Consider the following 72,089-nt stretch of genomic DNA (forward strand, 5'->3'; position numbering starts at 1 on the left):
TTGTATCTCTGTGTCTTAGCTTCGAAACAGCATAGGTTTTGTCTCAATCCGATAAGCGTAGCTTCGGATATGGTATTTCCGGATTCGTACGTCAAATCTGTCTTGTGCTAAGTTGAATTTCTGCACTTGTGATTGTTGTAATTCTTATTCTTATGATATTGTGAGCCTATGGAACGGCTCTTGACTTGAATTGCTTATGTGTGATGTTGGGTTGTGGTTGAGGAAAAATAATGAAGCCAAAATGGCTGGAAAATTAGGTAAACACAAAGGGCGTGCTGCCCAAATTTTCGCTCGAGGGCTAGGTTTCTATTTGAACTTGTATACTTTTGTTTGGCCAATACCATGACCGGTTTTCCATTTTAAAACATGATTTTTCATCCTGGGGTTCAAACAACCCTCTTCTTACTTGAAAGTCATCTTTACATGTTTTACTCCTAATTAGTCGGGTTTCTTTGTTTCCCTTAAATGTTTTGCTTGATAAACTGTAATATGTTCTCTTGTTCAACCTTAGGTTTCATTGGTGACTAAGGGTAATATCCGGAAGGATATTTTGCACGTTATTTTGCATATCTAGGTGAGTGTTCCTTATTTGACTTTATGGCTTGTTGTTATCATTTGCTAATGTGTTAATTGCTTTTAATGATTTCCAAAACGAGCTTTCTAGGCGAGTGTGTACTTTATCGCACTCGACCTAAATAACTGTGCAATTTTCAAGGATTTAATGATTGAAATGTTACTTGCGCATGAATGTAAGCCTTTTGGGCTGAACTGGCCATTGCCCCTTGTTACCGGTCGTCTCGAGCCAGAAGCGGACTCGGTCGGGCGATTAGGGACTTGGGTGAACGTTTGGTATACTCGAGTATTACCCTGTAGGTTGGTGGAGACTGGCCAACGGCCAGGACGGGGGTGAATGAATGAATGAACGAACGAACGAGGGTTTATTGATAAACGAAAAGTGCATTTTCAAATGATTGGAGGAATAAGGGGAAATGTCAGGAGAATGAATGAACGAATTGCTCCTTGTGAGCCGTATCCTTTTAATGAATGTTACTATTGCTTTCCATTGTAAATGTTTCTTGAATTATTGATACTCCATGTTTAATGTATTGAATTGATTGTTTGATTGTTTGATTATCTGTTTGGAACCTCACTGAGCTTTTAGCTCACCCCTTTAGTTTTGTTTTCCTTAACAGGGGACGGCGAGCAGGATGAGAGCATAGACTAGCCTAGTTTAGGTCTTTTGTTTCTTTTGAAATGGTTCTCGCCCTAGTGCTTGGCACGGGCTAGTTGTATGGTGAAGTGATAACCTTTGTACATTTGATGGTTGTACTTCCTTTTGAAATAGCAATGTATGTAAGTTCCACTTTAAGTTTGGATTGCTGTCCTATTTATTCTTGTGATTTGTTCTGGATTTGATTAAAGAACGACTGAGTCCCGGCGAGAGCTGGGCAGGCGGCCCGCCGAACCCTCTGGTACGCCTTAGGGGGAGGTGGGGTCGTTACAAGTGGTATCAGAGCTTAGGCTTCAGATCTCTGTAGTGTATCCTAGATTAAAGATTAGGATATCGGACTGTGGGATTTGATTGGACTTGAATGTTAAGCGATTGAGGGATAAAATTTATAGTTGCTTCGCGTGGTTTCTACGTGGAGTGACCCTGGACTAAGTGGTGAATAAGTATGAGGGACTAAGTGAAGCTATGAATTGCGAATGTTATAGGCCTTAAATCTTTCTAATGGTATCTGAGGACCATAGATAGGTATGTCAGGTAGGAATTCCGATTGTAGATAGTTTACTCTTGGGACTGCAGCTCGAGATGTGAAATATCTTATTTCGGATTCTCGTGCCTGAGTACTCTATAGTTGAGGTGCTGCTAAATACTTGAGACTTACATTTTGGGAACATGAACAGGCTTTGTCTGACTAGAATGAGCACAAGAGATCAGGGACATCTAGTTTGGATAGTAAGTGACGTGAGAGACCGGACGGGCTGATACTGTGACGACTTCACCTTTTCCTTTTGATTTACCTGTATATTGTTACTACATGACGTTAGTATACCTGTATGTACATGGTTATTTGTCCAACTTGATATGTATTTGTGTATTTGCTTATCCGTCATCTTGGTATGGCGTGTTATGTGGGTATATGTTTATTTGAATATTTGGTGCACTCAATAGTTACTTTAGTAATCTTATCGTGTTTATTTATTAAATTACCTTTTGGGGAAAAAGAAAAGAGAGGGAAAACATATATATGGACGGGAGACGTAGCCGTGGACGTGGACGTGGCCGTGGGAATGAACGAGCTCAAGAGCCAAGAGAGGAAAGAGAAACAACATCTGCACTAGAGCAAGGAACGAGGGTTGAAGCCGAAGACCAAATGGCAACGGTAATGCAACAAATGACAGATATCTTGGCAAGACTGGTGGATCAACAAGGCCAAATGGCCGTGAATCAACCCCGGAACCCTGAAATCGGAGAAGATAAGGCTCTTGAGAGGTTTCAGAAGTTTACTCCTCCGAAATTTCTTGGAGGATCTGATCCAGATATAGCCGAACAATGGTTAGAGGCCATGATTAATATTTTCACCGTCTTGAACTACACCGAGCAAAGACAAGTAAACTTTGCGGTGTTCCAATTTGAAGGATCGGCCCGAGCGTGGTGGAACGTTATTAAAGCAAAATGGGAAAGAGAACAGACCGTATGGACATGGACGAATTTCATAAGGGAATTTAACGAGAAATACCTCCCTCCTTTAGTTCAAGAGAGGAGAGAGGAAGAGTTTATTGGACTACGCCAGGGAACGTTAAGTGTGGCTGAATATGAAACAAAATTTACGAAATTATCCAAGTTTGCTTCTGAATTGGTGGCCACAGAGCGGCGAAGAGTAAGACGGTTTATACAGGGATTAAATTTGGAACTCCAAGAAGCATTAGCGGCAGTACAAGTGAATACGTTTACGGAGGCCCTTGAGAAAGCTCAAAGAATCGAGACTGCAAAGGCACAGATAAAAGCTTCCCAGACCCAGAAAAGGAGTGCATCGAGTAGTGTAGCGGAGGAATTAAGTGAAGCGAGAGTCCCTTCCAAAGTGCAAAAAGTGAACTTTTTGTCGCACCCACCATGGACATTAGGGGCGATAGGTGAAGGATCTACAAAAGAAAGCCAAATCAGATTTGGGAAAAGTTTTCAAGAAAGCCAAAAGATGGCTTCTCACGTGGTCTGTGGGTACTGTGGAAAGGCAAATCATGTCGAAAGCGATTGTTGGAGAAAGGGGCGGAAATGTTTAATCTGCGGAAGTGGCGATCATCAAGTTAGCAACTGTCCGAGGAGACAGTCACGTGAAAGCAATACTCTGCAACTGGATGGAGCTAAATCACAAGTGAATGAAGGAGGGAAACGAACTAGCGGACCGGCAAAGGTTTATGCTTTAGACAACCGACAAGTTCCAGACTCGTCTGAGGCAACTGAAGGTAAAATTTCGAGGACGAAATTTTTTTAAGGGGGAGAGAATGTGAGGACTCGCAAATTTCTTGTATTTTTCTCAAAAATACCCTTTTATTTGAAAATTATTATTTATCAAAGCCCACTACCCAATTATTTCACAATAAGTGTAAGTAAACCTAGAAAATAGGGTTTTACGCTTCGGTTTCAAGTTTGGAGCAAAATTAGGGTTTTCGCGATTTTCGCCGGATGAATTTTCGGTACAGAGTAAGGATTAAATTTGAGGATTAAAAGTGACTTTTAAGTGAGAAATAATATGTGATTGGTAGCAATGATATAAGGTTAGTGAATGGGAAGTAAAAACCCTAGTACGTGAGTTTTTAAGAAAAACGGCGCGAACCGGCGGGTCCCGCGCACTACCGATTGAACGCACCACTTGACCACCACTTTCTTACCCTACAAGTTCATTGATACTTGAGTAAAATATCTTCTTATATTACAGCTAAGGCTGACCAAAACTAGTGGCTAGAAAAGAAGGAAAAGAAAGAGAAAAAAAGAAAGGTGGTGGTGGCGACAAGTGTCGCCACCTAAGAGCATCTTGACCAAGACACTTTGGCTTCTTACTTAACCAATTTTTTCACCTTTCCTCTCCATATTTCTGCTGCTGGCCGAACCAAAGAGTGTGAGAAAGTGAGAGCAAGAAAAAAAAACATTCCATCTTCTTGATTTGCTACAACTAAGTGAGGAATTCCAATTCCAAACCGATTAAAGTGGAGGTTGTGAGTTGGGAAGCTTGAGGAACCAAGAAATTTCAAAGGGAGTGAACTATCACTCATCCAAGTCTTGCTTTAGAGGTACAAATCTGGTCATGATCCTTGTTGCTTAAATTTTGGGTTTAAGATGATTTTTAGCTTAAGTTTTGGCTTAATTTCATGATTATGCAAGTGGTTGTTATGAATTTTGGGATGAATAAGCAAGCTAGGGTTTCATAGCTCTCTGCCTAAACTTGTTGTATGATTGTGAATGTTGTAATTAAGGTTATATAAGGTTGTTTGGTGCTGATTAGAACCAGAAATTTGAGAAAATTCCACTAGAAACTGAAAATTTCAGAATTCTGGAAAATTGTTCTTCTATTCTGTCCGATTTTGTAGCCCTATGTTAGAGGCTGAATTGGCCTTAGGTCAAATAAGGAAAGTTGTAGAGAATGGTATTTTATAGGTTCCTACAAAATTTCAGCTCAATCAGAGCAACGTAGGATGTGAAAAGTCCAAAATACCCTTACTATTTTAAGTATTTCCCAAGCAGTCCGTGTGATCAATTAAGTGCAGTTTATCACATTTTTCGACTAGGATCCATTCTGATTTAGCTTTTTTCCAAAACATGAAAGTTGTATTATTCTGAATTAGCTTTCAAATGCCTCTAAGAACACCTGATTCGGACTTGTGTACTCTGAGATATGTCCATTACAGTGTTCTGCGTTTAAACAGCCGACGAATTGGTTTCTGGTTTAGTAATTTGAGAATTGGACTAAGTTACATTAGGAACTGGACTAAGTGACCTTCATGAATGTTGTATCTCTGTGTCTTAGCTTCGAAACAGCATAGGTTTTGTCTCAATCCGATAAGCGTAGCTTCGGATATGGTATTTCCGGATTCGTACGTCAAATCTGTCTTGTGCTAAGTTGAATTTCTGCACTTGTGATTGTTGTAATTCTTATTCTTATGATATTGTGAGCCTATGGAACGGCTCTTGACTTGAATTGCTTATGTGTGATGTTGGGTTGTGGTTGAGGAAAAATAATGAAGCCAAAATGGCTGGAAAATTAGGTAAACACAAAGGGCGTGCTGCCCAAATTTTCGCTCGAGGGCTAGGTTTCTATTTGAACTTGTATACTTTTGTTTGGCCAATACCATGACCGGTTTTCCATTTTAAAACATGATTTTTCATCCTGGGGTTCAAACAACCCTCTTCTTACTTGAAAGTCATCTTTACATGTTTTACTCCTAATTAGTCGGGTTTCTTTGTTTCCCTTAAATGTTTTGCTTGATAAACTGTAATATGTTCTCTTGTTCAACCTTAGGTTTCATTGGTGACTAAGGGTAATATCCGGAAGGATATTTTGCACGTTATTTTGCATATCTAGGTGAGTGTTCCTTATTTGACTTTATGGCTTGTTGTTATCATTTGCTAATGTGTTAATTGCTTTTAATGATTTCCAAAACGAGCTTTCTAGGCGAGTGTGTACTTTATCGCACTCGACCTAAATAACTGTGCAATTTTCAAGGATTTAATGATTGAAATGTTACTTGCGCATGAATGTAAGCCTTTTGGGCTGAACTGGCCATTGCCCCTTGTTACCGGTCGTCTCGAGCCAGAAGCGGACTCGGTCGGGCGATTAGGGACTTGGGTGAACGTTTGGTATACTCGAGTATTACCCTGTAGGTTGGTGGAGACTGGCCAACGGCCAGGACGGGGGTGAATGAATGAATGAACGAACGAACGAGGGTTTATTGATAAACGAAAAGTGCATTTTCAAATGATTGGAGGAATAAGGGGAAATGTCAGGAGAATGAATGAACGAATGAACGAATTGCTCCTTGTGAGCCGTATCCTTTTAATGAATGTTACTATTGCTTTCCATTGTAAATGTTTCTTGAATTATTGATACTCCATGTTTAATGTATTGAATTGATTGTTTGATTGTTTGATTATCTGTTTGGAACCTCACTGAGCTTTTAGCTCACCCCTTTAGTTTTGTTTTCCTTAACAGGGGACGGCGAGCAGGATGAGAGCATAGACTAGCCTAGTTTAGGTCTTTTGTTTCTTTTGAAATGGTTCTCGCCCTAGTGCTTGGCACGGGCTAGTTGTATGGTGAAGTGATAACCTTTGTACATTTGATGGTTGTACTTCCTTTTGAGATAGCAATGTATGTAAGTTCCACTTTAAGTTTGGATTGCTGTCCTATTTATTCTTGTGATTTGTTCTGGATTTGATTAAAGAACGACTGAGTCCCGGCGAGAGCTGGGCAGGCGGCCCGCCGAACCCTCTGGTACGCCTTAGGGGGAGGTGGGGTCGTTACACTGTCTCTCCGCTAGACGTTCTAGGATATCAGTCATCCTATTGCTGGCAGTAGTCACTTGGTTACCCTCAACGTTTTCCTGCCCCTGGGTCGGTCCAGTTGCCGACCCCTGGTCATCCCCCTGAGGTTGGGCCTGTCTAGACGCTCGACCACTCCTTAATCCTTCCATTAGCCTAAATGTGCATAGTGCAAGAAATAGATTAATTTAAGCAGAAAACAAGAAATATATCGAATTTAGAACTAACCAAGAAAGCATTGAAATTAACAATAATTTATATTCATAAGCATGTCAAGTTCGTACAATGAGCAAGTTAGGGACAATCCACAAAAATATAGCACACAGGTGCTCAACAGTATACTTTTAGTCACAGAAGACTAAAGTAAGAACAAGTGCCCAACAGTAGGCCACACAAGCATGCAAAATACAATGGCCTCAGCACTCGCGCCACCCTAACTAGTCCTAACTGTACCAGTCAAAAGTCAAAAGGGGTCAACGACTAAGATCCTAGTCCATAGCAGGGCTATCAGGAGGAACCTCCTCCTCGGGATCCTCCTCCGGATCCTCCTCCTCATCATCAGGAATCACCTCAGCAGCGTCCTCAACCAATCTAGTCGCATCAGCCAGAATCTCGAAAGCTCGAGTACGGACATCCCGTCCTAGCCTAGTAAGTCGAGCCCTAGTATCCCGAAGCTCCTCATTAACCACTGCAGATGTGGCTACCTCACCCTCCAGCACTTCCTCAAGCTCAGCAATCCGCTCACCCTGAGCGCTAACCATCTGCCTAAGCGCGTCTACCTCAGCCTGTAGATCGCGGTTGGCATCCACCAACTGACGACGCTCGTCGTCCAAAGCAAACACCAAATGGTTCGGGTAGGCGAAAGTCAACCTACACGAACATCGAGGGTATCTATCATACGGTGAGTAGCGTACTCGATCTCCTCCCGCTAGAGCTCGGTAGAATATAGTCCTAAGAGGCTCGTAATGACCATTCGCATGGCCATTCCCGTTAGCTGCCGGGGCTCCGTTTCCATCAGCCATCCCTGCAAAATAATAACAATAATAATATTTTTCAGGTTAGAAACTTAAATCACTACTCAGTTCCAATATCCTGCAATGCATGCCTATCTTAATCGTTGGTTCATCCCATTCGTCACTTGAGGTAGGACTAACTTAGTTGCTAGCTCGCCTCAAGTATCACTTAGGGTAGGATTAAGTCATCCCATATTGAGTCTTAAAGGTAGAGTATCTGTGACGACCCCACCTCCCCCTAAGGCGTACCAAAGGGTTCGGCGGACCGCCTGCCCAGCTCTCGCCAGGACTCACTCACTATCTCAATAGAGTCATGTACACACCTCCATGAACCATAAATAACAATCCCTATTCAAGCTTATAATTTACATTGATAGAAATCGAGATACAAAGTCTCAATATACTCAAACTGGTTCAAGGCGTATACAATCCAAATACAAAACATTCTATTCGAGGAATAGCATGAGTACAAGTCAAAAATTAAACAACTAGTCTATGCTAGACTTTACATATCTCGCACCTCGCTCGTACCCCTGAAAGGAAAACAAATGGAGTGGAATGAGCTAAAAGCCCAGTGAGGTTCCAAATAGCAAACTGACCATTATTTATAAGTACGAGTTTTCGATATAGCAAAGTAACGAGCATAAAGTGTTCATAAATGTGAACAGTAACACGTCAAGTGGCAATCTTAATATGAGCGAATGTAGAAAATATTTCAAAAGAAACAATAATCCGATAAACAATAATCACTCCAAAGTATAAGGATACGGATGACTCTCAGGAGCCAAATTTCCATTGCATTACCAGAAGCTTGATCCCGTAGTAGTTGACACTCCGTCAACTTTCAAGTAAGTAACCAATCCAGTAGAACACCACTTAAATGACTCTCCGTCCACCGTTCAACCCCCAGCTGGGCCCAAAATCCTCAAGAACACGGGTGGTAATACTCGAGTATACCGATTAGTCGAGGAGATATCACTCCACTCGACAATACAAGAGACCCAGGGTTCGTTACCCAATCGACCAAGCCCTTGCCGGCTCGACTAGAGTAACTCGCCACAGGGTTTCTGGAATTCCAGGAAGTGCGCGCATCATAAACAAGTATATCAAGTCAATTGCAACAATAAACAAGTATATCACGTAAGGGCAAGTGCGATAAAGTACACTCTTGCCCTTACAATTCACGTATATAACATGTAATCAGATTGGTCACGTATCAAGTTCAAGTATCAAGTTCAATTCGGTATTTGAAAGCACTCACCCAAAAGATATAGTGCCTTTACTGGTCACTTTCAGGTTATACTCCGAGTTCGGAGTCCAAATCTGCGATAAAACTCAATTTGAGAACTTTGAAACATGACTAGAGTTCGAAACTTAGACGTTTCGTTCAATAAGAATCAAGAAATTGAAATTCACTTGGAGAATACTCGTGAGATACTCGCTCACTTTTTAAATGATAAAACTTTGTAACATTTATACTTGAAATAGTCATGCGAGTCGAAAGTACAAGGGAAAACGTACTTTGAGCAATCATTATTTCATTTCTCAAGGTTACAAGTTCGGCCAAGTCCTTACTTATACCTCGAACAAGAAGACTCAAGTACCCTAGATGGTTCAAGTACTATTCATATCAACTCGACCCAAGTTGCAAGTGTATTTATATAGTCCTCGAGCGTAAATTTGGGCAGCATGCCCTTTGTGTTTACCTAATTTTCCAGCCATTTAGGCTTCATTATTTTTCCTCAACCAAAACCCAACATCACATGTATCAGCAATTCATGTCAAGAGCCGTTCCATAGGCTTACAACATCATAAGAACAAGAATTATAATAATAGCAAGTGCAGAAATACAATCTATCACAAGACAGATTTGACGTATGAATGCGGAAATAACATATCCGAGGCTACGCTTATCGGATTGAGGCACAACCTATGCCGTTTCGAAGCTAAGACTCAGGGCTACAATGTTCATGAAGATCACTTAGTCCAGTTTCTAATGCAACTTAGTCAAATCCTCAAATTACAGAACCAAAATCCAATTCATCGGCTATTTATCCACACTGCACTGGAATGGACATAACTCAGTGTACAAAATTCCAATTCAGGTGTTCTTAGAGGCGTTTGAAAGCTAAGTCATAATACTACAACTTTCATGTTTTAGAAAAAAGCTAAATCAGTACGAATCCTAGTCAAAAAAACGTGATAAACTAGACTTAACTGATGAAACGGACTGCTGGGAAGCATTTGAAACAGTAAGGGTATTTCGGACTTTTCATGACCTACGTTGCTCCGATTGAGCTGAAATTTTACAGTCACCTACAAAATACTATTCTCTACAACTTTCCTTCTTTGACCTAAGGCCAAATCAGCCTGTAACACACAGATACAAATTCGGACAGAATGTTGGCAAATTTTCCAGAAATCTGAAATCTTTAGTTTTTAGTGGAACTTTCCTTAATTTCTTGGTCTAATCACTACCACAACACCTTATGAAACCTCAATTGCAACATATAAGCATCATACAACAATTTGGGCAGAATTTCCACAGCCCTAGTTCATCAAATAAATTGGGGAAAAACCTTTAAAACATGCTAATCATCCATGATTCCACCACTATAATCAACTACTAAACTTAATTTAACAAAATTGAAAGCAAAACTTAGAGAGATAAGCTCTCTTACCTTGAATCGAGGTCACAAAGAGTAGCCCAAGCTTCCTCCTTCCAAAACTTACCACAAATCACCACCTAGTCACTTAGGAACAAGTTTAATCGGTTTACTTTGTTTATTTTCTCACTAAATTGTTGGATTTGAAGATGAAATGAAAGAGTTTTTCTCTTGTTCCTCCCCTCTCTCTCTCTCGGCTCTTATGCAGAAATATGGAGGGAAATGAAGCTTAGTTGTCTTATAATAAAGCAAGAGGATTAGGACTAATGGTGTCCACAAATTGAGCTAACACTTGGGCTAATTTTGGCCACACAATTTTCTCTTTCTTTCCCTTGCATATGAGCCACAATTTTGGTCAAGATTGCTGCCAAGAGAGAAGATATTTTGCTCAAGTTCAATAAATTTGTTTGGTAAGGAAAAATGGTGGTCAAATGGTGCGTTCAATCGGTAGTACGCGGGACCCGCCGGTTCGTGCCGTTTTTCTTAAAACCACATGTACTAGGGTTTTTACTTCCCATTCACTAACTTTATATCATTGCTACTACTCACATATTATTTCTCACTCAAAAGTCACTTTTAATCTCCAAATTTAATCCTTACTCTGTACCGAAAATTCATCCGGCGAAAAATCGCGAAAACCCTAATTTTGCCCCAAACTTGAAACCGAAGCGTAAAACCTTATTTTCTAGGTTGATTTACACTTATCATGGAATAATTGGATAGTAGGGCTTTAATAAATGATAATCTTCAAATAAAAAGAAATTTTTAAGAAAACGTGAGGAATTTTCCAATTCCAGTAATTAAAATTAGGGTTTCAATTAAAATAGGAGAGATTTAGGAAAACCGGTTAGTCACAAGTAAACTAGGGTTTTTGGCTACAATATTAGGGTTTCTAGTCTTTTAAACCAAAATAAGGTTTTAAATCAACCCAAAGAAATACACTTTAATATTTTCTTCACAAACAACCTCCTAATATTCGGGATGTTACAGTATCTAATATGTCTCCCATATAGACCTCTAACCTAGTGCTCTGATACCAACTGTGACGCCCCACATCTCCCTAAGGCGGACCAAAGGGTATCCGCGGACGCCTGCCCAGCTCTCGCCAGGACTCAAGCAATTCCATTCAATTTAAAATCGAACTAAACACTTCGATGAGAGCAACACGAATACAATAATGCGGAAGCGTTCAAGCTTAACAAGTCACTTAATGTATCACCAGTACATCGGGTAATCATGAAACGACTTAAATTCAAAGTACACATCAGGGCCCCAAACTTTTCAAGTTTACAATTTCCAAAAGTACAACCCAAACCAGGGCCTAGTCAAAATATATAACAGGAGTCTTAACAAAAGTACAACGAATGGTTCCTTCATATATCTCCAAGATTCGGTCCTGTTAAGGAAAACAAAACTATAGGGTGAGCTAAACGCTCGTGAGGCCAAGAACACACATGCAAGCACTTAGTCAAATAACAATCCCAAATTTAATAAATAAAATTAACGTCTTTTCAACAATCAATTATTCAAACAGGAAAAGTAATCAGAAACAATTCAAGGATATAGTAGCTCTCAGGAGCTAAATTCCACTCGCTCTGCCGATGACATTCGTATACCTTCCCGCATTAACCCTCCTGTCAACCGGGTCGGTATTTCCATTTCTGTAGATCACCACTTACTTCCCTCCGTCCACCGTACACCCCAAGGGCCCACAAGTCTAGTATAAGGCGATACTCGATGAGTATGCCAAGCAAGACCTCTTATTAGGTCGAGCTTATATGTATCTCATGGCTCGCCCAAATCCCCGACCAAGCCCATTGCTGGCTCAAGTCTAAGGACGGCCTATGAGTTTGGGCGTCCCCCATTCATTTGAAAGTCGAGGAGGTTCACTCCAGCAACACAAGCATTCATGACATAACATTGCATTTCATTCATTCATTCAATACATTTCATTCATTCATTTGAAATTAGAACGAGTGCGATAAAGTACGCACCCGCCCTTATTTTTAAAACTTCCAACAAATACCACAATAAGCAAGTATCAAAATTCACACACTTGACACTCACCGAGCAATTCAATAAGAATTATTTTCTGGGAGTTCAAGTGTCCACTGTGAGATTCTCTTGAAGGTCTCCTTGTGCGCCTGGCAATTAACAGTGGATAATCACACAATCAACCCACTTATCAAGAAGATTGTACACTAGTACAATCTAAGGATTATTTCGCAAAAGGAACCTCAATTACACGTAAATCGAGGTTTAACTTGCCTTTTATTATGTACAATATTATTTGAGTTTTTATCATGAAAATCATGAGCAAAACGTTTAAGAATATCACAAGAATAAAGAGTTCTTGAAAAACTCTATTTCTTTGAAATTGGAAAATTTCCAGTTTTATGATGAATCTTTGAAAAATCGTAAATCGCTCGGTATAAGTCGAGAATTGGAAAAATTTATACCGTTGGAAACCTGTTAGAAAGTACTATAAGTTCCTAGAAGACACTTTTCCATGAATCGAAGTGAAAAGTGGTAAAAAATGAGCTTGAAGACGCAGGGTTGGTTTTTATGGCAGAATTAAGTTGGATTTTGGCCAACTTTGGAAATTCGGCACGATTCACACGTTGCAAACCGGCCTCTGAAATTTGCAGCTCAATTAGGGTTGCAAGTGAGGTGTATAACAAAACAAGCGGATCAAGAATCGGAGTTTCAAGTACCGAGATACGGTAGCCCGAAGTTGGGGAAATTCAAGACCGGAGAAGAATTTCCAGATTTGAACCTCCAACATGAGGAATTTAATTAGGTATCGAAACGAACTTGGATTGGCACCAAAATTGGCAGTATTTTACTCCCATATGAAAGGTATCTCTCTGTCAAAATTCAGAGAAAAATACCCTCGGGAAGGTAGTTAAATAGTCAATCAAAGTTCATGAAAAATTCTAAGGCAATCTGCCTTGAGACTTTCATTACCCATTTCAAAACATTTAATCAAGCAAACTATCCAATCATGGTTCATTTGTGAAATAAAGGCCTAAAAACATCCATAATGCCTTTGGTAAGTGTTTAGTATCAAGAACATCAATTAACAAGTTCACTCCAATATCTTGTTCCAAACCAGTCCAACATTAGGGTTTTTCCAAAACAGAGCAGTCCACTTGTTTTGGTCACAATTCAGTGAATATAACTCGAAATCGAGCATGGCTTATGCCGTTGGAAAATACATTCATAGGACTAAAATATCACAGAAGAAATCGTTTCCAAATTTGGCATCAATCTGGTTCAAAATCGGGCATCAAGTCGCTGCCTGAACACTTCATTCCAGACGAACAGAGCAACAGGACAGCGAACTTAAAACATTTGGTTCGGCTTCCTCACAAAGAATCAGAACATGCATTATATACCAAATTAAAGCCAGGAATGTCTAGTTTCCAACGCCACCAACGCTACATGATTTCGACATCCGAGGACAGAGTTATAGCCAAAATACTACCACTGGTCAGACAGAATCATACGCGAACAGTTTTCCAGATTGCTAGTTTCTCAAGAAAAAATCATTTACTCAATCAAACCTCAATATTTTCCAATGAAATTTTTCACACATCTAATACATCCTATAAACATCCAATTCAAGCCATTAAACCATTAAAAATTGGCCTGGAAATGGCCGAACATGGCAGGGGCAAAATCGGAAGTTTTTGCTTCTTACACCCAATGAAGTTTCTACTAATTACCCACCACTAATGCATCATTATAACCACTAAACCAACAATATAATCACCATCAATCATCACATCAGCAACAACAACCCAAGTGTGGGAATTCCAAGAGCCCACAATCACATTTTTACACCATACACAAGCTAACCAAATGCATGCATGAACTTAACAAGGTAAGATAGCTTCCAAACTTCAAGTTTTCAAGAGTGGATCATCACTTACTTTGGGTTGATGTTCAGCAGAATTTTCAGCCCTCTATTACCCCAGAAAAACCGTGATTTCCAGCCCTTGTTTGCAGCTCAAAATGATCCTCAAGTGTCAAGCTAGGTGTGGTGCAAGTTTGGTTAAATTTGGAGATGATTTGGAGTGGTTTTGAGTGAGATTAGTGAGCAGAAATTTTGTTGCAAATGAGTTAGAGAGAGGAGGGAGCTGGTCGGCAATGAGGAGAGAGAAGGTGCAGGGAAATCTGATTTCCTTTAGCTTCCAAGAGAAGGTGAAATAAGTGGTGGTAATTCACCCAAAAGTCAACTCTCATTAGGGGCCGTTTGGTGCGATTACGGCTCGATTTTCTCGCGCGTTTGGTTCACTAGTGCACTAAACCTCCAAGGCATATATATTCATGTAAATATTATTCACTCTTAATTGTCCCGAAATAAAGGTCTAAAGTCCCTCAAATGAAGTCGCGCGTGTGAAAACGCGTACCGTCAAATTTAACGCTATAACGCGAAACTTCAGAGAAATTCCTATAACGATTGCGCTATTAACTATCACTTGAGTATTTATTCATGAAATTACCTATTTTAGGACCATAGAACAAGTCTCCAATATTCCAAGCTTATAATGCCACTACGCGGATAAAATCTCAAATACATTCACTATTTACTAAACGCGCTCTAGGAAATTAATTTTCGAAACGAATCATTTTAAAAATATAACGAAATTATATTACCATGTATTTAGGTCTAATAAGACTAGAAAATATTCCTTTGAAATAAAATCCAATTAAATAATTTATTAAGCCATAAATTAGGCATAAAATAATAATTTTTGCGAGTCCTCAAATCCTCCCTTTCTTCTCTTTGACTCTTGGTCTCGTTTTGTTTCACTGCTATGACCATGTCCGCGACTACGTCTCTTTTTTTTTCCCCCTCTCTCTTTTCTTTCCAACAAGGGTACTTTAATGCATGAATGCAATAAATTGACTAAAATAACAAAATCTATCATACCAATTACACAAATAACATATCGCACATAACACGCCATATTAAAAGACGGATAATCAAGTACACAAATACATATCAAGTTGGACAGATAACCATGTATACAAGCACATATACAAGCACATATACTAACGTCAGGTGGTAGTAACATACGGACGAACCAAAAGGAAAAGGTGAAGTCGTCCCAGTATCAGCCCGTCTGGTCTCTCACGTCACTTACTATCCAAACTAGATGTCCATTGATCTCTTGTGCTCATTCTAGTCAGACAAAGCCTGTTCAAATTTCCGAAATACAAGGCTCGTTTCCAAAATACAAGGCTCAAATACCTAGTAGCTTGCATCGCCTCAATTCTGGAGTACTCGGGCACGAGAATCCGAAATAAGATAGTTCACATCTCGAGCTGGCCAGTCCCAAGAGTAAACCATCTACAAATCAAAATTCCTGTCTGACATACTTATCTATGGTCCTTAGATACCATGAGAAAGATTAAAGACCTATAACACTTCAAGGTTCATAGCTTATGCTCGAACGAGCACTTAATCCTTCATACCCATTCGGCCATCCGTTGAATGGCTGTGGCGACTTGATCTGGCCCATTTTCATTATTTCCTTCAGAGCCTCGTCCTGGCTCCCCATCCCTACTTGGACCACTGGATTCCATCTAGGGATACAAGTCTATAGATCGGAACATAACATGTACTTATTGTCCAAACTATAGGCAAAAGAGGGGACACAAAACTTATGCATAAAAGACACACAAAAGAGAAGTTCGAAAAGTATATTCAAATATATACATGTATTTACAAAGTCACACCAAAAGATTTACAATTTACCCGACCTCCAGTCGGTACAAAACCCAATATACACATAAGCACTGGCTCCAAAATCTAGCCAGTCAACCAAATAACAAAAGGGAGTAGTCACGCCAGTTCTAACAAAAGTAATCCACAAAAGTACCACCAGCTAAACAAAAGTACAAAAGCGACCCTACACGCCTCCCCTAGGGTCCAGGTTCCCAACGGAACCTAACGTGTCCACCTCGTCCATCACCTCTGGACCGGCGGCTCATGGCGGTGCCTCCGCGGCCATATCTAGTATGACCTCGCAGTCCATCGAAATACTCCGAACCCTCTCTTTCAGCTGCCTCTTCATAGTGAAGAGGTGCTGGTGTGTGTCTTGAAGCTGACGGCGTAAAGCGTCCGCCCTATGCATCTCATCTCGGAGACCCCGCTCCAAGTCCCTAATGTGCATCGCCTGCCCGTGGCCAACCTCTCTGGCCTCCTCTAGCTGACTAATCAGGCTGCGTCGCTCATCGTCCACGGCCAGGACAACCTCATCAGGGTAACTATACGTATCCCAACACCTACAAGGTCGGTGCGACACCTGACCAAAAGGGGAGTACAAAGTGTAAGGCTCTCCAGGCCTCCGCCGATAGCGGATCGCCCGCTTACGCAACACTCGATCCTCTGGGCCCCTCGCACTCAAAGGTCTTGGTCCCACGCCACTAGGTCCCGCACCACTCGAACTGCTCGGGTACATACCTTCAAAACATTAATTCGTCAGTTCTCCAGCATTTCAGCTTAAAATATCTAGTGCCTATCACATATGTCCCACTTGCCCCAAGTTCTCTTAACCTAGGTGATCTGATACCACCTGTGACAGCCCCACCTTCCCCTAAGATGAACCAAAGGGGTTAGCGGACTGCCTGCCCAGCTCTCGCTAGGACTAACGGTGCAGTTTAGAGCGATCTATTTCGTTCCGAAACTTATAACGCGCGTAAACAAGGCAAAAGGGCAAAATAACCCAAAATAATAAAAAAAAAAAGAAATTCGGAGTCGGTCATGAATAGTAACCGCCCCGTCAAAACCCAACCAAATATCAAGTAAACATTCACATCTTGAACTTTAGCAATTACAATCCAAAGTGACATACAAAAGTTTTCAAAAGTGAATATATACACGGTTTACCATCTATCAAGATTCATTCCAAAAGAGTCATATTCCTGTAAGGAAAACAAAAGGAACGGTGTGAGATAATTGCCCAGTGAGATACTATCACTTACGCACCCAAGTGCATATAAGCATCAAGATTTCATTCAATATAGTAAAAATAAGCAAAGGCACACTTCAAATATGGTGATAAAAGGATACAGATGGCTCTCAAGAGCCCTTTCCTCGTTTGCATTTCTTGATCGGACGTCATTGACTCTCCGTCAATGTTCAAAAGTAACCAACCGTAGACTCCACTTCTCTCCCATTCCTTCCACCTAACATCCCCCTACCGGGCCCGCACTCCAAACACTTGCACTGTGGTATTACTCGAGTATACCGGAATCGAAAGTCTCTCATACTACAAGATTCCTTATAACTTTACCCAAGGCTCATTAATTGTCACGATCAAGCCCTTGCCGGCTCGATTCAATCAACTACCAATGGGGTTGAGCTCAATGATAACATTTGTAGTCGTTGGATACTCGTCCGATCGACACCAAGTCAAGTACTTTCATTTCATGTAACATTTCATGTAACATTCCAATAACATGACAACAATGATATAAGGCATATAAGTGAGAGTGATAATGTACACTTTCACTTCAATCAAGTCACATTCAATTAACTTCAAGCAATTTACATTCATAGCCATATAGTAACACACAAGTGAGTAGTACACTCACCAGGGTCAGTGCAGATACCTCCCAAAAGAGAGCTTTAATCACCAATAAACCCTAAAATAATCCAGGAAAACAATTGAAGGTTCCACTTTCAAAATTGAGTATACAGAATGCACATGTGAGGCTCGACTACCAGTCGTATGCCTCGCCAAATATTTACTAAAGCAAGGTGCAAAACATGATTTTTGGTAACGAAAAGGTAACATGAAGACCTAGGCTCAAACAACCCAAAAGCCCTTCGTTCAAATCACAAGAAAAATCCAACTAGCCTTCAAGAAAAATTTCGGCAGCATATCCCTTGTTTTTACCTATTTTCCAGCCATCATGGCTTCATTATGTCCTCAAATCAGTCCCAACATCTCGTACAAAAATAATCTCATTCCCAAAAGCCGTTCACTAGGCTTAATGGCATTCAAGTACAAAATTTAGCTAGGAAATAACCGGATATGAAAGTCAAGCCCTAAACTATTCAAATGAACACAATAAGACTCGATTACAAGTCATAAACCAATTCTATATACTACGAAAACAGGGTTTCCTAAGCATACACAAACATTAAAGGAAACCAGAAAATTCGGAAATACAATTAGGTTTGGCCCTGAAAAAAACAGTTTTTGTCCTCATTTTACGGTAATGGCACCAATTTCACTACGATTATCGGATGAGGGTGCAAGACCCACCATCTCGAAGCTAAAAGTCAGGGCTACAACATCACAGAAGGTCACTCAACCCAATTTTGAGTGCAAATAGGTCAAAAAATGCAAGATACTACATCAAAAACGTAAAATAGATTCACCAAAACGCATTCTAGCAGAAACATCATAACTCAGGCTCTCCAAGTCCAAATCCAGAAATTCCAAAACCAGCTGAAAGCTAAAAAACAGGGATAAATTTCATCAGAAGGCCTCAACAACCAATTCGGAAGCAATTCCAGCCAAAACAACCAATTACAGGCGCAATTCTTACATTCAGGTAAAACCAGAACAGCAATAGTAATTTCGACTTATCTCATTCTACACTACTCCGATTGACCTGAAATTTTGTAGTCACCTCTAAAATGTCATTCCCTACAACTTTCATGTTTAAGCCAAGGCCAATTCAGCTTCTAACTAGGAGCTTTAAATTCGGGCAGAATGTTCCTTCATGAACCCTAGGTTTTTCAATTTTCTTCCAAAACAGAAATTACTTGCAATCTTCCACTTTTTCCACCTTCTAGAACCATTATATACCATTTCAAATCATCATATATAGCCACACAATCATGCTTATATGAAAACAGAAAAATCCCCAAAAATAATAAAACTTCATCATTCCAACCACAAATCAAGAATTAATCCATAAACTTGCATCTTATACTACCACTAAGCATGATTTAAGCATCAATTAAAGGAGGAGGGTGGTTCTTCACATATTACCTTTAAAACAAGAGAGAGAGAGATGTGAGAACCCGTAATTTTCATTTTCTAGATTTCTCGTATTTTTATGGCTTGTTTTCTGCATTTTCGTGATTAGAAAAATTTCTAGATGATTTTAAGGAGCAGATATAATTTTTAGATGCTTTTTCTAGTATCGAATGGATTTTGAGAAATTAAGAGCGTATACCGGACGTGGGACCCACTAGTGCGAAAAGTTCGAAAAAAATTCGACCAACTAGGTTAAGTTTTAGATACTGGAGTTAATTTATCGAGTGTTAAGAGATAAGTAGAGGTTGCAATTTGGATTGATATGAGAGAGACAAGTTAGGTAGGTATTTAATAAAAGGTGACAAGTGTCACTTGGCTATTGGTTGGACCATTTGACTACTATTGCATGTCTTACCAATTGACTTAAATATCTTAAAAATTCACCAAAAATCCCTCATTCTTCTCTTCCTCTTGGCCGAATCTCTTAAGCAAGGAAAGAAAGAAAACTCTTCAAGATTTTGGCTTCCATCTTGCTTCAATCAACTTACTCAACCATCCAACCTTGATTTTGCTCCATAAAACCACTTAAGGAAGTGTTGGTGAGTTGTTGTGTGGAATTATTTGGAAAACTAAGGTGACCAATAGCTCTCTCTCTCTTGTTTTAAGGTAAGTTGTGAAGAACCACCCTCCTCCTTTAATTGATGCTTAAATCATGCTTAGTGGTAGTAGAAGATGCAAGTTTATGGATTAATTCTTGATTTGTGGTTGAAATGATCAAGTTTTATTATTTTTGGGGATTTTTCTGTTTTAATATTAGCATGATTGTGTGGCTATCTATGATGATTGGAAATGGTCTATAATGACTTAAGGAGGTGGGAAAAGTGATTAATTACAACCAATTTCTGGTTTGGAAGAAATTTCAGAAAACTAGGGTTCTTGAGGGAGCATTCTGTCCGAAATTTTAGGTCCTAGATAGAGGCCGAATTGGTCTTGGATTAAAACATGAAAGTTGTAGGGAATGACATTTTATAGGTGCCTACAAAATATCAGGTCAATCGAAGTAGTGTAGAATGAGATAAGTCGAAATTACTATTGCTGTTCTGGTTTTACCCGAATTGGAGAATTGCGCCTGTAATTGGTTGTTTTGGCTGGAATTTCATGTGAATTAGTTGTTGAGGCCTTCTGATACAATTTAGCCCTGTTTCTTATCTTTCAGCTGGTTTTGGAATTTCTGGATTTGGACTTGTAGAGCCTGAGTTATGATGTTTCCGCTAGAATACGTTTTGGTGAATCTGTTTTACGTTTTTGATGTAGTATCTTGCATTTTTGACCTGTTTACACTCAAAAGTGGGTTGAGTGACCTTCTGTGATGTTGTAGCCCTGTCTTTTAGCTTCGAGATGGTGGGTCTTGCACCCTCATCCGATAATCATAGTGAAATTGGTGCCATTACCGCAAAATGAGGAGAAAACTGTTTTTTCAGGGCCAAAGTTAATTGCATTTCCAAATTTTCTGGTTTCCTCTAATGTTTGTATATGCTTATGGAACCCTATTGGGGTCATGTTTGGCCTTGATTTATGACTCGTTATCGAGTCTCATTGTATTTGTTTGCATGTTTTAGGACGTGACTGTGGTGCACAACGTTCTTTTGACGGAAGTGCATGAAACCACATTTGCGAGCTTGGTGAGTGTACTACTCACTTGTGTGCTATTATATGGCTTTGATATTTGAACTTGAGATGTTGAATGTTAATTGATTGACGTGAGAGTGTACTTTATCACTCTCACTTATTGTTTCGCATGTTATTGGAAAGTTATTGGAATGTTATATGAAATGTTATATGAAATGAAATACATGACATGGTGTCGTTTGGACGAGTCTCCAACGACTACAAATGTTATCAATGAGCTCAACCCCATTGGTAGTTGATTGAATCGAGCCGGCGAGGGCTTGGTCGTGCCAATTAATGAACCTTGGGTAAAGTTATATGGAATCTTGTAGTATACGAGACTCTCGATTCCGGTATACTCGAGTAATACCAAAGTGCAAGTGTTTGGAGTTCGGGCCCAGTAGGGGGATGTTAGGTGGAAGGAGTGGAGGTAAAGTGGAGTCTACGGTTGGTTACCTTTGAACATTGACGGAGGGTCAATGACGTCCGATCAAGAAATGCAAACGAGGAAAGGGCTCTTGAGAGCCATCTGTATCCTTTTATCACCTTATTTGACGTGTGCCTTTGCTTATTTTTACTATATTGAATGAAAGCTTGATGCTTATATGCACTTGGTTGCGTAAGTGATAGTATCTCACTGGGCAATTAGCTCACACCATTCCTTTTGTTTTCCTTACAGGAATATGACTCTTTTTGGAATGAATCTTGATAGATGGTTGCCGAATGAACTAGATGTATATTTCTTTTATATTGTATATGAAGGGAAACCCTAAATGTATCTTTAGGGCCGATTTCACTTTCAATTTGGCAAACCGTGTATATATTCACTTTTGAAAACTTCTATGCTCCTTTGGGTTGTAATAGCTCAAATTCCATATGTGAATGTTTACTTGATAGTTGGTTGGGTTCTGACGGGTCGATTACTATTCATGGCCGACTCCGAATTTCATTTTTTTATTTTGGGTTATTTTGCCCTTTTGCCTTGTTTACGCGCGTTATAAGTTCCGGAACGACATAGATCGCTCTAAACTGCACCGTTAGTCCTGGCGAGAGTTGGGCAGGCAGTCCGCTAACCCCTTTGGTTCGCCTTAGGGGAAAGTGGGGCTGTCACAGGTGGTATCAGAGCCACTTCGCGTGGTCTCTGCGCGGAGTGAGCTTGGGCCAAGTGGTGTTATGGTCCTGATTTCATGGATATGTCTAAGTGCTCGTTTGAGCGTAAGTTATGAACGGGGCATGTTATAAGTGTAAAAATCTTTATTATGGAACTTGATGATGACAGATAAGTATGTCGGGTAGGAATCTTTAGTATGGATGATTTACGCTTGGGACCGGCCGGCTCGAGTGGTGAATTATCTTAAATGGGATTCTTGCGCCCGGATACGAAAGAGATGAGAGTCTAGGTTAGAAAGAATTGGGCGAACTAGAAATTGCGATTCTATGGATGACTTTGTATGTAGCTGACTGACTGTTCTGTATACATGTTGATCCTGTTATGTGTTCTCTGTATATGTGTTATGTGTTTAAATGCCCGACGAGGGAGTTGAGTAGTTAATTGTTCTTGTTTACTAGTTCCTGTTTAATGCTGCGAAAAGGAGGGGTTAGGTGCCCTTTAACAGTATATTTATTTTGTGACCTAGATCGACTTAGATTGTATGGAAGGCACACGTAGTGGACCGGGGCGTGGGCGCGGGAATAGGCAACCTACGCCAGACCGGGGTGCTGGGGAAACCTCCTCTGGACCCCATCTTGAACCGGGAGTTGATCCCAATGTACAGATAGCTGCCGCTATGCAGCAAATGACAAATTTGCTGGCACAAGTGGTGCAACAACAAGATCAGAATCCAAATCCTAATCCAGGACACCCTGGCAATCATGTTGAGAGCGAAGACAGAGCTCTTGAACGATTTCAAAAGTTTGCTCCACCCAAGTTCATTGGGGGACCCGATCCGGATGTTGCCGAAAGGTGGCTCGAAAAGATGGTCGATATTTTCGCCGCCCTGCACTACACCGAAGAACGGCAGGTGACTTTTGCCGTTTTCCAGCTGGAAGAGGCGGCCCGCTCCTGGTGGAATGTCATTCGGCAAAAATGGGAGCGGGAACAAACGCCCAGGACTTGGGCAAATTTTATGAGGGAGTTTAACGCGAAATTCTTCCCTCCTCTAGTTCAGGAGAGTGTCGCGCCCCATTTTTTGATAGAAAAATAAAATGGTTTAAAAAATGTATTTTTTTGATTCAATTTGTGATTGGAAAATGAATTGTGATTTAAAAAAAAATGGGTCTAAATGGGGGTTTGAAAATGCGACGATTTGACCCAAAATTATAGTTTAAAAAGGGTTTTTGAAAAAATGGGAGTCGCCACTTGGTAATGAGTTAAGGTGTACCAAGTCACCTAAAAAATGTATTTTTAAAGAAAAATAGGGAAAAGTAGTGAGAAACCCTTTTTAAACGACTCCTAATCTACGTAAACCAATGAAAAAGGTTCGGGAGTCACATTTGACAAAGGGGAAGGCAAGGATAAAATCCAAGGCACCCCTTTGACCTAGCCAAGGCTAGTTGCATGATTTAATCAAAGATTTTCTTGTTTTAACCAAAGAATTTATTACATTTGGATGCACTACATGAATGCAAAAAAAAAAAGAAAAGATGCAAACCTAAATTCTAAAATGTCTCTTGTAAGGTTTTTGGTCCCAACCACATGAATTGTGGCGGCCAATAAAGGAAAACCTTATAGAGGTCGATTAATGCAAATGATGGCTAAAGTGCAAGTGTGCAAGTGTATAAAAAGGTGAACGTGTGAAATTGTATGAAAATCCAAGTGTTTGTGTGCAAGTGTATGAAAAGGTGCATGTGTGAAATTGTATGAAAAATCCAAGTGTTTGTGTGCAAGTGTATGAAATATAGTGATAAGTGCATATAGGTGCAATTAAGTGCAATTTCGTGAAGTAGAAATCAAATTGAACAATAAGGAAAGGAAAAGGTAATGAGAAAATGTGAATTGAAAAAGTGAGTAAGTGAAAAATTAAGAATGAATGGACCTAAAGGAATGCATCATATCGGGTATGGGAATGACTCCTAACTTTTCGACTTCGATTTTCCCTTGATTAGAAGGCGAAACTAGCGTGCTAAGGCTATCGAGTAGCCACACTCGCTCGTTTCCCTTATCAGAAGGGGACTCTTCAGGCAAATGTACCCTAACTAGCATGAAATGCAAGACCTAAAGTGAGGGGAAAGGGGGATCGAGGATCATGCAAAATGATAAAACTAAAAAGAATGCATGACATGTAATGAACATGCAAACATGTACTAACGAGGGGAAATCCCTAAGGGTCTAGCGTTGGACTAGCCCATTCTATGAATTCCGACTAGCGTTGGACTAGTGGAAACGTACATTCATCCATCACATTCATTCAAGCTATGGAAAGCGAGTAGTCATGCCAAAACACTCATAAACACGTAGCACGTAGCACTTAACATGCTTGACTAGATGCAAAACCTAATAAAGCAAGTAACACGTAACACGTAGGCATGCAACCAAGCATTAAAGCCCTAACTATTACATTTGTTAGCTAGGCACACGTCTTCGATAGGTCTTCGTTGAATGCTCCTCCAAGCCTTATCTATTACATTCACTAACTAAAACAAAAGGGGAAAGGGGAAAATGGACCAAATTGCTCGCCAAAGCCCTATCTATTACAAGCCAAGAGGTGTACACATACCCCATTAAAAGAATAACTTAATGAAAACAAAAAGTAAATGACATAAGTAAAAGGAATTAAAGCTAGGAAAGCAAAGTAGACATGCAATTCACTTAGCACATTGGATCACATAGGAGACACAAAAAGGATAAAGAAATTATACCGCCCCCTTTGAATGGTGTCCAAATGAAAGAAAAATGGCTTCAAAACAATAAAAAAGTCACGGAACCTCAAATAGTAAAGTATAACAAAGTCACTAAAACTCTCTTAATTGCAATTTAAATGAAATCAAACTATACATAATTTCCAATAAAGGAATCCACCAATGACCCAAATGCAAGCATTAATCAACCATTCAAAGCCAAATGAAACATTTTAGAACTCAAAAGGTCCATGAGCATGAAAAAGTCAATTAACCAATTTATTTCAGAAAATTCAAGAAAATAGGCAACCACATACTTATTTAGACACCAAGTTTCGCAATCCATGCATTAAGAATCACCTTAGCAAAACATGATAACCAATGAAGGCAAGCAAGCAATTGAATTGAAACATTAGTGCTGCCAAAGACTCAATTGTGAACACTAACCAAGTATTCAAGCTTAATCAAACATTTTAGGAACTTCAAGGGTTCAAGGGCAAAGGAAAAGTCAAGAAATGGTTCAAAGTGCAATTACTCCATGACTCAATTGCAAGAAATCAGCACCTAAGTGGGTCAGAGTGCAACAAAGGGAGACTTGGGGGGCTAAAAATGAAAATTTCAGAAAGTTCCATGCATGCATACGAGGATAATTTCTGCATTAAAGAAACAAGCAAGACTGCTGCATTTTTCATTGACAAAACACCAACTTCAGATTTAATCACATGCCTTAACCAAAGCTTCCTTGATCTAACATCCAAACCTTTAAACTAGACAGCAAAAACATAAATTTGACATCTCAAACCAACAAAGACATAGGAGGAAATCATGCAAACATTGAAGAACAAAAGCTGCTACAACCGAAAGGGAAGTCTGCAGCATTTTTATTTCCAGGCTTGCAGCAATTTTCCAGCCGCAACTTTACCCACTTTATCATGCAAACAAGTTTATCAAACCAGAAATTGTTAACTAAATCAAAGCATGAAATTTTGTTTGCAAAATTAAGATGGCAAAATCTGATATGATCGACAACACAAGAAGGAAAGGAAACTGCAGCAAGATTTTTATTTTGACAACCACAAGCCAAACAACCTGCTGGCTCCTATTGCTAAACTCCCAAACACTTTCACAACGGACAAAGCAAACATTTCAAACAACACCCAAAAGAACTTCAGCAGCCCACATGGTTAAACTCATTGAAGACGCCACCATCCCCTCCAAAACCAACATAAGCAAAAGGAAAACAAAACTTCATACCATAAGATGTGGGAGAAAAAAAAACAGATGTGTTTATGATGCCATGGCCAACGTACAAACAGAAACAAGAACCTTGAACTAGACTCCAATTCAACAGCCCAAAGGAAAAGAAAAACTACTACAATCAACCAAGACCTCCAAGCTCGTTGCAGCCAAGCAAACTCCAAAGACCCTGACAGACTCTACGATATGAGACAGAAGGAACCAAAAAAAATGCAGCCTTTAAATCACCATAATGGACAAAGCTACAACCTTTCTATCGAACAGCAAACCAATATCACACAACCGCTACCTCAGCAACCGAAAAGTAAGAAAATTATAAAACATTACTGAATACTGTTGTAAAGGGCCAAAGGTTCCATCTTGTTTATGCCATTCTTCCTAATTTTGGGCTTATCAAACGTGCGAGAATAACTATAAACATTCAACAAAACCCATGGTTTCTTCATAGACTGTACCGGGAGCATCAAAATTATAAGCATGGCCAAATTACAACGTCAATACCAAACAGATAGATAAGAAATAATATACCTGCACAGCAAAGGAAACAGAAACGAATGGGAAAAATCTTCAGTGAGTAGCCTTTCCTTTCAATGATGGTGGAACCCGACAATCGAGGCGGTGGCCTTCTCCTTCACTTTCTACCTCCCCTTTTTCTTTTGCTTAGAATCCCTCTCAACCTCCTTCTGCTCTCTCTAGTTTTCTGCAACTCCAGCTCTCTCTGGTTCTCTCTCAGCTTCTCATCCGCCACTCTCTACTCTCTTCACTAGTTGTCCTATCTCTCTAACCCCCGAGAACTCTAGAGCTTTCTCGTGATTTCCTTACCTAAAACAGCCACCATCCACAGCCCCCTGGTTTTCTTTTCTTAGCCGCCGTCCCAACTCTCTCTGGTTTTTTCTTTTGCCGTTCGTTCGTTCCTTTGAATCTCCCCCTTGCGGCTGATCCTTTCTCTTGTTTTTATATGATGTTTCTTACCCTAAAACACTCAGCAATCTCTTCAAATATTGCAGCCCAAGGGGCTCACCGAGGTCCTCTCTTGCAAGCTGCAAAAACGCAGCTTGCAAGTCGCGTTTCTCATCATTTTATTTTATTTTATTTTTTTAAAACTGAACTAAATAACTTAATAAATACAGAAATGATAAAATATAAATAATAATAATGATAATAAATTGCCAAAAACCAGGTAATAATAACAATAATAATAACGAAAATAATTTAAAAACTAAACCACTAAAAACAACAAAAATGACCATTTTTCCATCTCTTTTTGTTTCATTTTTCATTTTTCCCAAAATAACTTAATAAAAATAACTAAAGTGCCCAAAGATTGAATTTAAAGAAATAAACATATTTTTTGTGAACAAATTTTCCTTTTTTTCTTCTTTTTTTTTTCAAAGCATTATTTGAAACAAAATAATAACAAAAACATTAAACTTGAATTTAAAAAAAATATTTTTGTGAGTGGTTTTTCCTTTTTCTCTTTCTCTTTTCCATTTTTCCAATCCAACTAAAGCCTATTTTTTTGAATTTTTCTTTTCGAGAAAGCATTGAATAAAAACAACATATTTTTGATTTTTTCCTTTTCTTTTCTCTAAAAACTCTACGCTAATTCTAAACTTAAAAGCTAAAACTAAAAATTAAAACTAAAAGTAAACAACGAATGCAAGCAATCTAAAATGAAAATCATGAAATAGATGCCACATAAAATTATTCAAAATTTGGTGTCTACAGTTTGCCCCTCTTTGTCTGAGTTTTGAAAAAACTTGAGACAAAGAAGTAGACACCAAATACTTACCTGTGTTATTCGGCTGCGAAAGATTCCAACGAACAGGAATTCTAATACGGGACTGACCCGAACCAGAAAAATAAGACGGGATTGACCCGAACAGGAGTTTAAACGGGACTGACCCGAACAGGAATTTAAACGGGGCTGACCCGAACAGAAATTTAAACGGGACTGACCCGAACAGGAATTTAAACGGGACTGGCCCGAACAGAATTTAAACGGGACTGACCCGAACAAGAGTTTAAACGGGACTGACCCGAGCAGGAATTTAAACGGGACTGACCCGAACAGGAATTTAAACAGGACTGACCCGAACAAGAGTTTAAACGGGACTGACCCGAACAGGAATTAAACGGGACTGACCCGAACGGAATTTAAACGGGATGAATTGAAGTGAGATGGAGTATTGGTGGGGTTGACCCATGTTTATTGGTGATGCAAATGAAAGAAGTGAAATGAAGTGTTAATGGGACTGATCCACGATCCAGTGATTGTGAAAATGAAATGTTCATTGGCGGTACTGACCCACGTTCCAGTGGCTATGAAAATGAAAAAGCTCACTGGCGGGACAAACCTCAGCTCCAGTGGCTATGAAAATGAAACGTTGGTATGTTTGAAAAAGCTGTATAAAACTTGCTTGGAAAATTATCCAAGATTTGTCCCAGTGTAATGAATTGATCAGCGGGATAGAACCCAGTTCTGCCGAGGTTGGCGGGATAAAACCCAGTTCCAACGTGATGCAAGCGGTCAGCGGGATAGAACCCAGTTCTGCCGAGGTTGGCGGGATAAAACCCAGCTCCAACGTGATGCAAGCGGTCAGCGGGATAGAACCCAGTTCTGCCGAGGTTGGCGGGATAAAACCCAGCTCCAACGTGATGCAAGCGGTCAGCGGGATAGAACCCAGTTCTGCCGAGGTTGGCGGGATAAAACCCAGCTCCAACGTGATGCAAGCGGTCAGCGGGATAGAACCTAGTTCTGCCGAGGTTGGCGGGATAAAACCCAGCTCCAACGTGATGCAAGCGGTCAGCGGGATAGAACCCAGTTCTGCCGATGTGAACTTGATTTGATTTTTGACTTTTCTGATGATGATTTTTGATGTTTGATTTGATTTGATTTGATTTATTTATTTTTTGAATTTTTTTGAATTTTTCTGACTTTTGAGAAACTTTTCAAAAAATTAATTTGCCCCAGTTGGATGAATTTTTGCAATTTGAGTCCATAGTTGATTCGGTATCGCCATGTTGCTGCACCTTTTGATCAAATTTGCTTGTGACATTTTCGATCTGCCCTTTGTCCACCGGAGGACTCTTCCCGACACCAATTCGAGTGCGAGGTGTGATTACCTTCATCTGTGCATACAATTTTTCCTGTGAAAGAGAAAAAAAAACAAAGAAATTGCCACCACCATTTGATCCGTTTTCCTTCGAGAATCGTGTAAACATGAGTCTTTCGACGCTTTTATCAACTTTTGCTGCGGCAGCCAATTGAGTTGGATTTCTCACCCTAAGACTCTTCCGATTTTCAAACTGACCAGGTATGTGCTTTGCCCTATTATGAAGTTTGTGTAGCCGGCTTGGCTGAATTTCAACTATTTCCAAAAGATGACTGAATCCAAACATACTTTTTGCAATAAACCACGGGGATTGTCATTCACCACAATTCAATGATAAAGAATGAGGTATGCAAGAAAATTCACATGGTATGTAAAAATGAATATGCACCAGAAAGTACACCTAACCATTTGTGCTTAAATTCTACAAAAAAAATGCCATGAATGCAAGTAATTTGGAAAAAACGAGTTTCCTAAGAATGTATTTACAAAAGAATATTTTTTACAAAATGACACGGCTTTCGGCCAACAGATGTCATATTCAAATCTTTGGATACCTTAGCTCCGGATTTCAATGTTGTCAGAGGTATGACAAAAATGAGAAGAAAATCTAAATGGACCAAACCACCAGTTGTTCCTCTTTGTGCTTTCTCATTGCAGAAACCTACCTTGGCGCCCATTCGGGTTTTCACCAAGGTTGCCCCCCACCCTTTTTGTTGGTTTTTCTTTTTTCCTTTTTCTTTTTTTTCTTCTTCTTTTTTCTCTCTTGAGGTGCCCTTGTGAGTTTTCACCTAATGAAATAATGGAAGAGCTCAACCATAGTCGACTCAGGAATGTAAGTCGAAGATTGCTGGCATCAGTAAAAATACGCTTCCCTCGTAAGATTAGGCGAAGGCATTATGGACATCACCTGCCAGTTGATTAACAAACTTTCTTAATAGAAATGCAGCAAGTGACGAAAGCCAGGACTTTGGGTTTTTGTAATGAGGTTAGGTGGGGTGTTTTTCAAGAAAAGTTGAGGCTTGAAAGCAGGTCTGATGAAATGTGTGAAATAACCTGAAATTGAATCATTTTGAAATCATCTCCAATTTTTGAACGAAACCGAGGAAAATTTGCCCCAGTTTGATTGGATTTTTCTTTCTTTGTATTTTTCATTGCATTTTCTTCTCTTTTGCATTTTTCTTCAAAACTAAATTTGCCCCAGTGTGGGGTTCTTTCTTCCTTTTCATCTCTCTTTCAAAACAAATTTGCCCCAGTATGGGGTTCTTTCTTTTCCTCAGATCTCTTTCAAAGATAAATTTGCCCCAGTATGGGGTTTTTCTTTTCTTTCTGATCATTTTTCAAAATGAATTTGCCCCAATGTGGGGTTTGCAATTCTCAGGGGTTGCCAAACGAAAATTATTGTTCTGATAGTTCAAAGGGGATGACTAGGGATGAAATGTTTTGATTGGAAAGGAAGATGGCCTGACTTTTGCCTCGTCTCTTGCATGATTTCCTAAAAGAAACTTTGCATAATCAAATAAAGAACATCTTACACATGTTCGAGTTGATAGGTTGAGAGAATGTCTGTCCTTCCATCTCTCCTTTGAACACCCAATAAGCTTTGTCAATTTGAAGCAAATTTGCCTTCGACTTCGTCTTTCATCACTTTGGCACTTTGTTTCCTTCTTCAGAAGATCGGTGGCGGATCCTTTTGTTATGAATATAGGCCATGCGTTTTGACAACGTTGATCATGGCACATAGCATTCAACTGCTTTTCATTAATCAGAATCAATCGTTAATGACACTGCTTTAACCAATCAGCTTACAACCTGGCAGGAAAGGGATTTTCTCAATGAAGGAATTTCTCAATGAAGGCTTTTCCTTTTTATGAAGGCTTTCTCCATGAAGGGGTTTCTCAAAGAAGAGGTTTCTCAATGAATGGATTTTTAATGGAGGGGTTTTCAATGGTTTTCTCAATGAAGGCTTTCCCCAGGAAGGGATTTTCAACGAAAGGATTTTTAATGAAGGAATTTTCAATGAAGAGCTACATCAGATTCCAGAACAGTGATATTTAAAGGATCAAATAATTTCATCTTTGGCCATCTCAAAGAATTAACAAAAATTCAGGAAAATAACCAAATAAACAAATAAAACAAATTGTGCATTTCATGAAACTACAAATCAAAGCAGAAACAAGACAAAACTCAATTGCAAAAAATGCTTTCATTAAGCTATTTACATATGCAAGAAAAAGTTTTCGTGAATTTTAGTAAATGACAAACCCCTAGATTTATCGAAATTCCCTTTGAGAGGGAGGATAATCAGCCATCCAAATTGTGCAGAGCTCCTTCAGGATTTTCAAATTTCGTCATTGGAGGTGGATGCTTCAAAGGTGTCACTGTGTTTGGGAAAGGGGTTTGTACTTATGTTCGGTCCTTGTTCTGCACTTCTTTTAATCAATATTTCCCCGGCCTCGATCATTTCTTGGACTTTCTATTTAAGTGCTCTACAATCAGTAGTTGGATGGCCAGGTGCTCCCGAATGATAGGCACAAGTGTATTGTGGGTTATATCCGCCGGAGATACCATGGTAGGCTGGAGGGGGAATTTCGCCGATTTTACCGGCGGCTTTTAATTGTTCATATAATTGGTCCAAAGGCCTGCCAAGATTGGTGAATGTTTGAGAACGATTTTGAACGTGGGTTTCAGTATGTTGGGGGTAGTTGTAGGTGGGTCTGTTTGGTCGGGGAAATCGTTGATTGTAAGGAGGTCGGGGTCGAACTTGTTGGAAGTGAGGTTGAGATATTTGAAAAGGGGCCATAGGCGAGTTGTTGTAGTTAGGCCGAGGTCGAGGATGAATGGTATTGGTGTGGTAAACAGGATGAGAGCTTGAATAGTAAGGGTTTGAGTAGGTAGGGTATAGTCGAGGTCTGGGTCTTGGAATAGGGATTCGATTCCAGACAAAAGCAGTTTCCCCCTCTTGCCTTTTGGATTGTTGCTTCTTCCCATTACTACCTTGGCTTTGCAAAGCATCCAACTGCGATTTGAGGGCAGACACATTAACAATCTTTCCAGCCTTCACGAAATCATCAAATTCCTCAAATTTATTAATAATTGCGGCAAATGAGCATCCAGTCATGCGGAAAATTTCTTCAAAGTACGGCGGATCATGTGCCTTAATGAAAGTTCGTATGATTTCGTCCTCCGTCATTGGTGGCTCGACTTTTGCAGCTACTTTCCTCCACCTCTTAGCATAAGTCTTGTGATCCTCGGAGGGTTTCCTCTTTGTCCCTTCCAACGTAGTTCGTGTTGGAGCCAGCTCGCAATTATACTCGTACTGCTTTACAAAAGCGTTGGACAAGTCAAGCCAGGTCTTCGTTTCTTCGGATTTCAGCTTGGAATACCAATCGAGTGCATCCCCCTCCAGACTTTCTGGGAATAGCCTCAAAGGCAGATTTTCATCATCTGTTGGCCTACCCAACTTGTTGGCGAACAACCGGAGGTGCGTCTTGGGATTGCCCGTTCCATCATACTTGTTAAACTTCGGAATTTTGAATCCTTCAGGCAATTGTACATTTGGAAAGAGACAAAGCTCGTCATAGTCCAGCACTCCTTGCTTGTTTAAACCCTGACTTTTCCTTATAAATTCATCAAAACGGTCAAGGCGTTTGAGCAGCTTTATATCAACGGGAGCGGAAGATTCCCCCATTTCTGGCTTGGTTTGAGCAGTATGGTCTGGTAGGAATGGCTCAGCAGCAGTGTGATAAAAAGTATGTGGCTCTGGTGGTATGTTTGAAGTGATTTGGGGTTGTGGGCCTTGCATGCAAGTAGGAAAAAATGAAGGATCAGGAGGGTAAGTGTATGGCAAATGTATAGTGGGGTATGTGAAAGCCCCTTCGGTTGGAATAGGGAAAGATGGAGCAACGGTGGCTTGAATTGAAGGTATGACAAATGGCTCTGGCCCAGGCTGCCTGCCGGGCACGGGCTCGGGTTGAACTCCACTGCTGATAAGCTCATCGATTAATTTCCTCTGGGCCGCCATCTCAGTGGTCATCTCACCGAACTTAGTGAGCATCTCAGTCAACTGAACCCCCAAACTTGTGGTCTCAGGCTGAGCGGTAGTAGTAGACCTATCTGATTGTTCCGGTTGTGAACTCATGTTTACACGACTCCTTTGAGCTTGGCTACGAGATCGTGTTATGATGGGGCTTCGACGAGAAGCTATGTTTAAATATTACCTGAGAATTTTTGAAAAGATTGTCTTTAGATTTAACCCTTACTTAGTTATTACAATAAAAATAAAGAAAAGAAAGAGAAAAAGGCAAGAGTTAGTAGATATCCAGGAAATTCGGATGCATGTCCTATGGGGGAACCCTTTTTGTGCCAAGGGTAGGCCTAGCATGAAAATGCAATCCTCCAGAGCAGGCACTATACCATACCTGATGGATCCGATCAACTCATTGAGTGAGGAGTAATTTTGAAAAATTTGGTCAATTGAAGTGAGAAGAGACGTTTATCAAAATGAGGATATCGTCCGAAGGGATTGATTGCTTTTGATTGATACAAGAATTTGCAAAAACGCACAGGTTTGACCTTGACGAACTTCCGATCGAAGAGATTGGAATTTGTTGACAAAATTTCTTCAGTAAAGCGCGGGTTAAAACCCCAACTGATCAAATGGCTGGATGCAATGGATGGTTTTTCTCAAAATCGACTAGGTTTTCCATTTTGAAATTCGACATTGAAATCCTAATTGGTCAAATGAAATTGACAATTTATTAAAAATCGACCGGATTATCCAAAAAAGGGAAAAAGGTCAAATGAATTGAATGAAACTTATGAATTGACCGAACGACCCTAAAAAGGGTAAATTGGTCAGATGAATTGAATGAAATTGATTTATTCAAAAATTGATCGAATCACCCTAAAAAAGGGTAGATTGGACAAATGGACTAAATGAAAACTTGACTTATTCAAAATTGGTTCGATCGCCCTACCAATGGGTGAATTGGCCAAATGAATGAAATTGAATTAGTGATTTATTCAAAAATCGACCGGATGACCCTAAAAAGGGTAAATTGGTCAAATGACCCTAAAAAGGGTAAATTGGTCAAATGACCCTAAAAAGGGTAAATCGGTCAAAATGAATTGACGATTTATTGAGTGAATTGGCAAAATGGATTGGTTGAATTGTCCGGCCATTGGTTATTTCAAATTTTTATTGCGATGCATTAGCATATGAGCCTTCTAAAATCAAATTTTGGCCTCAATTTATTTATCGTCTCAATAGGAGAAATCACTTGTGAATTTTCTTCAAATTAATGTCCTTTTACGCAAGGGAATTTTACCAATTTTGATAAAATGGCCAAAAAGTGATTATTAGATGCTCATATTCCAAAAATTGCTCTTATGAAGACGATCGGATCCTACCTTACCTTGTGCACTACCCCTTTGGATGGTACAAAATGTAAACGTGCAAGTCTCTTTGGATTAAGTATCCGAGACACAAGGTGGTTTATTCCTAACACGGGATCCCCTAAATGGCATTCCCTTTCTAGGGTATAATGCATGATGCCATTTATTAAAACAATGTAAATATGCAACAAATATGGCCTAAAGGGCATAAATAATGCATCGAGGGGAAGAGGTCTAAAATGAAATGTACTTATTAAAAATTAAGCATAATGACTGAAACTTAAACATGTGAGCTATCTAGTGGGTAAGTCACTAAAAGAGTGCCAAAGAGGCCTCTTATTGCTAAGGCACATGAATGCAAGCCAAGAAAACAAAAAGAATGGTTAGTGCAATTGATAGTACACATAACACATTGGGAGCAATTAAGAAAAGAAATACAAATAAAAACAAGTAAAAGGGGTGGAACCCCTTCCCTCGTGCCTAATGTGCTTAAAAAAAGGTGAGGCCGACTCTACCCTAGGCGAGTCTAATATGGATGCATGAGGCTGGGGCTCACTAATGCAACTAGACTCGATAAGTCTCGGCTCCCAAGCCTTCAGACCTAAAGGCGAAGGGTCATCACTCCCAGGGCCTTTGATCGGTGGCTCGAGTGATCCCTTAGGTAGCGCTATGGGCGCAGAGCACACCAGCCGCCTACCCAAGGCGATCGATCCTAATCCTACAAGGCGGTGTGGGAAACGCCCACGAAAAAATAAAATAAAGTGGGATAACAATAAGTAAACGTGCACGTATGAAGTGTTCCCTATTTTGAGGGAAGGGGTTGAGAACCAATCGCAAGGCTCTAAGGGTGACACACACCCCCCCAAATGCAATGCAAAGCGCGAAATCATACAAAAATAAATCATCCATCCATCCAAACAATCGTAGTCGAATGTGTGAGGAAGTGAGTTGATACGCGAAATGCAAAAAATCCTAAAAAAAGGAAAAAATGCAATCCTAAACATCCAATGTGATAAATGAAAAGGTTAAAAGAAGAAAAAGGTTGATTAAATCATATTTGCTCGGACTCTCGAAAGTCCCCAGTGGAGTCGCCAACTGTCGCGCCCCATTTTTTGATAGAAAAATAAAATGGTTTAAAAAATGTATTTTTTTGATTCAATTTGTGATTGGAAAATGAATTGTGATTAAAAAAAAAATGGGTCTAAATGGGGGTTTGAAAATGCGACGATTTGACCCAAAATTATAGTTTAAAAAGGGTTTTTGAAAAAATGGAAGTCGCCACTTGGTAATGAGTTAAGGTGTACCAAGTCACCTAAAAAATGTATTTTTAAAGAAAAATAGGGAAAAGTAGTGAGAAACCCTTTTTAAACGACTCCTAATCTACGTAAACCAATGAAAAAGGTTCGGGAGTCACATTTGACAAAGGGGAAGGCAAGGATAAAATCCAAGGCACCCCTTTGACCTAGCCAAGGCTAGTTGCATGATTTAATCAAAGATTTTCTTGTTTTAACCAAAGAATTTATTACATTTGGATGCACTACATGAATGCAAAAAAAAAAAAGAAAAGATGCAAACCTAAATTCTAAAATGTCTCTTGTAAGGTTTTTGGTCCCAACCACATGAATTGTGGCGGCCAATAAAGGAAAACCTTATAGAGGTCGATTAATGCAAATGATGGCTAAAGTGCAAGTGTGCAAGTGTATAAAAAGGTGAACGTGTGAAATTGTATGAAAATCCAAGTGTTTGTGTGCAAGTGTATGAAAAGGTGCATGTGTGAAATTGTATGAAAAATCCAAGTGTTTGTGTGCAAGTGTATGAAATATAGTGATAAGTGCATATAGGTGCAATTAAGTGCAATTTCGTGAAGTAGAAATCAAATTGAACAATAAGGAAAGGAAAAGGTAATGAGAAAATGTGAATTGAAAAAGTGAGTAAGTGAAAAATTAAGAATGAATGGACCTAAAGGAATGCATCATATCGGGTATGGGAATGACTCCTAACTTTTCGACTTCGATTTTCCCTTGATTAGAAGGCGAAACTAGCGTGCTAAGGCTATCGAGTAGCCACACTCGCTCGTTTCCCTTATCAGAAGGGGACTCTTCAGGCAAATGTACCCTAACTATCATGAAATGCAAGACCTAAAGTGAGGGGAAAGGGGGATCGAGGATCATGCAAAATGATAAAACTAAAAAGAATGCATGACATGTAATGAACATGCAAACATGTACTAACGAGGGGAAATCCCTAAGGGTCTAGCGTTGGACTAGCCCATTCTATGAATTCCGACTAGCGTTGGACTAGTGGAAACGTACATTCATCCATCACATTCATTCAAGCTATGGAAAGCGAGTAGTCATGCCAAAACACTCATAAACACGTAGCACGTAGCACTTAACATGCTTGACTAGATGCAAAACCTAATAAAGCAAGTAACACGTAACACGTAGGCATGCAACCAAGCATTAAAGCCCTAACTATTACATTTGTTAGTTAGGCACACGTCTTCGATAGGTCTTCGTTGAATGCTCCTCCAAGCCTTATCTATTACATTCACTAACTAAAACAAAAGGGGAAAGGGGAAAATGGACCAAATTGCTCGCCAAAGCCCTATCTATTACAAGCCAAGAGGTGTACACATACCCCATTAAAAGAATAACTTAATGAAAACAAAAAGTAAATGACATAAGTAAAAGGAATTAAAGCTAGGAAAGCAAAGTAGACATGCAATTCACTTAGCACATTGGATCACATAGGAGACACAAAAGGGATAAAGAAATTATACCGCCCCCTTTGAATGGTGTCCAAATGAAAGAAAAATGGCTTCAAAACAATAAAAAAGTCACGGAACCTCAAATAGTAAAGTATAACAAAGTCACTAAAACTCTCTTAATTGCAATTTAAATGAAATCAAACTATACATAATTTCCAATAAAGGAATCCACCAATGACCCAAATGCAAGCATTAATCAACCATTCAAAGCCAAATGAAACATTTTAGAACTCAAAAGGTCCATGAGCATGAAAAAGTCAATTAACCAATTTATTTCAGAAAATTCAAGAAAATAGGCAACCACATACTTATTTAGACACCAAGTTTCGCAATCCATGCATTAAGAATCACCTTAGCAAAACATGATAACCAATGAAGGCAAGCAAGCAATTGAATTGAAACATTAGTGCTGCCAAAGACTCAATTGTGAACACTAACCAAGTATTCAAGCTTAATCAAACATTTTAGGAACTTCAAGGGTTCAAGGGCAAAGGAAAAGTCAAGAAATGGTTCAAAGTGCAATTACTCCATGACTCAATTGCAAGAAATCAGCACCTAAGTGGGTCATAGTGCAACAAAGGGAGACTTGGGGGGCTAAAAATGAAAATTTCAGAAAGTTCCATGCATGCATACGAGGATAATTTCTGCATTAAAGAAACAAGCAAGACTGCTGCATTTTTCATTGACAAAACATCAACTTCAGATTTAATCACATGCCTTAACCAAAGCTTCCTTGATCTAACATCCAAACCTTTAAACTAGACAGCAAAAACATAAATTTGACATCTCAAACCAACAAAGACATAGGAGGAAATCATGCAAACATTGAAGAACAAAAGCTGCTACAACCGAAAGGGAAGTCTGCAGCATTTTTATTTCCAGGCTTGCAGCAATTTTCCAGCCGCAACTTTACCCACTTTATCATGCAAACAAGTTTATCAAACCAGAAATTGTTAACTAAATCAAAGCATGAAATTTTGTTTGCAAAATTAAGATGGCAAAATCTGATATGATCGACAACACAAGAAGGAAAGGAAACTGCAGCAAGATTTTTATTTTGACAACCACAAGCCAAACAACCTGCTGGCTCCTATTGCTAAACTCCCAAACACTTTCACAACGGACAAAGCAAACATTTCAAACAACACCCAAAAGAACTTCAGCAGCCCACATGGTTAAACTCATTGAAGACGCCACCATCCCCTCCAAAACCAACATAAGCAAAAGGAAAACAAAACTTCATACCATAAGATGTGGGAGAAAAAAAAACAGATGTGTTTATGATGCCATGGCCAACGTACAAACAGAAACAAGAACCTTGAACTAGACTCCAATTCAACAGCCCAAAGGAAAAGAAAAACTACTACAATCAACCAAGACCTCCAAGCTCGTTGCAGCCAAGCAAACTCCAAAGACCCTGACAGACTCTACGATATGAGACAGAAGGAACCAAAAAAAATGCAGCCTTTAAATCACCATAATGGACAAAGCTACAACCTTTCTATCGAACAGCAAACCAATATCACACAACCGCTACCTCAGCAACCGAAAAGTAAGAAAATTATAAAACATTACTGAATACTGTTGTAAAGGGCCAAAGGTTCCATCTTGTTTATGCCATTCTTCCTAATTTTGGGCTTATCAAACGTGCGAGAATAACTATAAACATTCAACAAAACCCATGGTTTCTTCATAGACTGTACCGGGAGCATCAAAATTATAAGCATGGCCAAATTACAACGTCAATACCAAACAGATAGATAAGAAATAATATACCTGCACAGCAAAGGAAACAGAAACGAATGGGAAAAATCTTCAGTGAGTAGCCTTTCCTTTCAATGATGGTGGAACCCGACAATGGAGGCGGTGGCCTTCTCCTTCACTTTCTACCTCCCCTTTTTCTTTTGCTTAGAATCCCTCTCAACCTCCTTCTGCTCTCTCTAGTTTTCTGCAACTCCAGCTCTCTCTGGTTCTCTCTCAGCTTCTCATCCGCCACTCTCTACTCTCTTCACTAGTTGTCCTATCTCTCTAACCCCCGAGAACTCTAGAGCTTTCTCGTGATTTCCTTACCTAAAACAGCCACCATCCACAGCCCCCTGGTTTTCTTTTCTTAGCCGCCGTCCCAACTCTCTCTGGTTTTTTCTTTTGCCGTTCGTTCGTTCCTTTGAATCTCCCCCTTGCGGCTGATCCTTTCTCTTGTTTTTATATGATGTTTCTTACCCTAAAACACTCAGCAATCTCTTCAAATATTGCAGCCCAAGGGGCTCACCGAGGTCCTCTCTTGCAAGCTGCAAAAACGCAGCTTGCAAGTCGCGTTTCTCATCATATTTTTTTTTTTTTAAAACTGAACTAAATAACTTAATAAATACAGAAATGATAAAATATAAATAATAATAATGATAATAAATTGCCAAAAACCAGGTAATAATAACAATAATAATAACGAAAATAATTTAAAAACTAAACCACTAAAAACAACAAAAATGACCATTTTTCCATCTCTTTTTGTTTCATTTTTCATTTTTCCCAAAATAACTTAATAAAAATAACTAAAGTGCCCAAAGATTGAATTTAAAGAAATAAACATATTTTTTGTGAACAAATTTTCCTTTTTTTCTTCTTTTTTTTTTCAAAGCATTATTTGAAACAAAATAATAACAAAAACATTAAACTTGAATTTAAAAAAAATATTTTTGTGAGTGGTTTTTCCTTTTTCTCTTTCTCTTTTCCATTTTTCCAATCCAACTAAAGCCTATTTTTTTGAATTTTTCTTTTCGAGAAAGCATTGAATAAAAACAACATATTTTTTATTTTTTCCTTTTCTTTTCTCTAAAAACTCTACGCTAATTCTAAACTTAAAAGCTAAAATTAAAAATTAAAACTAAAAGTAAACAACGAATGCAAGCAATCTAAAATGAAAATCATGAAATAGATGCCACATAAAATTATTCAAAATTTGGTGTCTACAGAGAGGAAGGAAGATGAATTCATCCGACTCCGCCAAGGAGTTCAATCGGTGGCGGAATACGAGAGCCAGTTCACCCGCCTGTCCAAATTTGCGCCTGAGTTGATTGTGACGGAGCAACGGCGAATTAGGCATTTTATCCAGGGCCTAAACGTGGAGATTCAGAAGGACCTCGCAGTGGCTTAAATTAATGCTTTTAGCGAGGCCGTTGAGAAGGCCCAACGAGTAGAGAGTGCCAGATTGCAAGTAACAAACTTCCAGGCGAAAAAGCATGGATTTTCTGGAACTAGTTCGGGGCAGGGGGATGAGAGTACCCCTTCCAAGTTTGGGCGAGGAATTGGAGAAGAAAGGGTACCGGGAGTGTTACGAGAGAGCCCGTCGCGAGGCGGCCAAGTGGGGAGAGGCCAGAGAGGAGGCTCGGCTTCTGCAACACAAGGACCTTGCGGGTATTGCGGAAAGCCAAACCACTCGGAGGACAATTGCTGGAAGAAGGAGGGAAAATGTTTGCGCTGTGGAAGTGTAAACCATCAGCTCGCTACTTGTCCAGTCCTATCACGAGATGGAAAGGGGAATCAGCAAGCGACAAAGACTAACTCCGAATCGGCTAAGGAGGAAGGGACTAAATCTAAGATGGCAGCTCGAGTGTATTCACTGGAGCCACAACAGGTCCCCGATTCTCCTGAGATTGAGGAAGGTACGATTGCGGTATTTCTGCGGAAATATTAGTAGATCCCGGTGTTACTCATCCATTTGTCAATCCCAATTTTGATGGACGAAATAGATACCACGCCTGCTTGTCTACCCTACGACCTGAAAGTAGTATTCCTATGGGGAATCATCGTTTGAGCATTGGTATGGTTTGTAAGGATCGCAGAGTTTGGGTAGGAGAGAGAATAGTATTCACGCAGAAAAAAAAAGTGCAAAAAAATCATGGGATAGAAGAGGCTACCTGGGAGGTGAAAAAGGAATACCCTGAACTGGTTGTGAACCAAGATGAGAAATTTCGAGGGCGAAATTCTTTTAAGGGGGAGAGAGTGTGAGAACCCGTAATTTTCATTTTCTAGATTTCTCGTATTTTTATGGCTTGTTTTTTGCATTTTCGTGATTAGAAAAATTTCTAGATAATTTTAAGGAGCAGATATAATTTTTAGATGCTTTTTCTAGTATCGAATGGATTTTGAGAAATTAAGAGCGTATACCGGACGTGGGACCCACTAGTGCGAAAAGTTCAGAAAAATTCGACCAACTAGGTTAAGTTATAGATACTGGAGTTAATTTATCGGGTGTTAAGAGATAAGTAGAGGTTGCAATTTGGATTGATATGAGAGAGACAAGTTAGGTAGGTATTTAATAAAAGGTGACAAGTGTCACTTGGCTATTGGTTGGACCATTTGACTACTATTGCATGTCTTACCAATTGACTTAAATATCTTAAAAATTCACCAAAAATCCCTCATTCTTCTCTTCCTCTTGGCTGAATCTCTTAAGCAAGGAAAGAAAGAAAACTCTTCAAGATTTTGGCTTCCATCTTGCTTCGATCAACTTACTCAACCATCCAACCTTGATTTTGCTCCATAAAACCACTTAAGGCAGTGTTGGTGAGTTGTTGTGTAGAATTATTTGGAAAGCTAAGGTGACCAATAGCTCTCTCTCTCTCTTGTTTTAAGGTAAGTTGTGAAGAACCACCCTCCTCCTTTAATTGATGCTTAAATCATGCTTAGTGGTAGTAGAAGATGCAAGTTTATGGATTAATTCTTGATTTGTGGTTGAAATGATCAAGTTTTATTATTTTTGGGGATTTTTCTGTTTTAATATAAGCATGATTGTGTGGCTATCTATGATGATTGGAAATGGTCTATAATGACTTAAGGAGGTGGGAAAAGTGATTAATTGCAACCAATTTCTGGTTTGGAAGAAATTTCAGAAAACTAGGGTTCTTGAGGGAGCATTCTGTCCGAAATTTTAGGTCCAAGATAGAGGCCGAATTGGCCTTGGCTTAAAACATGAAAGTTGTAAGGAATGGAATTTTATAGGTGTCTACAAAATTTCAGGTCAATCGGAGTAGTGTAGAATGAGATAAGTCGATATTACTATTGCTGTTCTGGTTTTACCCGAATTGGAGAATTGCGCCTGTAATTGGTTGTTTTGGCTGGAATTGCTTCCGAATTAGTTGTTGAGGCCTTCTGATGTAATTTAACCCTGTTTCTTATCTTTCAGCTGGTTTTGAAATTTCTGGATTTGGACTTGTAGAGCCTGAGTTATGATGTTTCCGCTAGAATGCGTTTTGGTGAATCTGTTTTACATTTTTGATGTAGTATCTTGCATTTTTTACCTGTTTGCACTCAAAACTGGGTTGAGTGACCTTCTGTGATATTGTAGCCCTGTCTTTTAGCTTCGAGATGGTGGGTCTTTCACCCTCATCCGATAATCGTAGTGAAATTGGTGCCATTACCGCAAAATGAGAACAAAACTGTTTTTTCAGAGCCAAAGTTAATTGCATTTCCAAATTTTTTGGTTTCCTCTAATGTTTGTATATGCTTATGGAACCCTATTGGGGTCATGTTTGGCCTTGGTTTATGACTCGTTATCGAGTCTCGTTGTATTTGTTTGCATGTTTTAGGACGTGACCGTGGTGCACAACGTTCTTTTGACGGAAGTGCATGAAACCACATTTGCGAGCTTGGTGAGTGTACTACTCACTTGTGTGCTATTATATGGCTTTGATATTTGAACTTGAGATGTTGAATGTTAATTTATTGACGTGAGAGTGTACTTTATCACTCTCACTTATTGTTTCGCATGTTATTGGAAAGTTATTGGAATGTTATATGAAATGAAATACATGACATGGTGTCGTTTGGACGAGTCTCCAACGACTACAAATGTTATCAATGAGCTCAACCCCATTGGTAGTTGATTGAATCGAGCCGGCGAGGGCTTGGTCGTGCCAATTAATGAACCTTGGGTAAAGTTATATGGAATCTTGTAGTATACGAGACTCTCGATTCCGGTATACTCGAGTAATACCAAAGTGCAAGTGTTTGGGGTTCGGGCCCAGTAGGGGGATGTTAGGTGGAAGGAGTGGAGGTAAAGTGGAGTCTACGGTTGGTTACCTTTGAACATTGACGGAGGGTCAATGACGTCCGATCAAGAAATGCAAACGAGGAAAGGGCTATTGAGAGCCATCTGTATCCTTTTATCATCTTATTTGACGTGTGCCTGTGCTTATTTTTACTATATTGAATGAAAGCTTGAGGCTTATATGCACTTGGTTGCGTAAGTGATAGTGTGACAGCCCCACCTTCCCCTAAGGCGAACCAAAGAGGTTAGCGGACTGCCTGCCCAGCTCTCGCCAGGATTAACGGTGCAGTATAGAGCGATCTTTCACGTTCCGGAACTTATAACGCGCGCAAATAAGGCAAAAGGGCAAAATAATCCAAAATAAAAGAAAATGAAATCTGGAGTCGGCCATGAATAGTAACCGACTCGTCCGAACCCAACCAAACATCGAATTACATATACCACATAACATTTAGCCCTTACAAACCAAAAATGACGTTTAAAAGTGATACAAAAGTCACTACATATATGGTTTGCCAAAACAAAAGTGAAAACGGCCCTAATGATACATTTAGGGTCCCATTTTATATACAATACAAAAGAGTCATTCATCTAGTTCATTCGGCAACCATTTATCAAAATTCATTCCAAAAGAGTCATATTCCTGTAAGGAAAACAAAAGGAACGGGGTGAGCTAATTGCCCAGTGAGAATACAACTCAAGCAACCAAGTTCATGGATACATCAAGCTTAATAGTCCAATTTACCAAAATAAATAAAGCCACACATTAATAATGAGGATAAAAGGATACGGGTGGCTCTCAAGAGCCCTTTTCCTCGTTTGAATTCTTGATCAGGTCTCATTGACTCTCCGTCAATGTCTGAAAGGTAACCAACCGTAGACTCCTCTTAACTTCCATTCCCTTCCTCCTAACATTCCTCAACCGGGCCCGAAATCCAAACACTTGCATTGTGGTATTACTCGAGTAAACCGGAATCAAGAGTCTCTCATACTACAAGATTCCCTATGATGTTGCCCCAAGGCACATTAATTGGCACGACCAAGCCCTCGCCGGCTCGATTCAATCAATAACCAATGGGGTTGAGTTCATGGATAATATTTGAAGTCATGTATTTCATTTCATATAACATTTCATATAACATTTCATATAACTTTCCAATAACATGCGAAACAATAAGTGAAAGTGATAAAGTACACTCTCGCTTGGATCAATCAACATTCAACATCTCAAGTACAAAGATCAAAGCCATGTAATAGCACATAAGTGAGTAGTACACTCACCAAGCTAGCACAATGTGGTTTCAAACACTTTAGTCAAAAGAACGTTGTGCACCACCGTCACGCCCTAAAAACATGCAAACAAATACAATGAGACTCGATAACGAGTCATAAACCAAGGCCAAACATGACCCCAATAAAGTTCCATAAACATTTACAAACAATAGAGGAAACCAGAAATTTCGGAAATGTAACTAGCATTGGCCCGGAAAAATACAGTTTTGACGTCATTTTGCGGTAATAGCACAAATTCCACTACGAGTATCGGATGAGGGTAAAAGACCCACCATCTCGAAGCTAAAAGACAGGGCTACAACATCACCGAAGGTCACTCAACCCAGATTTGAGTGCAAACAGGTCAAAAATGCAAGATACTTCATCAACAATGTAAAACAGATTCACCAAAACGCGTTCTAGCGGAAATATCATAACTCAGGCTCTACAGGTCCAAATCCAGAAATTCCAAAACCAAATGAAAGCTAAGAAATAGGGCTAAATTTCATCAAAAGGCCTCAACACTCAATTCGGAAGCAATTCCAGTCAAAACAACCCATTACAGTCGCAAATCCCAATTTCGGGTAAAACAGAACAGCAATAGTATTTTCGACTTATCTCACTCCACACAACTCCGATTGACCTGAAATTTTGTAGGTACCTTTATAATGTTATTCCCTACAACTTTCATGTTTTGAGCTAAGGCCAATTCGGTATCTATCTAGTACCTAAAAATTCGGACAGAATGTACCCTTAAGAACCCTAGATTTTCCAATTTTCTTCCAAAACAGAAATTGGTTGCAATTAATCACTTTTCCCACCTCCTTAAGTCATTATAGATCATTTCCATACATCATAGATAGCCACACCATCATGCTTGAATTAAAACAGAAAATTTCCCCAAAAATAATAAAAAGTCATCAATTCAACCACAAATCAAGAATTAATCCATAAACTTGCATCTTCTACTTCCACTAAGCATGATTTGAGCATCAATTAAAGAAGGAGGGTGGTTCTTCACAACTTACCTTTAAAACAAGAGAGAGAGAGAGCTATGGACACCTTAGCTCTTCAAACAAACTTCACTAGACCACTCACTAGCACCCAATGGATAGATTTTATGGAGTAGAATCTAATTTAGGTGGTTGGTTTTGGAAGATTGAGTGAAATGGAAGCTAGAAAGTTGAAGAATTTCTTTCTTCTTTGCTCAAGGAAGAACCGGCCATGGAGGAGAAGAAAATGGTGATTTTTGAGCAATTTTTCAAGATATTTACTCAATTTGGTCAAAAGTCAAAAGTGTGAATAGTTGCCAACAAAGTCCAACCAATGGTTGTGTGACACTTGTCACTCCATTAATGCAATCTTATCACTTCTTTTTCTATCTCACATCAATCATTTCACACACTCTACTTATCTCTTAACACCCGATAAATTTTACACAGTATCCGGAATTTAACCTAATTGGCCGAATTTTTCCGAACTTTTCGCACTAGTGGGTCCCACGTCCGATATACGTTCTTAATTTCTCAAAATCTATTCGATACTAGAAAAATCATCTAAAAATTATATCTGCTCCTTAAATTTATCTAGAAAAATTTTCTAATCACGAAAATGCAGAAAACAAGTCATGAAAAATAATAAAACTTAGAAAATGAAAATTACGGGTTCTCACAATAGTATCTCACTGGGCAATTAGCTCACACCATTCCTTTTGTTTTCCTTACAAGAATATGACTCTTTTTGGAATGAATCTTGATAGATGGTTGTCGAATGAACTAGATGTATATTTCTTTTGTATTGTATATGAAGGGAAACCCTAAATGTATCTTTAGGGCCGATTTCACTTTCAATTTGGTAAACCGTGTATATATTCACTTTTGAAAACTTTTGTATGCTACTTTGGGTTGTAATTGCTCAAATTCCATATGTGAATGTTTACTTGATAGTTGGTTGGGTTCTGACGGGTCGGTTACTATTTATGGCCGACTCCGAATTTCATTTTTTTATTTTGGGTTATTTTGCCCTTTTGCCTTGTTTACGCGCGTTATAAGTTCCGGAACGACATAGATCGCTCTAAACTGCACTGTTAGTCCTGGCGAGAGTTGGGCAGGCAGTCCGTTAACCCCTTTGGTTCGCCTTAGGGGAAAGTGGGGCTGTCACAAGAGAGCTATTGATCACCTTAACTTTCCAAATAACTTCACACAACAACTCACAAACACTACTCGAAGAGGTTTTATGGAAGGAATTCAAGATTAAACGGTTAGTTTGTGAGATTGGGCAAGATTGGAGCAAGAAACTTGGAAGCTTTTCTTTCTTTTCTTGTAGGAAGAGGCTCGGCCAAAAGGAAAAGAAGAATGAGGGATTTTTGGTGAATTTTAAGATATTTAAGTCAATTGGTAAGACCATGAATGGTGGTCTTAAGGTTGGACCACTCAAATGGTGACACTTGTCACCTTTTAATAAATGCTCACCAACCTTGTCTCTCTTATATCAATCCACTTAACACCCTCTACTTATCTCTTAACACTCGGTAAATTAATTTCAGTATTCAAAACTTAATCTAGTTGGCCGAATTTTTTCGAACTTTTCGCACTAGTGGGTCCCACGTCCGGTATACACTCTTCATTTCTCAAAATCTATTCGATATTAGAAAAATCATCTAAAAACTATATTTACTCATAAAAATTATCTAGAAAATTTTCCGGATACAGAAAGTGCAGAAAACAAACCATTGAAGATAAGAAAACCTAGAAATATAATAAAACCTAGAAAATGGAAAAATTACGGGTTCTCACAAGTTTCATATAGTTTGAGTATATTCTTTTGAAAAGCTCCTCGATGGTTGGAAAAACCCTAAATGTACTTTGATCTAAATATCTTTCTTCTGACTTGTAAGATACAAATGTATGTGTATAACGCTGTGTAACCCTGTTCATGTATCCTATTTGGTTTGGAAATGTTTCTCTGAGGTATATGGTGATCTCTACATTCGATTGGGTTTTGGTTGGATGGTGACGTGGCAGTCACTATGTGACAGCCCCACCTTATCCTAAGGCGAACCAAAGGGTTCGGCGGACCGCCTGCCCAGCTCTCGCCGGGACTCATTCGTAACTCCATCAAAACCGGAATAAAACTTCACGAATCAAATCGAATTGGATGGGCCGCTGCCACGTCATCATCCAACCAGGTACAAGCAATCATTATGTGACATGAGAGAATGTACATTCCCAAATACAAATTTCACATCAACATGAGGAAACACTTTAATATATACATGGTAATAAGTTTACAAACCAAAAGGAACTATTGTATTCAAATACATTTAAGGTTTCCAACTTTCAAGGAGCTATGCAAACTAGTAGTTATACAAGCTCAATTCGTTCTTCAAAATGATCATTGGTCCAAAAGACGATTTCCTATAAGGAAAACAAGGATAACGGGACGGGGTGAGTTAGAAGCTCAATGAGGTACCAAAACTATGAACAGTAGAAATCATGAGAAAAACATTTATAGGTCACATATCCACATCAAGTAAAAGAAATGAACGAACATCACACTTTAAAGAATACAGATGGCTCTCAGGAGCCAGATTCCTATTTGCAGTACTTGATCCGAACCCGTTGACTCTCCGTCAACGTAAATAGAACCAACATGTCCGTAGACCCCACTTTACACCAATTCCGTCCACCAAACATACCCCTACCAGGCCCGCACATCAAACAGAGCAGAAGTGGTAATACTCGAGTATACCCGGAATCAAGGGTCTCAATACCCAAAAATCCCAAAACAGACTACCGTGGTTTGTTATCTAATCGACCAGGCCCTTGCCGGCCCGACTCGAATAACTAGCCACAGGGGTTGAGCTCAGAGGTCACAGAAAGGTCGTTGGATACAAGTTCCAAACGACGTCCGAACAGATACAGATACAGATACATATACAGATTTAGATTCGCACAAAAATTGGCATATGAACAGACAAGAGAACGAGTGTGATAAAGTACACCTTCGTCTCAAACAAAATAAACAGATAGTGCAGTCATTTAACTCACGGATGGCAGGCCAGAAATCGAGTTAAACAGCAATTGAGGGGAGTGGTACACTCACCGGTTCAAATATAGACACTTCAAAAGTTTTCACTTCAGATTGGCTTTAATTGCCAAGAAACCCTAAAATCATCAAAGTAAACCAATTGAAGGTTTCACATCCAAAATCGAGTAAACGGAATGCATAAGTAAAGCTCGACTAGATATCGTATGCTTTCCCAGGTTAAGTACTAATACAGAGTAAAAGATAACAGTTGGTCCTAGGGTTATAAACAACCCTTAAAACCCTTCATTTGTACTAAGATCAACTCTATTGAAGGAAATCACACAGCCCTAAAATTTTGGGCAGCATGCCCTTTGTGTTTACCTATTTTCCCAGCCACTAATGGCTTCGTTATTTTCCTCAAATCAGTCCCAACATCTCATACAGAATAATCTCATTTCCAAAAGCCATTCACTAGGCTTAAAGTCATTCAAGTACAAAATGTAGCTAGGAAAACGACCGGAAAGGAAAATCAAGCCCTAAAACTATTCAAATAAACACAATAAGACTCGCTTACCAGTCATAAACCAATGCCAAATACGACCCCAATAGGGTTCCATAAGCATATACAAGCATTAGAGGAAACCAGAAAAATCCGGAAATGGAATTAGCTTTAGCCCTGAAAAAAAACAGTTTTTGTCCTCATTTTGCGGTAATGGCACCAATTTCACTACGATTATCGGACGATGGTACAAGACCCACTATTACGAAGCTAAAAGACAAGGATAAAACATCACAGAAGGTCACTCAACCCAGTTTTGAGTGCAAACAGGTCAAAAATGCAAGATACTGCATCAAAAACGTAAAACAGATTCACCAAAACGCATTCTAGCGGAAACATCATAACTCAGGATCTACAAGTCCAAATCCAGAAATTCCAAAACCAGCTGAAAGCTAAGAAACAAGGATAAATTTCATCAGAAGGCCTCAACAACCAATTAGGAAGCAATTCCAGCCAAAACAACCAATTACAGGTGCAAATCTTACATTCGAGTAAAACCAGAACAGCAATAGTAATTTTGACTTTTCTCATTCTACACTACTCCGATTGACCTGAAATTTTGTAGGCACCTCTAAAATGTCATTCCCTACAACGTTCGTGTTTTAAGCTAAAGGTCAATTCGGCCTCTAACTAGGAGCTAAAAATTCGGGCAGAATGCTCCCTCAAGAACCCTAATTTTCTGAAATTTCTTCCAAACCAGAAATTGGTTGTAATTAATCACTTTTTCCACCTCCTAGAGTCATTATATACCATTTCTAATCATCATAGATAGCCACACAATCATGCTTATATTAAAACAGAAAAAAAAATCCCCAAAATAATAAAATTTCATCACTTCAACCACAAATCAAGAATAAATCCATAAACTTGCATCTCATACTACCACTAAGCATGATTTACGCATCAATTAAGGGAGGAGAGGGATTCATACACCACTCACCTTAGAAACAAGAGAGAGGGACCACTTGGCACCTTAGGCTTCCAAACAACTTCACCACACAACTCACTATCACTCACTTAATGATTTCTATGGAACAAAAACAAGGTTAAGTGGTTGATTAGTTGAATTTGAGCAAGATGGAAGCTAAAACTTGAAGAGTTTTCTTGCTTTTGGAGCTTGAAGAGGTCGGCCAAGGAAGAGAAGAAAATGGTGAATTTTTGGTATTTTTTTTATTTATTTGGTCAAATAGTAAAAAGGTGAATAGTTGTGGACAACTCAATCCAATCACATGGTGACACTTGTCACCTCATTTAATGACTTGCCTAACTTTTTTTTGTCTTTCTCACACCTATGCACTTGGCACCTCTAAATATCTAATAACACCCGGTAAATTAAACCCAGTGTCCAAAACTTAACCGAACTGGCCGAATTTTTCCGAACTTTCCGCACTAGCGGGTCCCACGTCCGTTATACGTTCTTAGTTTTTCAAAAACTATCCGATACTAGGAAAATCATCTAAAAACTATATTTACTCATAAAATTTATCAGGAAAATTTTCTAATAAAGAAATTGCAGAAATCATGCCATTTACGCGAAAAACCCTAGAAAAATTATGAAGAAATTACGGGTTCTCACACACTATTCATTTGCGATGTCAATTTTCGTTTCTCATTTTGCGGTTTTTAAATCGCTTGAGTGCGCTAATATTTTCCGGAACATTTTAGATTATATATAACCGTCTTAGTAGTCCTGGCAAGAGTTGGGCAGGTAGTCCGCTAACCCCTTTGGTACGCCCTAGGGGAAGGTGGGGCTGTCACAGGTGGTATCAGAGTCCAGGTTAGAAATGACCTAGGCAAGTTTGAAATTTTGTTCCTCAGGACCTGTGAGGGAAGTGTTAAAGTACTGTTAGGTGCGATTATGCTTACGTTGTCTAAGATAAGAACCCTTTTGTTCTCTTTGTATGTTATGGCTAATACGAGTGGACAGGGTAGAGGTGCGGCACCTCAGAGGCGGCCACGAGTTATTGATTACCAGGAGAGGCCGAGAGGTCCGATCCGGCTTTGGTACACTGCCAGCCGGACCCGCCGCTGTAGGCGTTGCCAGTATTACTCTTATGCTGACCATGTGGTCCTAGCAGTGCTAGAAGAGAGGAGGAGACTTAGGAGTGCCGCCGCCAGGGATCACACTGAGGCGCTTAGATTGAGGGGCATCCTAAGGATTCAGGCCGAGAGAGCTCCAAGGAGACATAGCTATGGAGCAGGAGCGAACAAATGCTCTGAGGGAGCAATTGCAGGTGGGAACACCTGTCTTACTAATATCATTCGGGAGGTTAGAGACCGTTCCGGAGGCATTATTAACGAGTGCAAGACGCTAATCCAAGGTGTGATTGGTGCCAATGTGCAAGTAGTGGCTCCTAGTGGTGGTACACCTGGCGAAGGGAGTACCCCTAGTTCTAGCTAGGGGGGAGAGTCTGTGGCCTCCGTAGGGAACTAAGCTAGAGGTCTTTTGAACCACTTTTGATCCCATGAAGGGAATAGTTGGGAAAGCGCTTAGTTAGTTGTTTTGGCCTAACTTTGCATATTGTTTTAGAGGACCCCTTTTGTTTCATGGGATGACTTTTGTATATACTTGACTGACTGTTTTTGTATAACTACTTGATCCTGTTATGTGTGGTATGTATATGTCGTGCGTGTGTTATTTTCTTATTGGATCATGTCCATGCTTATGTGCCCCTTTAATATTATATTTGTGCCTCGATTTTAGTTTGATTTAAACCAATGAAGGGTACTCGTAGTGGACGAGGCCGTGGGCGTGGATTTAGGCAGCCCACTGTAGACACCAAATTTTTTATCTTTTTTAACTTTGTTTAATTAATTTAATTTTAGCTTTATTTGTTTCAATTTTAGGGTTCTTTAATTTTATTTTATTTTATTTTGTTCTGATTTATTTTATTATTTTATTTTATTTTTTATCTTCAGAAAAACAAAAGAAAAAGAAAAAAGAGAAAAAGAGTGAAAATGACATGTGGAGAGGCATGCATTTGGACAAATGTCTCTTTTATGTTTTAGACAACTAAGCACCTAAGGGGTGAGGTGTTAGGGACACTTGGAAAGTTTGAGAGGAGGGGGGCTTCGGGCCAAAAAAAATTGAAAAAGGCTAAGAAAAGAAAAGGGCTACGGGCTGTGTGGGGAGAAAAAGTGGAAAGGGGGGAGCAAAAAGAAAAGGGAGCTGGAAGCAAGATCAGGGGTCGGCGGCGGATGGAAAAAAGGTAGTGAAGCAACAGGAAGAGGGAGAACTCCCGGATGAAAAATGGGGCCAAGAGAACTAGAGGGAGCAGAAGAAGGAAACGGGAACAGAAGGCTTTGGCCAAAGAAGAAAAAACAGAGCAAGAAAATAGAAATCGTGGAGTTTTCGGATGAATAATGTGACAGCCCCACGTTCCCCTAAGGCGAACCAAAGAGGTTAGCGGACTGCCTGCCCAACTCTCGCCAGGACTAACGGTGCAGTATAGAGCGATCTTTCACATTCCGGAACTTATAACGCGCGCAAATAAGGCAAAAGGGCAAAATAACCCAAAATAAAAGAAAATGAAATCTGGAGTCGGCCATGAATAGTAACCGACTCGTCCGAACCCAACCAAACATCGAATTACATATACCACATAACATTTAGCCTTTACAAACCAAAATGACATTTAAAAATGATACAAAAGTCACTACACATATGGTTTGCCAAAACAAAAGTGAAAACGGCCCTAATGATACATTTAGGGTCCCATTTTATATACAATACAAAAGAGTCATTCGGCAACCATTTATCAAAATTCATTCCAAAAGAGTCATATTCCTGTAAGGAAAACAAAAGGAACGGTGTGAGCTAATTGCCCAGTGAGAATACAACTCAAGCAACCAAGTTCGTGGATACATCAAGCTTAATAGTCCAATTTACCAAAATAAATAAAGCCACACATAAATAATGAGGATAAAAGGATACGGGTGGCTCTCAAGAGCCCTTTTCCTCGTTTGAATTCTTGATCAGGTCTCATTGACTCTCCGTCAATGTCTGAAAGGTAACCAACCGTAGACTCCTCTTAACTTCCATTCCCTTCCTCCTAACATTCCCTTCCTCCCTTCCATTCCATTCCCTTTTCAATTACAACGGATGGTTTCTCCATATCTCTCCAAGAGTCGGTCCTGTTAAGGAAAACAAAGCTATAGGGTGAGCTAAACGCTCGTGAGGCCAAGAACACACATGCAAGCACTTAGCCAAATAACAATCCCAAGTTTAATAAATAAAATCACGTCTTTTCAACAATCAATTATTCAAACAGGAAAAGTAATCAGAAACAATTCAAGGATATAGTAGCTCTCAGGAGCTAAGTTCCACTCGATCTGCCGTTGTCATTCGTATACCTTCCCGCATTGACCCTCCTGTCAACCGGGTCGGTATTTTCATTTCCGTAGATCACCACTTACTTTCCTCCGTCCACCGTACACCCCAAGGGCCCACAATGTCCATTATTGGGCGATACTCAACGAGTATGCCAAGCAAGACCTCTTATTAGGTCGAGCTTATATGTATCTCATGGCTCGCCCAAATCCCCGACCAAGCCCATTGCTGGCTCGAGTCTAAGGACGGCCTATGAGTTTGGGCGTCCCCCATTCATTTGCAGGTCGAGGAGGTTCACTCCAACGACACAAACATTCATGACATAACATTGCATTTCATTCATTCATTCAATACATTTCATTCATTCATTTGAAATTAGAACGAGTGCAATAAAGTACGCACCCGCCCTTATTTTTAAAACCTTCAACAAATACCACAAATAAACAAGTATCAAAATTCACACACTTGACACTCACCGAGCAATTCAATAAGAATTATTTTCTGGGAGTTCAAGTGTCCACGGTGAGATCCTCTTGAAGGTCTCCTTGTGCGCCTGGCAATTAACAGTGGATAATCACACAATTAACCCACTTATCAAGAAGATTGTACACTAGTACAATCTAAGGATTATTTCGCAAAAAGGAACCTCAATTACGCGTAAATCGAGGTTCAACTTGCCTTTTATTATGTGCAATATTATTTGAGTTTTTATCATGAAAATCGTAAGCAAAACGTTTAAGAATATCAAAAGAATAAAGAGTTTTTGAAAAACTCTATTTCTTTGAAATTGGAAAATTTTCCAGTTTTATGATAAGTCTTTGAAAAATCGCAACTCGCTCGGTATAAGTCGAGAATTGGAAAACTTTATACCGTTGGAAACCTCTTAGAGAGTACTATAAGTTCCTAGAAGACACTTTTCCATGAATCGAAGTGAAAAGTGGTCAAAAATGAGCTTGAAGACGCAGGGTTGGTTTTCATGGCAGAATTAAGTTGGATTTCGGCCAACTTTGGAAATTCGGCACGATTCACACGTTGCAAACCGGCCTCTGAAATTTGCAGCTCAATTAGTGTTACAAGTGAGGTTTATAACAAAACAAGCGGATCAAGAATCGGAGTTTCGAGTACCGAGATACGGTAGCCTGAAGTTGGGGAAATTCAAGACTGGATGAGAATTTTCCAGATTTGAACCTCCAACATGAGGAATTTAATTGGGTATCGAAACGAACTTGGATTGGTACCAAAATTGGTAGTATTTTACTCCCATATGAAAGGTACCACTCTATCAAATTTCAGGGAAAAATACTTTCGGTAAGATAGTTAATTAGTCAACCAAAGTTCAGGAAAATTATAAGGCAATCTGCCTTGAGACTTTCATTGCCCATTTCAAAATGTTTAATCAAGCAAACTATACAATCATGGTTCATTTGTGAAATAAAGGCCTAAGAAACATCCATAATGCCTTTGGTAAGTGTTTAGTATCAAGAACATCAATTAACAAGTTCACTCCAATATCTTGTTCCAAACCAGTCCAACATTAGGGTTTTTCCAAAACAGAGCAGTCCACTTGTTTCAGTCACAACTCAATCAATTTAACTCGAAATCGAGCATGGCTTATGCCGTTGGAAAATATGTTCATAGGGGTAAAATATCACAGAAGAAATCATTCCCAAATTCGGCACCAATCTGGTTCAAAATCGGGCATCAAGTTGCTGCCTGAACACTTCATTCCAGATGAACAGAGCAACAGGACAGCGAACTTAAAACATTTGGTTCGGCTTGCTCACAAACAATCAGAACGTGCATTATATACCAAATTAAATCCAGGAATGTCTAGTTTCCAACGCCACCAACGGCACATGATTTTGACATCCGAGGACAGAGTTATAGCCGAAATACTACTGCTGGTCAGAGACATACGCGAATCAGTTTTCCAGATTTGCTGGTTTCTCAAAAAAATTCATTTGCTCAATCAAACCTCAATATTTTCCAATGAAATTTTCCACACCTCTAATACATCATATAGGCATCCAATTCAAGCCATTAGTTCATTAAAAACTGGCCTTAAAATGGCCGAACATGGCAGGGGCAAAATCGGAAGTTTTTGCTTCTTACACCCAATGAAGTTTCTACTAATTACCCACCACTAATGCATCATTATAACCACTAAACCAACAATATAATCACCATCAATCATCACATCAGCAACAACAACCCAAGTGTGGGAATTCCAAGAGCCCACTATCACATTTTTACACCATACACAAGCTAACCAAATGCATGCATGAACTTAACAAGGTAAGATAGCTTCCAAACTTCAAGTTTTTAAGAGTGGATCATCACTTACTTTGGGTTGGTGTTCAAGCAGAAATTTCGGCCCTCTAATGCACCAGAAAAACCGTGATTTCCAGCCCTTGTTTGTAGCTCAAAATGATCCTCAAGTGTCAAGCTAGGTGTGGTGCAAGTTTGTTAAATTTGGAAATGATTTGAAGTGGTTTTGAGTGAGATTAGTGAGCAGAAATTTTGTTGCAAATGAGTTAGAGAGAGGAGGGTGTTTGGTCGGCTGTGAGGAGAGAGAAAATGGAGGGAAATCTGACTTCCTTTAGCTTCCAAGAGAAGGTGAAATAAGTGGTGGTAATTCACCCAAAAGTCAACTCTCATTAGGGGTCGTTTGGTGCGATTACGGCTCGATTTTCTCGCGCTTTTGGTTCACTAGTGCACTTAACCTCCAAGGCATATATATTCATGTAAATATTATTCACTCTTAATTGTCCCGAAATAAGGGTCTAAAGTCCCTCAATTGAAGTCGCGCGCGTGAAAACGCGTACCGTCAAATTTAACGTTATAACGCGAAACTTTCGAAAAATTCTTATAACGATTGCACTATTAACTATCACTTGAATATTTATTCATAAGATTACCTATTTTAGGACCATAGTATAAGTCTCCAATATTCCAAGCTTATTGTGCTACTACGCGGATAAAATCTCCAAGTACTATTCACTATTTTTACTAAACGCGCTCTAGGAAATTAATTTTCGAAACGAATCATTTTAAAAATATAACGAAGTTATATTACCATGTATTTAGGTCTAATAAGACTAGAAAATATTCCTTGGAAATAAAATCCAATTAAATAATTTATTAAGCCATAAATTAGGCATAAAATAATAGTTTTTACGAGTCCTCACAGTATCTCTTTTACTCTTGAGCAAGTATCTTGATTCATATATGATCTGTATGTGGATTTGAATTGGATGACTGCTTGAGAGTGTGAATTACTGGCATAAGCTAGGCGAGTGCGTTCCTACTCGTACTCGTGTTCTTTGAACCTGAAATAATTGACCCTGCTTTTGAACCGATACACTTGAACCCTGCTTTTGACTCTGTTTCTAAACATTTTCGTACTTGTTTGGTTATAGACCGGCTACTACTCTTCTATAGCGGTTGAACAGAACCTCTCTGGTGAGGCATTGCCTGTTGTGTTTTCAAGCACCGCCATTCTTCTGGCGAGGCATGCCTGTTGTGTTTTCAAGCACCATCAGGGATTGAAATTCTTGAACAGAACCTCTCTGATGAGGTATGGCCTGTTGTGTTTTCAACCACCGCCATTCTTCTGGCGAGGCATGCCTGTTGTGTTTTCAAGCACCATCAGGGATGAAACTTTGACTTGAGGCTCTCTGGTGAAGCTTAGCCGTAGTGCTAACTTGTTGTGTTTCCAAGCACCACCAGGGCCAATTTCTTGAGCTAAGATCCTCTGGTGAAGTTTAGCCGTTGTGCTAACTTGTTGTGTTATCAAGCACCACCAAGGATGAAATTTTGAACTGAGGTTCTTTGGCGAGGTATAGCCGTTGTGCTAACCTGTTGTGTTGTCCAGCACCGCCATGGGCAAAATCTTGCATCTGAGGCTCTGGTGAAGCTTAGCCGTAGTACTAGCTTGTTGTGTTTTCAAGCACCACCAGGGGTAATTTCTGACCTGAGACATCGTTATGTCCTGGATTGTTTTTCCAAATATCAGGGACTTTAAGTCCGATTTCGAGCCCCTTTTGTATATGTATCCAGTTACTCGTCTGACTATCTATTGGATCAAGATTATTTGATAAGTTGGATTGGAGTACTTTTAGAACTTGATTGTGATGAGTGATTCTTAGTATGTGATTGACCTTTGAGATATTTGATCTGATTAGTATTTGATTGTGATAAGCGAGACTGAAATGATTCTTAATACGTGATCGACTTTTGAGAACTATTTTGATCTGATTTGTAACATCCCGAATATTAGGAGGTTGTTTGTGAAGAAAATATTAAAGTATATTTCTTCGGGTTTGATTTAAAACCTTATTTTATTTTAAAAGACTAGAAACCCTAATGTTTTAATCAAAAAACCCTAGTTTACTTGTGACTAAACGGATTCTTAAATCTCTCATATTTTACTAGAGATCCTAATGTTAATTATTGAAATTGTAAATTCCTCACGTTTTCTTAAAAATTTCCTTTTATTTGAAAATTATTATTTATTAAGGCCCTACTAGCCAATTGTTCAACAATAAGTGTAGATGAACCTGGAAATAGGGTTTTACACTTCGGTTTCAAGATTTGAGCAAAATTAGGGTTTTCGCGATTTTTCGCCGGATGAATTTTCGATACTGACCAAGGATCAATTTGGTGATTAAAAGTGACTTTTAAGTGAGAAATAATATGTGATTAGTAGCAATGATATAAGGTTAGTGAATGGGAAGTAAAAACACTAGTACGTGAGTTTTTAAGAAAAACGGCGCGAACCGGCGGGTCCCACGCACTACCGATTGAACGCACCACTTGACCACCACTTTCTTGCCATACAAGTTTATCATTAATGGAGCAAAATATCTTCCCCCTCTTAGCTCTCCTATTGGCCAAAATTTAGTGGTTAAAATGCAAGGAAAGAAAGAGAAAATTTTGTGGTTGTAATTCAACCAAGTGTTAGACAAACTTGTGGCTAGAATTAATTCTTATCTTTCCAACCTTCTTATAAGACAACTAAGCTTCATTTCCCTCCATATTTCTGCATAAGAGCCGAGAGAGAGAGAGGGGAGGAACAAGAGAAAAACTCCTTCATTTCAACTTGAATCCAACAACTAAGTGAGGAATCAAACAAAAGAAACCGATTAAACTTGTTCTTGAGTGACTAGTTAGTGATTTGTGGTGAGACTTTGGAAGGAGAAAGCTTGGGCTACTCTTGGTGACCTCTAGTCAAGGTAAGAGAGCTTATCTCTCCAAGTTTTGCTTTCAATTTTGTTAAATTAAGCTTGGCAACTTGATTTTATGGTGAAATCATGGATGATTAGCATGTTTTAGAAGTTTTCCCCTTTCTTATTTGATGACTAGGGTTTGGGGAAATTCTGCCCAATTTATTGTATGATACTTATATGTTGCAATTAAGGTTTTATAAGGTGTTTTGGTAGTGATTGGACCAAGAAATTAAGGAAAGATTCACTAAAAACTAGAAATTCCAGAATCTGGAAAATTTTGCCCTCTTTTCTGTCCGGTTTTGTAGCTCAATGTTAGAGGCCGATTTGGCCTTAGGTCAAAGAAGTAAAGTTGTATATAATGGTGTTGTATAGGTGCCTATAAAATTTCAGCTCAATCGGAGCAACGTAGGTCCTGAAAAGTCCAAAATACCCTTACTGTTTTAAGTTTTTCCTCAGCAGTCCGTTTCTTCAGTTTGTCCAGTTTATTACATTTTTTCACTAGAATGCGTACTGATTTAGCTTTTTACCAAAACATGAAAGTTGTGGTACTCTGACTTAGCTTTAAAATTCCTCTAAGAACACCTGAATCGGACTTGTGTACTCTGAGATATGACCATTACAGTGTAAGGCTGTTAATCAGCCAACAAATTGGATTTTGGTTCTGTAATTTGAGGATTTGACTAAGCTACATTAGGAACTGGACTAAGTGACCTTCATGAACATTGCAGCCCTATATCTTAGCTTCGAAACGACATAGGTTGCACCTCAATCCGATAAGTGTAGCCTCGGATATGTTATTTCCGCATTCATACGTCAAATCTGCCTTGTGCTAGATTGTATTTCTGCACTTGCTATTATTGTAATTCCTATTCTTATGATATTGTAAGCCTATGGAACGGCTTTTGACTTGAATTGCTGATATTTATGATGTTGAGTTTTGGTTGAGGAAAAATAATGAAGCCTAAATGGCTGGAAAATTAGGTAAACACAAGGGGCATGCTGCCCAAATTTACGCTCGAAGACTAGAGAACTACTTGCAACTTGAGTAAGGGTTAAGAGTGATTACTGCTTGAACCATCTAGGGTACTTGAGTCTTCTTGTTCCGAGGTATATAAGTAAGGACTTGGCTGAACTTGTACCCTTGAGAAATGCAATCATGATTCCTCGAAGTATGTTTTCCTTGTATTTTCCACTCGCATGACGATTTCAAGTATAAAAGTTACAAAGTTTTATCGTTTAAAAAGTGAGCAAGTGTTTCACGACTACCATCCAAGTGAATTCCAATTTCTTGAATTTTATTGAACGAAACGTTTAAGTTTCGAATCTAAGTCATGTTTCAAAGTTCTGAAACTGAGTTTTATCGCAGATTTGGACTCTGAACCCGGAGTATAACCTGAAAGTGACCAGTAAAGGCACTATATCTTTTGGTGAGTGCTTTCAAATACCGAATTGAACTTGATACTTGAACTTGATACGTGACCAATCTGATTACATGTTATATACGTGAATTGTAAGGGTAAGAGTGTACTTTATCGCACTTGCCCTTACGTGATATACTTGTTTATTGTTGCAATTGACTTGATATACTTGTTTATGATGCGCGCACTTCCTGGAATTCCAGAAACCCTGTGGCGAGTTACTCTAGTCGAGCCGGCAAGGGCTTGGTCGATTGGGTAACGAACCCTGGTGTAGACACCAAATTTTTGAATAATTTGTATGTGGCATCTATTTCATGATTTTGTGTGTTTTAGATTGTTTGCATCCTAGTTCGTTATTGTTTGTTTCTCATTTTTAGTGGTTATTTTATTTTAGTTCATTTTTGGCCCTTTTAGTTGATCTATTTCATTTGTCATTTATTCTTGTTTGTCTTTTTAGTGTTATTTACTTTCAGTTTTAGTTTTAGTTTTAGTTTTTTAATTTTAAGATTAGCATAGAGTTGCTAGAGAGAAAAAAAAACAAGCAAAAACATTCAAAAAAATTAGGTTTTTAGCTTTCTTGGAAAAGACAATGGAAAAGAAAGAAAAAAGAAAATTTGTTCACAAAAATATGTTTATTTCTTTAAATTCAACCTTTTTGCACTTTAGTTATTTTTATTAAGTTATTTTGAAAAAAAAAAAAGAGGAAAAATGAAGAAAATTTGAAAAATGGACATTTTGTTGTTTTTATTTAGTTTGTTTTTTTTATTATTTATTTATTTGTTTTCGTTCTTATTATTATTACATGGTTTTGTCATTTTGTTATTATTATTATTATTATTATTTATATGCATTCTTTAAAAAAAAAAAAAAAAAAAAAGATTACTGCAGCATGCACGCTGCATTTTTTTTGCAGCGTGCAAGGCACAACCTCAATGCCCATCGGATGGCTAAGATAAGGGGCTGAGAGGAGGTTGATTGCTGGCCATTGAGAGCAGGTTTAGGAGATTGGGAGATGGTATAAAAGGAAAAAGAAAAGCAGCAGCCAAAGGGGGTTTTTGAGGGGAGCAGAGAAAGAGGGTGAACGGCAAAAAAGAAAGGGGAGGTTTCTGAGAGAAGGAAACGGCTAAGAAAAACAGAGAAACGAGGAGAGAGAACTGAAGTTGGCGGCTGAGTGAAAAAGGCTACGAGGGTTTTGCTGGGGGGCTGAAAGAAATAAACCGAGAGAAAAAGGAGAGATCTTGGGAAGACTTCAGGAAGTTGCTAAGGAAAAACAAAAGGCAAGAAAAATAGCGGGCATAAACTAGTGAAGGGTTTCGGCTGCAGGATCGGAAGGAGAAAGCTTGTGTGTGCAGAGCGAAGAGTTCATTTTTTCGATCATCCCAGACCTTGATTGACCTTTCAAAAGGATAAAGGTAATATTTTTCTACTCTGGAGTTGTTTATACGTTGTTGGGTTATGATGAATTGCAGAAAGTTTCCAGCTTTACGTCGTTTGCATCTGAATTTTTGTGTGAGAAAGTATTGATGTTCATGCTCTGTTCCCTTGGACTGATACGAAGTATGGCTCGCTGTTTTGCTGAACTTTTGGGTTTTGAGTAAAGCCTGTGATTAGCGTGTGGTTTAGTTGGTCTTTTCTGTTAAATGAAACAGGTAGCAAAACTATTTTTTAGAATGGGATGATCCTGTGTTTGGACTCTAGCTGTGAGGTGGAATGAGTTAAGATTCATTTTGAATCACTAAGCATTTTTCAGCCAAATAAAAGAAACGAAATTGCATTAATCTGGACAGATTTGTTTTCTTTGCTTGCTCAGGTCTCGGCTTGTTCGAAGCCTATGGTTTTTTAGTTTGGTTGATATTTGCATATGAGCCTTCATGATGGTCAGATGTTGTCTCTAAACACTTTGTGTAAATGTCCTGTACTTTATTTGCTTCACGGTCCAAAAAAAAATTGAGACGTTTTCTCGGATGTTTTAGTTCAGCATGTCAAGTGATTGTTGATGGTTTCTTTGCTGCTTTTCTTTTGCTGCCTCCTTGCTAAAATTGATGTTTGGGATATGTGTGTGGGTTTGGTAACTAAGTTTTGAGTGATTGTGTAACCCTTCATTCAGCGTGAGTCAGAGCTGCATTTTTGCAGCAGAATTTATCATAGAAAAACCTCCCTAGCTGCCGAATCCTGTTTAGAAAGCTTGGTTTAAATTCTGGTTTGCATGAAGATTTTTCTCATTCTGGTTCCGCTTTTTCCTTGCATGCATGATAAGCTAGATAAGAACATGAGGTTGGGTTTTGGTTTGAGAGGTTGTGAATCTGTCAAGGCGAAGTAGTAAAAGCTTAGCTTGAGAAAAGTTGCAGCAGTTTTGTTCATCAAATGTTTGCATACTTGCCCAGAATTTTGCATGGGATTTTTCTAAGTTTTCTGCCTGCTTGGATGATGGTAATGATGTGGTTTGTTGCTCAGTTCATACACCATATGCCTGCCCAAGCCAAAATTCTGGTGTTCAGCCTATGTTGATGAGATGATAAGAGAGTTTTTGTTTCTCTTTTTCTGCATTCTTTTTCCAGAATTTGCGTATTATATCTTTCCAAGTCTGGTCATTTGATTGTGATCATCATGTAGTTTGTTACTAAGTAAAGTTGTGATATTGAAATGAGGAATGTCTAATCAAAGCTGTGAGTTTGAATCAAAAATCTGGTTTGCATGATAAAAATGAAAAGAAATGCCGTGGCTGGAATTTGCTGAATGCATGAGCTTCCTTGTGTCTTTGCATCAGTTTTCTTCTATATTTGGGTTTGTTTGAATTCTGAATTTGTGTGTTATGATGTTTAGATTAGCTTTGAATGTTTGGTTGAAAGATTTTTGATCAAAATTAGTGTTAGAAAGTGGAACAAAGTGCAGCAGTTTTGTTTGTTGGGTTTTTTGCATAATGTTATCTCACGTGAGTTTGCATTCGTTGCATGCATGGATAATTGCTAAAAATTGCTCTTTAACCCCCCAAGTCCCCTCTTGACTCACTATGGCCCAAGTAATTGGAACATTTAATCAATTTGATCCTTTTAAGTTTCTCTTTGTGCCACAAAAGCCCAAGCATGTTTTAGTATCTTGTAATTAAGTCCTAAAATCATTACAACTTCAATCATTGTTTGGCTTTTTCTTTATTTTTTGGAATCTTTGAAGTGCTTAAACGATTTATTTGGACTTGAATGTTTGAGTAATGCTTGCTTTGGATCTTTAGTAGATGCTATATTTGGAAATTGAACGGGTTATTCCGTTTTCTTGGTCTTTAAGCATTTTTTGAGCTCATTCAAGTTGCAATTAGGTGGGTTTTGGTGTTTTTGCTTATACTTTACTTTTAAATTGATGCCTTGACCCCTTTATTGTTTTGAAGCCATTTTCCTTCATTTGCTTACCATTAGGGGAAGGTATAATTTCTTTTATCTTTGTTTGTCTCTCCTATATGACTAATGTGCTAATTGAAATTTGCATGTCTACTTGCTTTCCTAGCTTCTCCTTATTTCCTTTCATTTATTTCATTTACTTTTGATTTTTATTAATGGGGTATGTGTACACCTCTTGGCTTGTAATAGATAGGGCGTAGCAAGTAATTTGGTCCATTTCCCCTTTCCCCTTTGTTTTAGTTAGCAAATGTAATGGTTGCATGCCTACGTGTTAAGTGTTTAATCGCTTTATTAGGCCCTTGCATCTAGTCAAGCATGCTAAGTGTTATGTGCTACGTGTTTATAAGTGATTCGCATGTCTACTCGCTTTTTATAGTGTGGATGAATGGCATGAATGAATGTACGTCACCACACTAGTCCAACGCTAGTTGTGGCTTCTTTTATCGTTTCCACTAGTCCAACGCTAGTCGGAATTCATAGAATGGGCTAGTCCAATGCTAGACCCAATAGGTTCTTTTTTCCCTTTTTCATTAAGTGCATGATCACCACATATCACGCATTTTTCCTTAGTTTATCATTTGGTATGTTCCTCAAACCCCTTCCCCTTCACTTTAGGACTTGCATCTCATGCTAGTTAGGGTTCATTTGCGTGAAAATCCCCTCTTGATAAGGGAAACGAGCGAGTGTGGCTACTTGATAGCCTTAGCACGCTAGTTTTACCTTCTAATCCGAGGGAAAATAAAAGTCGAAAATTAGGCGTCATCCCCGTACCCAATTTGTTGCATTCCCTTAGGGACATACTTTCATTTTTTCTCACTTCCATGCTCTTTTAATCACCTTTTTTTTTTCCCCACATTTCTCAATCCATATTTTTCACTATGTTTTACTCATCTTACTCCACAAGTAGAATTCAAATTTCACATATATATTTATAATCCTATCTTCATTCATTTGCACACACTAATACTTTGATTTTTCATCCAAATTCACACGTGCACTTTCTTTACACACTCACACACTAATACTTTGATTTTTCATCCAAATTCACACGTGAATTTTCTTTACACATGCGCACACAAACACTTTGTTTTTACACCATTTCATACATGAAACTTTTCATACACTTGCACACTTGCATTTGAGTCACCATTTGCATCAATCGACCTCTATGAGGTTTCCTTTTATTGGCCGCCACAATTCATGTGGTCTGGGACCAAAAACCTCACGAGAGACATCGTAGAATTTAGGATTGCATTTTTTTCGTTTTTGCATTCATATAGGCATAATCCAACATGCAATACATACCCTGGGTAGAAAATTAGGAAAGGTAAGGTTAAGTCGCGCAACTAGCCTTGGCTAGGTCAAAGGGGTGCCTTGGATTCTATCCTTGCCTTCCCCTTTGTCAAACGTGACTCTCGAACCTTTTTCTTTGGCTTACGTAGACTAGGAGCCGTTTTTAAAAGGGTTTTACTACTTTGTCTTTAAAAATTTATTTTTTAGGTGACTTGGTACACCTTAATCATTACCAAGTGGTGACTCCAATTTCTCATTCAAAAACCCTTTTAAAAACTATTTTTTGGGTCAAATCGTCGCTTTTTCAAGTCCCATATTAGACCCATATCTTTTTCAACTCACAAAAATCATTTTCCAATCAAAATTGAATCAAAAACATCTTTCTCAAATCATTTATTTTTCTTATCAAAAAATGGGGCGCGACACCTGGGTCTCTTGTATTGTCGAGTGGAGTGATATCTCCTCGACTAATCGGTATACTCGAGTATTACCACCCGTGTTTATTGAGGATTTTGGGCCCAGTAGGGGGTGTGAATGGTGGACGGAGAGTCGTGTAAGTGGTGTTCTACTGGATTGGTTACTTACTTGAAAGTTGACGGAGTGTCAACTACTACGTGATCAAGCTCCTGATGATGAATGGGAATATGGCTCCTGAGAGCCATCCGTATCCTTATACTTTGGGGTGATTATTGTTTATTGGATTATTGTTTCTTTTGAAAAACTTCTACACTCGCTCATTTTAAGATTGTTACTTGACGTGTTATTGCTCATATTTATGAACTCTTCATGCTCGTTACTTTGCTATATCAAAAACTTGTACTTATAAATAATGGTCAATTTGCTATTTGGAACCTCACTGGGCTTTTAGCTCATTCCACTCCATTTGTTTTCCTTTCAGGGGTACGAGCGAGGTGTGAGTTATGTAACGTCTAGCATAGACTAGTTGTTTGATTTTTGGCTTGTACTCGCGATATTCCTCGGATGGAACATGTTGTACTTGGATTGTATACGTTTTGAACTAGTTTGGTGTATTGAGACTTTGTACCTCGATTTCTATCAATGTAAATTATAAGCTTGAATTGGGAATGTTATTTATGGTTCATGGATGTGTGTACATGACTCGTTTGAGATAGGGAGTGAGTCCTGGCGAGAGCTGGGCAGGCGGTCTGCCGAACCCTTTGGTACGCCTTAGGGGAAGGTGGGGTCGTCACATGATTAGTACAAGTTGGAATGTCGAGGACGACATTCTTTTAAGAACGATGGCTATGACGCCCCGAGGCAGAAGAAAAGGGAAAAATTTTCGGTGAATAGTGTTTTGTGGAGAATCCGGCCAGAAGCCATGTAAATTCCTTATATTTTTCTTAAAAATTCCCTTTTCTTTGGCAAATACCACTTTATAATGGCCCTACTATTCAATCGCCCCACAATAAGTGCCAATGAACCTAGAAAGTAGGGTTTTACTTTTGGTTTCAAGATCGGAGCAAAATTAGGGTTTTCGCGATTTTTCGCCGGATGAATTTTCGATACAGAGTAAGGATTAAATTTGGAGATTAAAAGTAACTTTTAAGTGAGAAATAATATGTGATTAGTAGCAATGATATAAGGTTAGTGAATGGGAAATAAAAACCCTAATACGTGTGTTTTTTAAGAAAAACGGCGCGAACCGGCGGGTCCCGCGCACTACCGATTGAACGCACCACTTGACCACCATTTTTCTTACCATACAAGCTTATTGACTTTTGAGCAAAATATCTTCTTAATTGGCAGCTGCTTTGACCGAAAATTGAGGCTTAAAATAGCAAGGAAAAGAAAGAGAAAAATGAAAGGTGGTGGGGGCGACAAGTGTCGCCACCCTAGAGTTTCTTGACCAAGACTTGGTCTTTCTATTTATCTCCAAAATTTAGCACTTTCCTCTTCATTTCTGCACTCCTTGGCCGAGAGAAAGAAGGGAAAAAAACCAAGGGAAGATTTCTTCATTTCTTCTTGAATCCAACCACAAAGTGAGAAAACAAAAGAAATAAACCGATTAAACTCACCTTTGAGTGTTTAGTTAGTGAATTGTTGGTGAGATTGTGGAGGGGAAAGCTAAGGCTATACTTGGTGGACACTAATCAAGGTAAGGATGATGGGTTTCCTAATTTTTACTTTCAATCTTGTGTAAATTAGCTTGGTAACTCAAATTTATGGTGAATCATGGATGCTATCATGTTTTGAGGGTTTTTTTTCCTTTTGATTATATGAACTAGGGTTTGAGGGCTTGCTGCCAAACTTGATGTATGATTCATATATGTTGCAATTAAGGTTATATAAGGGGTTTTGGTAGTGTTGGAAGTAAGAAATCAAGGAAGGTTGCATTACAAACTGAAATTCCAGATTTCTGGAAAATTTTTCTTCCTTTCTGCCCGGTTTTGTTACTGTATGTTAGAGGCCGAATTGGCCTTAGGTCAAAACATAAAAGTTGTATAGAATAGTATTTTATAGGTTCCTACAAAATTTCAGCTCAATCGGAGCAATGTAGGTCATGAAAAGACCAAAATACCCTTACTATTTTAAGGTTTTTCCCAGTACTCCGTTTGGCCAGTTTATCCAATTTATCACGTTTATTCACTAGGATCCGTACTGATTTAGTTTTTTTCCAAAACATGAAAGTTTTAGTATTCTGTCTTAGCTTTCAAACGCCTCTAAGAACACCTTAATCGGACCTTGGTAACCTGAGATATGACTATTCTAGTACAGTGTGGTAAAATAGTCGACGAGTTGGATTTTGGTTCTATAAATTGAGGATTTGACTAGGTGGCATTGGAAACTAGACTAAGTGATCTTCATGAACATTGTAGCCCTGTGTCTTAGCTTCGAAATGGAATAAGTTGCACCTCAATCCGATAAGCGTAGCCTCAGATGTGTTATTTCCGCAACCACACGTCGAATCTGTCTTTTGCTAGATTGTATTTCCGCACTTGTTATTACTTTAATTCTTATTCTTATGATGTTATGAGCCTATGGAACGGCTTTTGACTTGAATTTATGATATGTGTGACTTTGGGTTTTGGCTGAGGAAAAATAATGAAGCCTAAATGGCTGGAAAATTAGGTTAACACAAGGGGCATGCTGCCAAATTTTCACGAGAAAGATAAACTAGCCTTTGGAGTTCTAGTTCTATATTTGGCAAATTTGACTTGGATACACTGAAAACTAGGTTGAGGTGTCTTCATGAAAGTTGTAACCCTTTGTCTAAGCTTCGAGACACTACCTAGTACATTTTGATCTGATAACCACAGCTCCAGTTATGGGCAAAATCGTGTAACCCATTTTGTACCATTTTCATTTCCGCGCACGCCCGATGCATTCCTTTACTGTTTTTCCGCTTTGATCGTTTTAGTCCTTATTTCCATTTGTGATCTAGGGCTTGGACTTGAGCAAGACAATAATAAATGATGGATGAGGTTCGTGAGTCATGGTTGGTGAGTGATCTCTCGACTATTTCCAAAGTTACTTTTGAACTAATTCTTGCATTTATTACTCCATTGCATATCATTTGGGTTTGGGTGTGTGCCATGACATAATTTGGCTCCAATGAGTTCCTGGAAAGTCTTGTGCTTAGAACCAATGTCTCCACTATTGTTTACACATTCTTTGGAGTACGATGGCTCCTTACTTCCAGAGGGGCTCAGGTTCGGCGTCTCGTGGACCTTGCGGGTACTGCGGAAAGCCGAATCACTTTGAAGACAATTGCTAGATGAAGGGAGGCAAATGTCTGCGTTGCAGAAGCGGAGACCACCAGCTTGCTACCTGCCCACTCATAACGTAAGACGGAAGGGGAACTCAAACCACGCCAAAGACCAATACGGGACCGAATAAGGGGAATGAGGCGAAACCTAAAGTGCCAACTCGAGTCTATTCCTTAGAACCTCGACAGGTCCCAAAATCCTCAGAGGTCGTAGAAGGTACGATCCCTATTTTCCACCGTTTTGCCAAAGTTTTAATTGATCCTGGTGCCACCCATTCCTTTGTTAACCCTGATTTCATGTGTGGCATCGATATAAAACTTGCTAGTTTACCATACAACCTAGAAGTTAGTACACCTACGGGGAATCAACGCTTGGTTACTAGTATGGTTTATAAGGATTGTGAAGTGTAGGTAGGAGAGAAAAGATTGTTAGGGGATTTGATAAGTCTGGTCATTAAGGGGTATGATGTGATTTTGGGTATGGATTGGCTAGCCAAGTATAATGCCCAACTGGATTGTAAAACGAAAGTGGTGGAATTCCGTATCCCTGGTGAGGCAACCATAAGGTTGGATATAAGGGGTAGGTTAGCCTCATCTGCTTTAATTTCGGGCATTCGGGCTAGGAAATTGCTATGTAGAGGGGCGCAAGGATTTTTGGCCTTTTTGATTAACACCCCCACGGATAAGTTGAAAGTGGAGGATGTGGCCATAGTGAAGGAATTTCCGGACGTGTTTCCTGATGAATTAGTAGCCTTACCTCCAGAAAGAGAAATTGAATTCAAAATAGACCTGCTACCGGGAGCCTCACCCATCTCAAAAACACCATACCAAATGGCTCCTGCCGAGCTCAAGGAGTTAAAGTTGCAATTACAAGACCTTCTGGAGCGGGGATTCATTCAACAGAGTGGGTCTCCTTGGGGAGCTCCTGTACTGTTTGTGAAGAAAAAAGATGGTGGTTTGAGGATGTGTATTGATTATCGGGGCCTGAATAATATTACAATTAAAAATAAGTATCCACTGCCCCATATCGATGAGTTATTTGATCAGTTACAAGGAGCGGTGGTCTTCTCGAAACTGGACCTCCGCCAAGGGTACTACCAGTTACTAATCAGGAAGGAGGATATTCCGAAGACCGCCTTCAACTCGAGATATGGGCATTACGAGTTCGCAGTGATGCCCTTTGGACTAACCAATGCTCCTGCCGCCTTCATGGACCTAATGCATGGGGTTTTCAAGCCCTACCTGGATCGATTTGTAGTAGTCTTCATCGATGACATCCTGGTCTATTCCAAGACCCGTGAAGAGCATGAGCAGCACTTGAAGACTGTCTTGCAAACCCTGAGAGACCATCAACTGTATGCCAAGTTCAGCAAGTGCGAATTTTGGATGGAGAAAATTGCTTTTCTGGGGCACGTAATTTCTCAAGAGGGTATTTCAATCGACCCGGCGAAAGTAGAGGCTGTGACTAATTGGAAGAGGCCAGAAACTCCCACAGAGGTCCGCAGCTTTCTAGGACTAGCTGGATATTACCGGCGTTTTATCAAGGACTTCTCCAAACTAGCCGGTCCTTTAACCGATTTGACGAAGAAACATGGTCGGTTCTTATGGAACGCCCGAAGTGAGACAAGTTTTCAAGAATTAAAGAAAAGATTGACCATGGCTCCAGTTCTAGTCTTACCAAACGGGGTGGACGGATATGCTGTGTACACTGATGCATCCCGAGAAGGCCTGGGTTGTATATTAATGCAAAATCGAAATGTGATCTTTTTTGCCTCGAGGAAGTTAAAACCCCACGAGCAAAATTACCCGACCCGCGATCTGGAGCTAGCTGCAGTTGTTTTTGCTCTGAAGAAGTGGAGGCACTACTTATATGGAGTAACTTTCGAGGTTTACTCCGATCATAAAAGCCTGAGGTATCTTTTCTCACAGAAGGAATTAAACATGAGGCAGCGACGGTGGATGGAATTTTTGGAGGATTATGACTGTACCATCAACTACCATCCGAGAAAAGCAAACTCGGTGGCCGATGCCCTAAGTCGCAAAGCTCAGGTCGCGAGTCTAATGATCAAAGAGTGGGAATTGTTAGACTCCGTGTGTGAATGGAAACCCTGCCCTGGGAGCCATAAGGTGATTTTTGGCAATATTAAAGCGACTTCTACCTTCTTGGAAAGGATTAAAGAAGCTCAAAAGGAAGATGCATTGGTGCAGAAATGGGGAGAGAAAGTAGGAAAAGGAGAAACCACTGATTTCAATTTTGGTGCTGAGGGTATTTTAAAATACCGAAACCGAATAGTGGTGCCGAAGGATGAATCGTTGAAAACGGAGTTTCTAGAGGAAGCCCATCGATCCAAGTATACAATCCATCCCGGTAGTAGTAAGATGTATCAAGACCTGAAAGGAAATTATTGGTGGGACAATATGAAGAAGGAAATTGCTCTGTCCGTGCAAAAATGTCTCGTTTGCCAACAAGTTAAAGCAGAGCATCAAAAACCATCGGGCTTGTTACAACCCCTGGAGATACCTGAATGGAAGTGGGAAAACATCACCATGGACTTCGTTTCAGGTTTACCGCGAACGCAGCGAGGACACGATGCCGTTTGGGTGATCGTCGATCGATTAACCAAGTCGGCCCATTTCTTGCCGGTGAACATGAAGTATTCCATGGACAAGTTGGCTCAACTGTACATGAACGAGATCGTAAGGCTACACGGCGTTCCAGTCAGTATCGTCTCTGACCGAGATCCACGTTTTGTATCTCGGTTTTGGCAAAAGTTCCAGGAGACTCTAGGGACGAAACTCAACTTGAGCACAACCTATCACCCTCAGACGGATGGACAATCGGAACGAACCATGCAAACTCTCGAGGACATGCTACGAACTTGCATTCTAGATTTTAGAGGCAACTGGGGTCAACACATGACCTTGGTAGAGTTTGTGTACAACAACAGCTACCATTCGTCGATTCAAATGGCTCCATATGAAGCATTATATGGACGAAAATGCCGATCACCAATTTACTGGGATAAAGTTGGCGAGAGGAAGACATTAGATCCAACCACTATTCCTTGGATGGAGGAAGCTCGGGAAAAGGTCAAGTTGATACGGCAACGACTTCAAACAGCTCAAAACCGACAAAAGAGCTACGCCGACAACCGGAGAAAAGACTTGGAGTTCGAGGTTGGAGACCATGTATTTCTTAAAGTCACCCCTTTATGGAGCGTCACAGCAGGCAAAGGAAAGAAGCTTCAACCGAGGTTTGTCGGACCTTACAAGATCTTACAGAGGATAGGTGCGGTAGCGTATAGACTAGAACTGCCGTCAAGTCTCTCGAGAATCCACGACGTATTTCATGTCTCAATGCTCAAGAAGTACTATCCCGACCCAATCCATGTCTTACAACTAGAGGAGATCGACGTGGACGAATCGCTTGCTTACGAAGAAAAACCTGTCCAAATGCTTGACCGGAAAGTCAAAGAGCTCAGAAACAAGCAGATTCCGTTAGTAAAGATACTGTGGAGAAACCATGGGGTA

This window comes from Coffea arabica, chromosome 1c (assembly GCF_036785885.1).
Source record: "Coffea arabica cultivar ET-39 chromosome 1c, Coffea Arabica ET-39 HiFi, whole genome shotgun sequence".
NCBI lineage: Eukaryota > Viridiplantae > Streptophyta > Magnoliopsida > Gentianales > Rubiaceae > Coffea > Coffea arabica.